The 72,089-nt window shown below is 41.7% G+C and overlaps 4 protein-coding genes and 1 pseudogene across 8 annotated transcripts; 3 read left to right on the top strand and 2 right to left on the bottom strand.

Annotated features, from left to right (window-relative positions):
- Positions 1-7,244: 7,244 nt before the first annotated feature.
- On the bottom strand, positions 7,245-8,857 carry LOC136460929 (uncharacterized). The gene is made up of 6 exons (XM_066460450.1): positions 8,846-8,857; positions 8,405-8,784; positions 8,159-8,336; positions 7,972-8,070; positions 7,771-7,898; positions 7,245-7,299 (listed from the first exon to the last, which is right to left on the bottom strand). The coding sequence occupies exons 1-6, from the start codon at positions 8,855-8,857 to the stop codon at positions 7,245-7,247; spliced, it is 852 nt and encodes a 283-aa protein (XP_066316547.1).
- A 16,957-nt stretch (positions 8,858-25,814) lies between these two features.
- On the top strand, positions 25,815-29,692 carry LOC136458842 (uncharacterized). The gene is made up of 4 exons (XM_066458758.1): positions 25,815-26,116; positions 26,379-26,947; positions 27,033-27,134; positions 29,237-29,692. Exons 1-3 carry the CDS (start codon positions 25,927-25,929, stop codon positions 27,126-27,128), a joined length of 855 nt encoding a protein of 284 aa, XP_066314855.1. The 5' UTR covers positions 25,815-25,926; the 3' UTR covers positions 27,129-27,134; positions 29,237-29,692.
- Positions 29,693-39,761: 10,069 nt separating this feature from the next.
- Positions 39,762-41,713, top strand: LOC136460928 (bidirectional sugar transporter SWEET2b-like). The gene is made up of 6 exons (XM_066460449.1): positions 39,762-39,807; positions 39,908-39,944; positions 40,061-40,286; positions 40,388-40,546; positions 40,657-40,776; positions 41,600-41,713. Exons 1-6 carry the CDS (start codon positions 39,762-39,764, stop codon positions 41,711-41,713), a joined length of 702 nt encoding a protein of 233 aa, XP_066316546.1.
- LOC136456439 (PH, RCC1 and FYVE domains-containing protein 1-like) lies at positions 40,658-51,059 on the top strand. Of its 5 annotated transcripts, none has more exons than XM_066456306.1 (11): positions 41,712-42,660; positions 45,172-45,251; positions 45,659-45,725; positions 45,836-45,922; positions 46,374-46,463; positions 46,645-46,731; positions 46,845-46,961; positions 47,394-49,457; positions 49,632-49,778; positions 49,999-50,432; positions 50,534-51,059. In XM_066456306.1, the coding sequence occupies exons 3-11, from the start codon at positions 45,708-45,710 to the stop codon at positions 50,667-50,669; spliced, it is 3,180 nt and encodes a 1,059-aa protein (XP_066312403.1). In that variant the 5' UTR covers positions 41,712-42,660; positions 45,172-45,251; positions 45,659-45,707; the 3' UTR covers positions 50,670-51,059. The 5 variants fall into 5 exon arrangements, with proteins under 5 accessions (XP_066312402.1, XP_066312403.1, XP_066312406.1 ...); XM_066456309.1 differs by having other exon boundaries at positions 45,172-45,268; XM_066456305.1 differs by lacking the exons at positions 41,712-42,660; positions 45,172-45,251 and adding an exon at positions 40,658-40,776.
- A 2,419-nt stretch (positions 51,060-53,478) lies between these two features.
- LOC136460926 (cytochrome P450 711A1-like) lies at positions 53,479-56,016 on the bottom strand (annotated as a pseudogene).
- Positions 56,017-72,089: the final 16,073 nt, after the last annotated feature.

Here is a 72,089-nt window from a genome sequence, read left to right as displayed (position 1 = left end):
TTTGAACAACACTCAGATATCTCAGATCTCAAATTTGAACTACTCATATATCAACAAAAAATGAAAAGAATCAAGTCAATATCAATAAGTACAACATCTAAAAAAAATCAGAAACCAAGCAACTTACTGTTTCATCATCAGTATGACCAAGGCCTTCCATCATCAGCATCTGCAAAAAGAATTCCAATTAAAAATCAGAGTGACATAACTTAGACTACATAGAACCAAAAAATTATATGAAAAAAATTTACCTATTAATTAGCCACTTGAAAGAAGACACTAGGTCAGCAAACTTGAACCTCATAGCCACCAAATATACAAAAAAATATTTCACTGCCTCCAAATCATTAACAACAAGGACAAACATATATAAAGAAAAGAAGAAGAAAAGGCAAAAAATATTTATTACACACACTGACAAAATAAAACAGTAACAGTTAACATATTACAAAAATATAAAAGTAGAGGCTCAAACAAACATTATCCATACAACCAACAAAACAAAAGGTATTCCAAACAGACAGGATGAAAGTCAAATGGACCTGACACTAGGCATAGGCACAAAACACTGCACATCATCATCACCAAAATAGACCTTGAAGCTCCTCAATGATCAGGCAAAAGGATGATACAGCCAAAGCATATGAACTTGGATAGACCGGTAACAATCATCATCTTTAGATCGAACTTCAAAGCTCAGAACACGATGGAAAGACATAGTTTGACCAAATTCAACTTCAAATGATCAACTAGCCATTAGAGCAGCAACTTCATCATCAGGCACAAGGACATAAACACAAGAATTCATAGAATCTAAAGCATGCTTCATCTTTGGCACAAAAGATTCCCCAAGAAAGTGCCTAATAACACAAGCAACTAGTCTAACATTGTCCTAAGAATGAACACCCTTAGCAGCGATAAACTTGGATTGCTCTCCAGCTTGTAAGCCCAAATGATCAGCAACAGACAATGAAATAAGTTCATTGTGTAGAATAGAGGGAACATCATCAACAACCTACCATATAAAGAAAACATATAAGAATAAAAAAATAATAATAATGATTCCAAAACAACTTAAACAAATGATACACATTAACAAACTAAAGAAAATATCAAAAGACACAATACAAACCTTTTTAGAAACTAGAATCTCAATGAACTCGCTGAATGAATTGTTCCTTTCCTCAATCCTCTTGACTTGATAGATATGAAGAACTCTAGTGCCAACTGAAACTTTATAACCACGAAAGAAACTAGGTTGCAATGCCTCAAAAGCAAGGGCATAGACATTGTCATCATACTCATCATAGCAGAACTTTAGTTTCTTCACAACAAACAGTCCGCGGATCTCCTTCCAAGCTCGAGCAACAAGCATAACATCATCATAAACACCCATATCTATAATAGAACTCCTAACTGCCATCAGACAATCCTGCTGACCAGGTTCCAGATCAAGGACCTCCATCACATGATGAGAAAGCTTAATCTTAGAAATGGAAAATGATCCAGAACTAAGAGCAGCATCCATCTACAACAATTAAAAAAAAGAGAAGACCACTATAACTGTACTTATAGTAAACATACATCATAGTTATAGTGAATAAATAACAATAAATTATACACAACTAAACTATAAAAAAAGAACCAATGACACATCTAAAATAAAAAACTAGATGATAGAAGCAATTACCAATTGCAATTAAACAATCAAAGCAAATACTAACCTGATACATACCACTACATGTAAAATTAGCTAGTATATAAATATTAAATCATATTAAATAGTCAGATTAGGGGGAAAACACATTAGAAATTAAGAAGCAAATATCCAGTAACTACTAACCCATTAAGATAAGAAACTAAAATAATGACTAAATGCATAAAAGAGGTACTTTGGAAAAATACATTGCATAATGGGCATAATATACTTCAGGCTAGAAGCTAAGAATAGAAAATTGTATATAGATAAATTAATAAAAACTAGAGGGAAAAAGATGACTATTAAAGAACCAGCACAAATAAATAACAAGATTAAAAACAAAAAGAATAAAAAATTAGGTAAAAAGAAAACAAAGATAAAAAACCTACCTTCCGAAACTAAGAAAAGAGCACCCTTGATGGACTTCTCGAAAGCACCCTTGATAGAGCACCCTTGATGTTCTTGTATTCTGTTTCAGATCAATTAGAACATGTAATATATATATAAAGACAATAAAACTATATACATGTTCATAGTCAAAAAGCAATCTGATTTGAAAAAAAGAAGAAAAGAAAAGAAATAAAAAAAGAAACAATAAAAAGAAAAGAATTGAATGAAACAGAATACAAAACTTAAACAAAACAAAGAACTAACCTTCTTGAAACACAAACAGATGAGAGAAAAAAGACAGGGAGAAGAAGTACACAAGACACAGGAGACAGGAGGGAGAAAGAGAATAAATAGAAGGAAGGAAGAAATGAGAAATGGAAGGAAGACAGGAGAAATGGAGTAAAGAAGGAAAGGTAGAACAAGGTCGAGAAATAATTGCAGCTGTAACCGACTATGGAGTGGAAAACTAAGATATCTAAATGCACATGATGGAAAGAAGAAGAAAACCACAGAGAAAAGCAGTAACCACCTATCTAAGATGGGCCACAAGATTAAAAAGGCCCACAAAAAAGGCCTACAATAAAAAGCCCAGATAACAGGACCAAAAGCCCAACCAAAGGTAAAAAGGCCAAAAATTAAAAGATCCAACAGCAAAGTAAATGATAGCAGGCATCAACCAAAAAATTTGGGCCACAAGAAAACAAAAAAGATAAGACAAACAAAAAAGAAAAAGCCCAAATAAAAAAAGGATCAACTTGAAGCACACGAAAAGGGAATATAGAAGGGGGTATCTGCAAAAAAAGAAAAGAAGAAAAGATCTACATCGAATGAGATCTAATCCTACATGAACACCACGATAATAAACATCCACCAGAGAGGAAAACTCAAACCTATGAAGATAAGAAGCTGAATTGAAGCCAACAAAAGATGTCAGGAGAAGAATTAGAAGAACCAGAATAGAGTGTAGAACCACTACAAGTTAGTAAAAACAAAAATCTCATTAAAACTAGAAATAGAAAGAACACAAGGGGAAAGAATCAATTACCTGAGCAGATCCACTAGGATCATAAAAAGAAAAATCAATGTATTGATTTGGAGGAATCATAAATGAAATCAACTGATTCAAGATGATTATGATGTAGGGACATATAGATGGAGAGGGCATGTTTGCAACAAACAAGGTAAAACTAAGCATTAGAATCAACTTTACCACCACACTTCAACTTATCAAAATTTGATTAACAATGTTGTCTTATGGATCAAATCTTTACAATGGCACAAACAGGTACTAGGATCAAGGATAATACCAAGAACTCAACACACTGAATGGCAAAACCAGAGAATGGAGAACAATGAAGACTTTGATTTAGACCAAGCACAATTGATGGCATACCAGGTAAACATAATGAAATTACAGAACATAAGAAAATAAGACAATATGGCAATATAAAAAAAATGTCAAAAAATGATAAGTTTACTATTGCAAGGACCATTGACAGCACTACTTATGCAGCAAACATGGTCTAGTTCTCAAGAAGAAGAGATAATTAGACACACAAGACAGGTAAATGCAAATTTAAATGTACCATAGACAAAAAAGACATTTCACTTATTATAGTACAATAATACCTCTTCAATTGCTGTGTAGGAAACTAGGACCAACAGTGGCTATAAATATACAACAGGACATCAACTAATCAAATAGTCAACACAACATCAGAGTATGAGGTAAGTCAAACTAAAAATTCAATATCAATAAAAAATGAATGCAAACATAACTAAAAAAGTCACAAATTTCTTAACATGTAGGCAAACTGCACATCACTGTAAGAAGGAAATGAGAACAACTACCACTCAAATTTTAGTTTCACAACACAATATGATGTAAGTCCACAATAAGACATGATTTGTCCAAAAGTAGCAGTGTTGTATTAAATAATCAAATAATAACTGCCTTGATTCATAACAGGATAACCAAGAAGACTACTTTGCAACAGAAGTATTCGGCAACCAGGAATTAAACAACACAAGCATATTCGACTCAATGCAAGTACAGGAGGTATGCAGAAATACAAAAAGAAATAAAAAACTAGAGACCAAAAATAGTAAAAGTCAGGAAGATTAACCATACAAAAACTTATTGCTGCAGGTTGATTCCAGCTCTATGAGTACAGAGAACAACACATCTGCAATATCTGGAACATCTACCTGTCGAAATGATAGCACAGATGCATGGAATCCATCAGATTATTCAGTTGCTGAACAATCACTTCAACAGGCAACAGAGTATGATGAAAGAAATGGAAGTCAGAAACTTACAGAAGAAGAAGTTGAAGAGTTCATCATGAGAGAACAGGAAGCAGCTGCAGATGGGAACAATGTAGATACTGACAGCAAGTATACACCCCAAATTGGCATGGAATTCGAAACCAGAGATGATACACACCATTTCTTTAGCTTCTATGGTTTCATAGCAGGATTCAAAGTGGTTGTTACACATACAACAAGAACAACAAGTAAGAAAAGGAACAATGAAGTATACAAACAGGAGATGAGATGTCACCGATATGGAAAAGCATCAAACAAGAAGACAGACGAACAAGAAGAAGAAGAACTGATGAATGATGAAGCAAAGAGGAAAGGAACAAAGAGGAAAACAAGCATACAAGTCAAATCAAACTATCCTGTGTTGATGGAAGTTAAACTAGAAAATGGAAAATGGAAGGCGGTAAGGCTAGACCTAGACCACAATCATGAGTTGAGTCCACAGGACAGGAATCAACTATTCAACAACAGGAAATATATGACTGACATCAAGAAAGCAATGATAAGGACACTAAACAACAATAACATACCAACAAGAAAGATGATTGCAATACTATCATACCTAAGAGGTAGTGTGATAGCCCTACCATATAAAACAAAGCACGTCTAGAATGAGAGAACAAAGATAAATAGGGAGCTAAAAGGAAATGACATGAACAAGGTGATGCACTACTTTATGAAGAGGGCAACAGAAGATCCAACATTCTTCTACAAATTTTATGTAGATGAAGAGAACAAAGTGAAGAACATATACTGGAGAGAAGGCATATCACTAAAATGGTATGCAGAGTACAGAGATTGCCTAAGTTTTGATATGACCTACATGACAAATAGATACATCCTTCCATTTGCGCCAATAGTTGGGATATCAAGACATGCACATACAATTATCTTTGGATGTGCATTCATCTCTGATGAAACTACAAAAACATTCAAATGGCTGTTTGAGGCATTCCTAGAATCTATGGGAGGAAAACATCCAAAGACAATAATTATAGACCAAGACCAAGATATGAGAGCAGCCATAGCAACAATAATGCCGCAAACAATTCATAGGAATTTCTTCTTTCATATAAAGTCAAAATGTTACAACAAGAATGGATGGTGCTTTGCAGTAAATGAAGGCTTACCAGAGAGATTTGAAGACATAGTCAACAACTCAATAACAGAAGAAAAATTCGAACACCTATGGTAGAAAATGATTGCAGATTACAAGCTAGAACAGAATAAGTACTTCAACAAGATGTGAGAACATAGGAACAGATTCATACCAGTGTATTTCAAAGAGTGCTTCTATCCATTTCTTCAAAGCACTGAAAGAAGTGAGCAGACGAATGCTCGGTTGAAGGACAATGTTGGACCTACATACAACATACTCAGTGTCATGAAAGAATACCAAAGAATAGTAGATAGAATTAGCATAATAAAAAATACTGAAGAAAATGTGAGAAAACAAAAGAGACCTAAAGAACTACAGACTGGATACAAGATAGAGCTACAAGCAGCTGAACTATATAACATGAATATATTCCTAAAGTTTTAGTTCCTACTCAAGATGACAGAAAGGTTAAAATACAAAGAGATAGAAGATGGAAAATGCTTTGAGGTATGGCACAAGTCAAACAGAGTTCATCAGCTACAAACAAACAGAAAGTATGTAGTCATAACTGATCTTACCAAAGGCAAAGAAGAATTTAGTTGTATCTATGCAAAATTCAGCAAGGATGGAATACTATGCTGTCACATACTAAAAGTGATAGTAGAAGAAGAAATAGATGAGATACTTGATAAGTACTTCATTGATAGATGAAGGAAGAAGGAATCAAAATTGATAAGTAAACAGCTAGAAGAAACACCTACAACCAATGAGCTACTTAGATTCAATGTGTTATCTAGGAAAGCAGCATTGCTAACATCTAAAGGATCAAAGAGCGAAGAACTGATGAATTACCTTGATGAAGAATTTGACTAGATTGATCAAGAAATAGACCTAATCAAACAGGCTATTGAAGAAGAACAAGATGATTCCACACACGATCAAGAAGAACACAATGAAGAGAGTCTACATCTAGAGGATCCAAAAAGGATAAAGAACAAAGGATGACTAGAGAAACCAGTAAGGTTGAAGACAATAGTAGAAGAAATCAGAGAAGATGGTAGCAAAACAAGCCAAAAAGAACAAGAAACCAGCAAACAGAAGTAAGGGATCAGAACTAAGCATTATTTATATATAATTTACAATGGACAAGCAACACATGATACTATGCATAAATAATTACTAACAAAATTTGAAATGCAGGCCCAAGTGGAAAAAGCAAAAAGAAGTAGAAGAAGGCAACTGAAGGCAATGCACAAGAAGAGAGAAGACCATCAGCAAAAAAAGCATTAGCACCACAAATGAGGACATAGAAATAGCATATATTTATATTTGAAATATACTACTATGATGTAAGAGCTATTATCATGTATCTGGATAAAAAACTTTAGTGAAGGACAAAACAATATGTGATGCTGAGTTTCAATTAAATTTCCTTAGGCAGATGCAACTGCCTAAATGATAGAGAAATGTAAAAAAAAGAACTACATAGATTGCAAATAGCTTGAATCATGAAGCACAGAGCTCTAGCAGGATCTAGTCCTGTTACAAGAAAAAACAAAGGTCATGATATAAACATAAAAAAAAGAAAATTAAATTTCAAAACAAACCTGAAGTTTGTAGTCATAGACACGATGCTTCATACTAGTGTTTTTGTGATGAAAAAAGCTCATTAACAATCTTAACTCTGATTGATCGAATATCTTCATGACTGAACATATTGCCTAAAAGAACCTAGGGAGAAGTCCAATACTCAAGGAACATCATAACATAGATGCCAGAATCAGAACTACAAAAAAAAATTAAAAAAAAACTCAACTTCATAAAAAAATACTATCTTGACTTCACTTATTGTAATATTGCATAAGAGTTACACCAAACAGAGACACATAAATACTATACAACTTGAATGTAAATGCAAGAAACTAGAAATATAACTAAATCAATACTAATAAAATAACCTATAAAAGAAAAAAACCATGAAGCATATACAAGAAAAAACAAAGAATAATAACAACAATAACATGAGAACCATGGAAAATAATAGAAACATATCATATACTCACGAATTTTCTAGAGGCTGCTCAGGAATTTTAGGATACACAACACCATAAAAGCTAAAATCCATGTCAACTTGGACAAATTTGTCTCAATCATACTGAAATGAGTTTATTTGTAATAACAACAAAAGAAATTAGAACAAAAAAATTTAAAAACACAAAGAATCAGCTCAATCCAAAAACAAAGGAAAGATACATACAAGCCTGTCCTTAATATCTTCATGATACATGGAATTCTGATTGTTGAATCAAGGAGAACAAAATGACGATCCTTGATATCAACTACAAACACAAACCAATGCTTCTGGTGCAAAATAGGGAAGAACAACTAGAAAAAAATAAGCAATAGGAAGAAACACATAAAAATAGAACAAGAGATAGTAAAAAGAAAAAGATTGTACCATATTAGATTGATGCAAAGGTCTAGCCTTAGCAGACCTTCGAAAAGTTTGCATCAACAGATCCTGGTCAGCTTGATCAAAATCAAGTAATGGATTATCCTAAATAAAACCATAATCAGAACAAAAAAATACAATAATAATAATATAACTATCAAAAGACAGAGAACAATAACCAACAAAAACTTACATCCATATTGGGGAAAAAGTAGTGCCTTTTTGAGAAATCTGAATGACCATTAGGCTTTGAAAACAAGTTGTAACAGAAGCACGAAACCACAAATGTATTAACAAATCCACCAGGCTTTAATGATTCTCCAAGGGACCAAAAGGTGCAATAAACACCGGACAAAGACATTGCATCTTCACTGAAACATGCAAAATAAAGTCAGAACAAAAATATAAAATAAGAAGAATAAATAGGGGGAAAACTTACTTCTGAAACTCTGAAGAAGACAACTGACACAGAATCGTGTAGTTATCAACTTTAGATTTACTAACTTTATAGAACTTGCACTTCTCTGTTTCATAATCACCACGGAACAATGGACCAGGGTTAACAAAATGCCTAGGACCATGCAAAGGAGCCTTCCCACCTGAAGATAAACCTTGAGACTTCGGGACATAAGAATGACTCAAGCGAGCATAACTAGGCAAAATACCATCAGTCGAAACAGAAGGCTGAACAATAGGAGAACTCCTACTAGACCCAATCAAATCCAATTTAGAATTGTATAGAGCATTGGTCTTCTTGGTCATTTCACCTACACTTTGAACAAAACTTTTGGAACCAACAACCTTAACATCTAGAGACACCTAGAAACACAAAAACATAAATAAAATACTAATTAGTCATGATCAGCATTAGATCATTTACCTTCTCAAGCATAGACCACTGATATTAGCCAAAGCTTATAATGCTAAAAACTCTAAAGCAGAAGTGTACTCATCCATTCTACATAATGATATAGCTAATTGCCTGAATAAAGTGAACAAACAAACACTAAAGACCATAGAACACACGACAAGAACTTATGATATGACCATGCCAAGGACATCAACACTCATTCTTAATCCTAAGCATCCATTCAAGGTGAAAGCTAAACTTGATTCTAAATCCTTTTGGTTTCCACCTACAAGACTACTACTTGGTTTATATGATTATAGATTCAAACACCTTGCTGTGATGGAAGAAGTAGATGGTAACAGAGACAAAGCATTTAGCCCTATTGGCCTAGCACAGTTATTGGGCTTAGACGGATTAGTGTCGAGGATGACTCCTTTTTAAGGGGAGGAGGATGATATGACCACGCCATCACCAATTCAAGTTGCACCAAGTCCAACCCGAACACCACCTACAGCTACACCATATCACGTCTTTAAGGGACCGATTACACGTAGTCGAGCAAAGAAGCTACAACAAGAGGTGAACGCGCTACTTTATGAAGTTCAATTTAATATTAATGAGAATTATATACTGCCTAAGTCATGCACGTTATTGTTGCTCAGGTTCACTAAAGAGTATGGCAAGAACACACAAGGTGATGACCACAGAGAAGAACCACACTCGAACTAGACCAGTCCTGTAGAACAGTCAGAAAGAAATATTCATAACTTTTGATTTCCAGAAGCTATGAAGGTGAATGAGCACATTTTGGAAAGCTTGTCGAGTCTACTTTCCAATTATGCTAATGCCGACTAGTTTGGATTTCTAACTAATAAAATCCGACCAGCTTAGTACATACTAGTTAGACCTCTTGAAACTGATAGAACTGTCAAGAAGAAAATATCATAACTTTTTATTCCCGAAGGCTATGGAGGTCCATGAGGACTTTTTGGAAAGCTTGTGAAGTCTAGTTTCTAATGCTTCAAGGCTAACCAGATCCGACCAGTTTTAGTGCAGATCCGACCAGTTTTAGTGCAGACTTCTCAGAGGGTTAACAGTCTTCTCAGGACATGATATTGGTACAACTTCTCATATTAAACTGTACCATTCTATAATGTTTCATGGTGCATGCTATACATGGTGTGAAACCTTATCACGTTAGCTTTCCAACGCAACCAACAACACGTCATTTGGATTTTTCAAGATGGAGTTATTGCCAAAACACTAAAGACTGCACAGAAGACCAACAGCCACGCGAAAACTACTCAGAAACTCATTTCGTGGAAGCTTGTTCACATAGACTACCCTTTCTTTTCCTTTTCGTGTTTATACCTATCTAGGAGGGCTGTTCCTAGTATAAAAATCCATGTACTCCTAAGTAAAGAAAAGACTTTTGATAATCAAAATACAGAACCCCCTTTGTTCAGCTGTGTGCTAACAAATATTAAGAGTGACCTCTACCCCTTTGCTCTTGTGATTTCCTTCGTGGGATTTACAGAAGCGGCAGCTTCATCTGCTCCCAATTGGTGCTCCTACTCCCTTCAAGGTTTGCCTTGATTGATTGTAGATTGTGTTGGTTGGTTCTTTGAGAGTGTGGTTGGGCGAATCCTCGATTCAGGTTGCCGATTAAAGACTGTGGTTGGCTTCGAGTTTTATTTGCTAGGTTGCACTAGTTATCGCTACCTGCAGCAAGTTATCCGGCTGTTCTTCAGCTAGTTATCTGGTGATTGATCCTACGTCATGAAGATCGGGACCTAGCATCGTATCATCTGGTATCAGAGCTTTCGTTACCACGGTAGGATTCTTTACCCTTAGCTATATATATTTTGTGTTTGTCCTATCCACTAAAAAGCCACAAAAATATTTGCCATAGCCCTTTGTTTCAATCTGTTATTTTAGTGAGTTTTGTTAAGTTTCAGTCCATTAGAGTCTTGTTTTAGTTGCTGATCATATTTTCCTTCGCGTGTCCTTTGTGCCTCTTTCATATATCTGAAAATTCCCACAAAAAAATCTAAAACCCATATCATCTCCTTCGCGTAAACTTTGATCCCGTCAAAATTATAGCTACTGGTTACTTTTGTTTCTATCATAAAGTGTGCAAGTGTTATATCTGATCCCTGTATTTAGTTCTATATAAAAAAAGAAGTGCAACAAAAAAATAGAGAGTTGAGAAAAGTTGTGAAAGAAAAGTTGAAGATCAGTTGGTTTATGTGCACAAGTGCTGAAAGTTTTTCATATCAAGTGAGTAACCAGTTTGCTATCTTTGTTTGGTGCAAATTTTGGTTGGGTCTGATTGCAACACTTGCATCCCAATCATACTCCTTGTTTGCATCAAATTCAAAATCTCTTTGCGCGTGTGTTTGATCTATTTACATCATTCATATCATGTGGTCAGCACTAGGCAGAGAACTTCTAGTTTGGATTGTTATTTAACTTTACAACAACTAGATTTCAGATTGCATTCCTTGTGTATCACTCCCTACCAAGCTCCACATACAAGCCATCATAATCGGTACTCTCTGGTCTTGTATTTGCCTAGCCATCACTTTCGTTACCACCACACGCTATTTTTTTTCTGTAATCCGCAGGGACTTCATAAGAGCTTTGGTTGGTACGAGAGGTGAGGTTGTGAGAGCTCCACATATTATCCTATACCACATATAAGCTTGCTATTTTGTATATATATTAACCATGACAGGTCAAAGATATACCAAACTTCCTTTCTATGGAAGTACTGATCCAGAGGAATTTCTTGATTGGCAAGAGCAAATGGAGATTGAACTTGAAGTCTAAGAATTTTCTAAAACCAAGAAGATATCATGAGCCATACTTGAATTTGAAGATTATGCTCTTGATTGGTGGAAACAATATCCACATAAGCGTCTCATCAAGAATTGGGAAGATTTGAAGAAGGCCATGAGAAAGAAATTTGTTTCAAGAAAATATGGGCTAATTTTGCTTCGTCGTTTGGAGAATGTGAAGCAAGGAACTAAATCTGTCCAAGTATATTATGACAAGCTATATTCTTCCATGCATCGAGCCAATATTGTTGATGGCATCGATACAATGAGCTACTTCAAGAGAGGCCTTAATCCTAATATTGCTGCTGTTGTTAAGGGGAAATATTTTAGAGGCATGCAAGATCTTTTAAGTTGTGCAATTAGAGAAGAGAAGAAAATTATGAAGGTGCAGCAAGACAAGATCACAAGGTGCATTAATTTGTGCGAAGACATGTGTTCTAAGCTACAGCCCAATGTATCCTCTGTTGCTAGAGAGAAGCAAGCATCAACTACATGCAAGAAGAGAGGACATGTTGTCCCAAAAGTTTCTTCAGTTGATTCTAGTGCTAAAAGAAGTGAACATCAGCAATGCAACTCCAAGAAGAACTCTATTGAGCAGCAAGAAGACAACATTGTGCCTCAAGTTGATAAGAGAAATGATGAGGTGTGTAACATTACTGTGGATCATAATGTTACACCAACTCCTAAGAGAGTTGCTATCCCAAAGTGTCAGTTACAATCTAAAATTATGAAGGAAGAAGTTACAAATATTCTCATCACTGGTTCTCTCAGTTCTGAGCAAGATCAAGAAGAAAATTCTCCTGCACATACCAAAGAAGGTGAGCTAGAAGAAACCATTATGCAAGTTGTGGAAGATGATCAATTGAGTTGTGATACTAGAGAACGTACTTCTCTTTCCAAGGTTGATCCTTTGAGAGTTCAATTGAAGGAAATTGTTGTAGTTTCATAGCATGCAAATCTGAAAATTATTCAGCAAGAAGTACCATCACAATGCATGAACACAAGTGTTGGAGATCTCAGATATGTTGAGTCTTGTTCTAGTGCTAAATGTGGTGAAGTTACATGTTCTGACACCATCCAGAATTTTTCTGTGCAACACGATAAAAATTCAGAGCAAAAATGTGATCAAGAGATTGAGAACACTTCAAATTTTGAAGGACCATCTAATTTGAACATGATGGCTACCCATATCTTCAGTTTGCAAGATGAATGTGAGAAGAAAGATGCTACTATTGTGTCACCTAGTGCGAGTGATAAATCTGTCCAAGATGAAGTTCATCATGCTCCAACAAAACTACGGTTGCAAACTAATGTTGTTCCAAGCATGAACATAATGCAAAGATTTGTGGTACCATCAGCTGCAATATGTGATGAATTATTGGACAGTAGTGCTAAAACTTTGTGCTCCAACATGCCACTTAAAACTTAGATTGAAGACAAGATTGATAAAGATGAATCCACTTCAACCAATGCAAATTCAATGTCTTTTGAGAAGTCAAAAGATGGTTGTTGTTCTTTGACTATTGCTGTCACAATGCCACTAGAAGAGACCATGAATGATGGCGCCTATTCGTATGGTGCTCCACAAGCCAACGAAGTGATTGTGCATCAATACCCATGTGAGAATGAGAGCCACATAGCCGAATTGAGTGAGAGTGAAAATAAAAGTGAGTTGTGTGATACCACTAAATGTGAGGCTGAGAGCATCAACAAAAGGAGTGTGAGGGATACACCACACAAAAAGAGAGAGCTTCATTACAAAACATGTGAGGATGATTTAAACATTAACCCACTAATGTCTACTCTTAGTGTTGTTTCTCAAAATATGCAGGTGTACAAGGAAAATGAGGAAGAGATTGATGCTCATAACTCCACCATACTTGATGAGAGAAGTAAAAAGGTACTCAATGTTGATAACCAATTCATTGCTGCCCCAAGTTTGAATCATGGCAACGATGGAGGTAAAAATTTAGAAATACATTTTATTGTACATACACCCTCATCAAACCTAAAAGATAATAATCTACATATGAATCTTTATAATGCCATGAATGTTTCACTCTCATCATTTGATATGATTGATCTCCCTATGATGAAACATGATAACATGAATAAAATAAGTGGTTTGGAAGAAATTTTTATGCTACCATTTTCAAAGCTAATATCAGGTTCATAAATATTGAGAAACTATTTCTCTCACCAGGAAAGAAATAATGTGCATATGAATTATGAAGAATGCAATAAACAATCTTCAATAAGTGATCTTAGCAATTGGCACATACATCCACCCTCTAGTTTGTTTAAGCTGATTTCAGGTGAACAAAAGTCGAGGACGACTTTTCTTGAAGTGAGGGAGGATGATATGACCATGCCAAGGACATCAACACTCATTCTTAATCCTAAGCATCCATTCAAGGTGAAAGCTAAACTTGATTCTAAATCCTTTTGGTTTCCACCTACAAGACTACTACTTGTTTTATATCCTACGTGTCTATGAGATGAGGGCGTGGTTCATGGACTCAAAAAACATTCAATTCGACAGACTCCAGCACCCTCCTCACTTCGCGTTCACCCCCTCATGTCTGCAGTTCATGTCCGCCCCCTCCTCGTGTCTCCTCCAAGCCTCCTCTCGCTCTCTATCTTCCGTGGGATTAGGGTTCCTCATCAGCGCAGCCACCGGCCTCTCCTCCATCAGCGCAGCCACCGTCCCATCCTCTCCTGCTCTACCTCCACCCCTCCTCTCCTTTCCTCTCTCTTAGATCTAGATGATGCCGCCCTACATCATGAGGGACCCTAAGGAGGAGGACTTCAGCGTCAGCGGAGGAGGTACGGTGGATCTGGTGCCTCCCCGACGTTCGTGCTGGCGTCCCCATGGACCTCCTCGACACCCGCGGCACCACCCCCATGGTCCTCCTTGACATCGCCGCCCCTACCCCCAAGGGCTTCTGGACGCCTATGCCACTGCCGCAGGGTCTCTTAAGCACTCGTGCAGTCGTGTTGCTGCCATCGGGAGGTGCGCTCTCTCTTTTACCCACTCAGATCTACTCTCTTTAGTGGATTAAGGGATTGGTGGGACTGGGTTAGGGACTAGGGACTGGAGTAAGGGATTTGGTGCATTTGACTCTTTGGGGACTGGAGTATTATGCTGGTGAGTGCTTGACATGGATTAATTACTCTTTTTTGTCAGAGTCGTTGCATCCTATCTTCATAGTTATATGTACCATTTTTTGATTTGGTCTTTTCCATGAATTCAATCTGTAGTTATATGTGCCAGAGAAAACTCAAAATTGTGGTTCAGAAACAAGCTAGTCAATAGTTAGTTGGTATGTTGACACCTTATAAAAAAATATTGATATTGTAGTTATGTTCAATTCTATGAATTTAAGTATTCTTGTGAATTCAAGTAGAATTTACAGATTTCATGGGTTCAGTGTAATGTAAACCTATAGGCTGTAGTTGCTTGTGTCACATTCTCAGTCAGATACATGCTCACAGATGTTGAACTTGATGGAGTCCTTGCCATATTTATTTAAGATTGATGAACCAATATCCATTGACCATGACATCAATGTTCCCTAGAGTAAATTCATCAAAAGTAGGAAGGAGTGGAGAACTTTCAATAGTTCTATTTGTTGCTTATAATATATTGAAAGTGATCTCGTCTCTCTGGTGCTTTTTCTTTCAATTGTCCACAACCTATGTTCACTTAATAAGGCACTTTTTCTTGAGAATAATAATAGAGTTCAAGTTTCTCTTTGTCTGTGTAGGACAATGATTTGCTGCATGATATCTTTGACATAAAAATTGATCATCATACTGAACATGTCAACCACTGAAAATGCATGCTTTTCATAGCTTGGATGGCCTTGCCTTCTACTTATAGTTTGTCGAATATAACATGTTAACCACTTGTGTATCCTGATATAATACTCCTAGGCATGTTGTATATCTGGGTTCTTCTTAGTTTGTCGAATATAACCTGTCATCTCTGCATAGTACAGGCTATAGAGATTCTTTTTTCCCTACCTAGGAAGGTTAAATAAAATGGCCGCTATCATCTACATTGCTTACTAGTTTGGAGCTCTGCTCTTCTGGAGCATTTTAGGAAGGGCAATAGGACTAGTTTGGAGCTCTGCTTATAGTGTGGGGTGCTCCAACTTGCTGACTTGGCTGCTTACTAATTAGTGTGTCTTCTGGTTGTGAAAGAAACTGGTGGAACAGTGGACTGCAACTAAGGCTTAACTGCGGCCTCTCCATACAAGATCTGTAAAATACCTACAAGTTCAGTTATGCATCTTTGTTCCTGGTTCATATTTTTAGTTATCCCTTATGTGGACTATAGCCTCTACATAGCTGCCTACTTTTACTATGCTTGTAGGTGTCATCTGAAGAACTTGGAAGCCAAATCAAGATTTGATGATGCTTTAGAAGAAAGGAAGACCTTGTATTAGTGGATTCTTACACTAAGGTAACTAAGAGAATAATTTTTCCACATGGAAAGAGCACAAAAAAATTGAACTGCAATGCCTTAGTATGTTACTGCTGCTACAGAATCTTCAAAGTTTAACTGTGATGCCTTAGTAGTAACTTACATCCAAAGTTTGATAGTATTTGTAGCAGCAGTAACTTACAGAATCTTCAAAAATTGAACTGCGATGCCTTAGGACAGTGCTGTTTGGGTTGATGATGGTGCCATAGGAATAATTAGTTGCAAATAATATCAGCTTTCTGTTACTTGGAGATTAATACTGAATTTTTTTGGGCAGCAACCTCCTTAGGACTTTCTAAAATATTTGTTGTTGCTAACATACTAAACACTCATTTTGGAATAACCTGAACTAATAAATAAATAAGTAATCCTATTGAAAGTAGGCTTTTTGGAATAAAGTAGATAAGACCTAGCTGCTATATATGTGGTGTGGTACTGTTTTTTGTTGGGTTCAGAGTTTGTGCAACATGGAAGCTTTACACCTGATTCCTGAGAAAATTGATTTTATAGCACATGTAACTTATGGTAGTGTCATCTAAGTGCATCAGCTGATTCTTTCATTTTTTCTGTATTCTTTCAGATTGGAGGACTACCTGGCTATATACCTCTAAGTGCATCTAAGTTCTTCACTCCTGTGAGTATCTTGGTCTAGTGATAGCTCCAGTGTGCTTCATCTGTCATTTCTCGTTTTGCACTAAATTAGCATGAGTTAAGATTGAAGTTTGTGGTAGCACTGATATCAACAACTTCCTAAAGGATTGTAGAAAATCTGAGATAAAATTCTATATTTCTGAGAGAATGATAGAATTGTCACAATATTTTTTTGATAAATTATTTACTCTTGTCATGTTTTTCAACATGGAAGCTAATACTTGCGCCTTCTAAAGTTTACCACTACAATGAACTATGCTTCTTGATCATAGCATCGCAGTACTAATAATCAGAAAGCTTTAGCCTTCTTATTGTGTCTTATAGATGCTAAGTATAGCAGTAACTAGATGCACCTAGGTACTAGACATTAGTGTAGAATGGTTATTTCTAAATCTGGTTGAGAATGCATGCATAGTAATCTTTGTGTTTGCATTATAGTTATAGATAGATGAATAGTACTCTAATTATGGTGCATTTACATGGTCCACTCAATTTTATTAATCTACATTGCAAGATAGTGGCAGCAAATAACAAACCATGTCAAGATCTTACAAAGCTAAAGCATCTATTGGTTAAGTACTGTTGACATTTCTTAGCATCACTCTTAACTAAGTTGTCATCCCTAGCATGATGCCAGAAATGCATTGTTGGTAATTGTAAGAACACTTGTAAACTATATATAAGGTATCCGCAAGCGCATAGATAATATATCATTGTAGCATTTCACCCGGGAGTATACTGAGTATTGTTATTTATATTTTATCCACAGGGAGGAGCTATGGGGTTGTATTATATTGACAAATACGTATACTTATGATAAAACCACTCTCATGCTATGGCAGGGGTAAGTCAAGTGATAAATAAATGATAACTATAAGGTAATAATGGTATTCTAGAGATAGAAATAGATACTCATAAAATATAGTAAGGCTAAGCAGGAGACTTGTTAAGAGCAAAAGATTCCTAAGTCATTACTTATCTACTAAGTCTTTTGTACACCCAAGTATATACACTCTCATCTATAGTATAACTAACTTTGGATCTATGCATAAGGAACATTACTAAGGAAGATTAAGAACAGAGCTTGTCTTCCTTCGCAATCACGTTCTACATACTCTACAAATGGGGAGTGGACTACAACATACTTAATGGGAGTGTCACATCCACGATCTACCACATGACCCAGAGTACAGAAGGCATCTGTAGGCAAACAATATCTAAGCACCATGCTTATATAATGTCGACCACTTAACTCACTCGAGTACTGAGCTAAGAGCTTTATGAACATATGCATATATTCATCATCAATCATAACTATATCAAGCATATTACTAGAGCAAACTAGGAACATAATAAATAGCAACATAAATATTGAAGTAGCACAAAGTCATAAATAAAGAGATACAATGGCTATACCAGTCTCTAGACGACAGATCCAGAATCCTGAGCAATAGCCCAAACTCTACTTGAACCTTGCTAGCTAGCCTATACTAAAAACTTGAAGAATTGGAACTCTATTCTCTTCTCTCTAGAAACCCTAATTTATGATCTACTCTTGACTTATGGCAGCATGCCCTAGAGGGGGGCAGGGGCTAGTTATATAGGCTAGAGCGTCCAACATGAGCTCTTGGATCAAACCAACTTAAAGGACGACGTAGATGCATCATAGGAGGTGGTGGGAAACTGACATATGAAGGAGGCTGACCGGTGGGTCCCCCAGGGGCCGAGCAGCCTCTAGGTGGGGCCGGCCGACCCCACGTGGCAGTGGCTTGGCCCCCGCTTCGGTGTGGAGTCCTCTCGAGTCTTCTGGAACCTTCTAGAGTTGATTTTGCTACGGATAAACGTGATTTTATTTGACGATTTGATCCTCCTTGACGATTTTCTGGATAAGCCCTACTAAAAACACATATTCACCAAAACTTGTGGAAATTATCAGTTTAAACCCCTAAGTCTATGTTGGTGATCTTGTTTATGCATTTATACAGGTAAAGTTGACTGTTTATGTTGGATGATAACTTCTGTCAACAAGTACAAAGTGATACACTAACTCAAGTGATCATGGATAGACTTCATGCATATCTATTATACTAAAATGTTCTAGGTTAAGTATGATAGTGTTTGCTACACTAGATAGTACAGTGGTACTAAGTTTATCAATGTCTACTATTTGGATGTCATGTTTGTATTCTAGTATGTAATAACAACCATTCTAGAGCCTGGCATTGAGGATTTATATTTTTTTGTTTTTTAATTTGGTATCACAGACGTGTGTTGGTTATGCACGTCTATGATAAGAGAAAGTTACAGACGCATTTTGACTATACACGTCTGTGATACGGTTAGTACAGACGCGTCTTTACTGTACCAGTCTATCCTATAACCTAATCACAGACACGTGCTTGTATAACACAGATGCGTGCTGGTAACACGCGTCTATAGTAAAAGCTTATTATAGATGCGCTTTTGACACATCTGTAATAAGACCTTATTACAGACGTGTTATGGCACGCGTCTGTAATGACCCTGAACGTGCGTCTGTGATGTGCTTTTTTTACATAGTGTCATATACAAGTCCTCATTAACAAAATGATGACCATCAGACATAGAATCCTACAAAAAAAGGAATTAGAAGAACTACAAGGAACAAAAGACATCTAATTCTACATACAAAATAAACTTGCACTTACATCTGAATCAAAGAGTCTATCATTATTATAGCCATTAAAATCTTCAGCAGCAGAAGAGTTCCCAGACAAAAACAACTCATCGTCATCAAGACCATCAAAAGCATCACTAGTTGCGCCATCCAAGAACGAACACGTCCTTTTCTTAGCCATCTAACATGTAAATAAATAACAAAAAAAATACACTTCACAGTTATATAATAACTTCAAAACTGCAGTCCGGATGTGACCTCTAATGAAATCTATGAGGCAACAGAAAGGACTCAATGCTAAATTTAGAGAATACAAGCAACAGAAGTGCCAAAATATGTAGGATACCACCTAAGTCTGAAATGACATCATATATATATCTCATACAAAGTTTCTGATATTGCGCACACGGGATGGATAACACACAAACCCAAATAAATCGGTTGCTTTGAATCACTTCCCTACCCACTCTGATTAACTTTGCACAAACCAAATCAAGTAAACACAGCACTTCTAAAAAGCAAGCAAGAACCAAAAAAAGAAAAAAATCATGTGATTTTAGTTACATAGTCCACCTGGTCTCTACCAACCACACATCAGCAAGCTATGAAAAAGCCAAGCTCTTGACGAAAGAAAATTGTCTTAATGGATTAACAAGGGCACCTATAATATAATTACTTAAGGAATCCTGTACTCTATAAACTAGAAAAAAAACCAAAACTAACAAAATAAAGGTAAATGGGTAATTATCACCAAATCATAAAAAATTCTCACACCTGCTGCCAAACAAATACAGTTCAAATCAAACAGGACAAAGATTGAAAGCCTGAAGGTCATAGAAATTAAGCATCTGATGTCAAAATATGGCCAATACAGAACTATTGCATGTACCGAAAAAAGCACCAGATTCACAAGAAACATGACAAGCTAGAAAGATATTGGCTAGCTAACCAACCAGAAAGCAAAGAGAAGGAGCTCAAGTGATTGATAACTCAAGAAACAGATAGCACATCTTTATGATCATGCATTAACTAGACAAGTAATCAAAAAAGGAGCACAAACCAAGAATGACAGCAGATCTAGCTGCTTCCTCCAACAACCAACATGACCCATCCTTCCCAGCAACACCAACTGAATTCTAACTAACATCACTAAAGTTTCATGAAAGACAAACTTTATGGTACACGGTCAACAACTTAACAGACAAATGCATGAACGGCATATATTAGGCTGAATGCACAGAAGGCAAACAACAAAAATTGTATAAGATGAAACAAATTGAAAGATTGAATAAGCTAAATTATTGAATTGCCAAATAAAATGCCAGATATCAACACTAACAAGATGAACTAAGCAATTTGTCCAAACAATCTCACGGCTGACAAAGAATAGATAGCAACCCCAAAAATTAGATATATAAACAATACATCAATACATGGTGAATTCAAACAACAAAGGAACTGAAGCTACAGAAGCACAACTATAGAACCGATTTCAACATAATAACAACTACACAGACTCACCGCAGGTACTTATCCACAACAGAGGAGGACTACGACTTCAAATCAGAAACGGAATCAACCTCCACCTCCAACTCCAACACCTGCTACAACTCAGCCTCCAGCTCCAGAACCTCGTCCAACTCCGCAACAGCCTCAACCTCGACCGACGACTACGCTCGACGAATACCTAGGGTTCAGACTCAACGAAAAAATCCGCCTCAGCCAAAGCTTCACCTACGACTAATTGAACGAATAGGAGAAGAACAGAGAGAAAATAGAACCAAAATCAATACGAGAACAACAAGATATACAACGTAGGATGAAAAAATGGGACCAAAAACTAACCTGCGACGACAAATCGACGATGAAGAGCTCCGTCCGCCGCGGGATCCGCCTTCGACACCACCAGACAAGCAGCGAAGACTAAAGGGAAAGGGGAAGATCCGGCTACAACTCAGCCACCAGATACGGAACCGCGTCAACCTCCACAACTGGCTCGACCTCGACCAACAACTCCAACACGGCGAGGACCTAGGGTTCGAACACAACGAGAAGAAACCGCCTCAACCAAAGCTCCACATCCAACTAATCCATTGAATAGGAGAAGAAACAGAAAGAAATAGAACATAAATCAACTCGACAACAACAAGATCTACCAAATCTGATGGCAAACAGGGACCAAAACTAACCTGCGACGGCAAATCGCCAAGGAAGAGCTCCGTCCGCCGCGGGCTCTGTCGCCGCCACCGCCGAACGAGCGGGGGAAACGAAAGGAAATGGGGAAAGGAAATAAACAGTTCAAAAGAAATAAAGGCGCGAGTTTCCCAAAAAAAATGCTGACATGTGGGCCCAGACGTCAACCAAATGAACAAGACAACGCACGCAATCGGCGGGCGACGGGCAGAGGAACGATCCAGATCGGCCAAAGGCCAGATCCAACGACCACAAAAACAGTGTGACGGGAGCCAAAGTTTCACACGGGCAACACATAGCTTTTGTGTTTCCCTCTGACCCTGATTCTCTTCGGCCTTTAGTGCAACCAAAGTTGACGTGCAATTAATTTTCCTTGGACCTCTCCAAAAGGAAAATCCCTTAGAAAAAATCATCTGATCTCCCTCGACTATTGTGTGACTCCGAATTGCCTCCCTCAGTCAGAAAATCAATTTTTACCTTCCTATAAGAGATTTTGAAAGTGGTTTTCGTTAATGTGTCGAGGCATCACAAATGAGGTAAATTGGACTTTTTTGCGACGAAAAAAAGAATTATTAAATTCAATAGTTATGTTATGATAATACATAATCTTGCCATTCTCCTTTTGACGTATATAATATAATCAGCCTGTTCGCTTGTTGGTTTTAGCCAGGGCTTATCAGCCAGCCAACAGTGTTTTCCTCTCACAACAAATCATCACCAGCCAGGCTTATCAGCTCAGAAACCAACCAGCAAACAGGCCGAATACATAATCTTGCCTCATCAGCTCATCTTGATAGGGCTGATTCTTATGCTAGGCAAGCCTCTAACCAATTAATTATTGTATATGTTCTATCTGTAACAATGGTTCTAAAAGTTGTACATGGTTTTTTTTTGGTAACCTCAAATGTTATGCCCAAGACGTATCTCCACGATGATACAATTTTTATGTCTCTTCTTTTATTAATTTCATGCTACCACAGAGAAAATTTCTACAGAACATCTAATTAATGTTTTGCCTATACCCATATAAATACTTACTTAACTAATGAGTATTTTACTACCCACTGGGTTAGCGGTTAGCCTAACTGCATCCCAACAAGCCGTAGTGGAACCTCTTCAACGTACGTCATCAAAGAACACACAGCAAAGAGCCTGTGAACTTGTTGCCCAGCAAAGAAAATAACAAATTGCCATTCTTCTTTTCGTATATATAATACATAAAAATCTTGCCTCATCAGCTCATCTTGATAAGCCCGATTCTTGTGCTAGGCAAGGCTGCTTTCTTTCTCGCTTTGGCACAAAGTGTGTCGTCTCCAGAAAAGACCTCATATACACAAACACAATTATTAAATCCAATAGTTATGTTATATACGATAATGGAGTGTTATGATTCGCCACAGAATGAAGACCTTTTAGGTTCATGAATGAATTCTTTTATTTACGTCGTGTTCATGCGTATATATTTCTATAGGTCCGGTCTGATCCGTTCCATGATGGCGCAAGTGCAACATGGCACGGTGGTAGGCTGCTGAGCACGCCACCACTTCTAGGCGCGTCCCGAATATTTGTAAGTATTTAAAAAAAAAGTATTTCTCAACACATATTAATTGCGTGCATGCAGTGCGTTCAATTCCATGGGATGGGAGTATATTGTTGATCTGAAATTGACCTGTTGAGCACTGGGAGCAAGCGAGCGTTTTGTAGAGTGCTGCCACATGTGCCGTCCGTCCAGATGCAGCATGGCAATATTTTGTTACAGCACTCTGTACTCCGGAGCAAATTAAATTCAAACGGCACGTCGGCACCTGGATACTGGGCATCTGAGCGTACTGTATGTATTATTATATATATACTGTGGATCGCTAGATCTTGAAACGGCCCACGTCTGTTCGCGTGATCTTATCAGCCATACTTATCAGCTATGATATAATATTTTTCTTACACAACAAAACAACATCAGCCAGCTTATAAACCACAGAAACGATCAAGCAAATAGGGCGACAAATCTGAATCCAAAATTTGAAACCAAAGGAATCTTTATACTCAGATCATGAGCGGAGTCTTTATATACTTACTCAGATCATGAGCGTATAATGACGTAAAATAATGTCCGCCATGAACACTGGGACCTTCCTTTGAATAAACAACTTGTTTCAGACGGGCAAATCTAACCGCTTGATATATGCAGTAAAAATAGTCACACAAAAAAAGATATATGCAGTAAAAAAACGTCAGGCATGTGGGAAATTTATACAGCTAATAAAGCAGCATATTATGGAGCTGTCTCAAGAATGGTTTGATATAATATTATTATATCAAGCAATTTATATATTAATTAATGGACGGCTGGAAAAGGGTCTTGGAAAAAGCAGGAACAGCTTACTCCACTCCACTCCAAGACGACGCCCTCATGCCACTATGCGCTGACAGCAGCAGTCTCTGGATCTAGTTCGCCCGTGGATGGCACATCGTCGTTGCGTAGTCCGAATTTTTTACTATTTGGTTTTTTTTTTAAGTTTCTCTCAAATAGACTTGCGGAAAGAATTCCAGAAATGGACTCTTGGCTCGGTGTCAGAGTGACTGGCGCCGAGCTCGACACCACGGTCATTGGCGCCGAGGTCCTGGGCACGGGGAAATAGCCTGCCAGGGGCTCGGCGCCAGAGTAACTGGCGCCGAGACACCTGCATTTAACCCAGCCTGCACTTCTTCCCCGAGCGTTCTTCCTCTTATTTCTTCATTTTCCTCGGGTTTTTTTTCGCCAGTTCACCCTACCTCACAATCAACTTAGCCAAAATTTTATATATCCATCTCACGGTAAAACTAGGGTGTTAGGTTCAATTTAGGGTGTTTGATGTGCTTGCTAACCATCGGTCTCACCAAACGTAGGCCTCCAAAGGGCAAGGTCAACCCTTCTGTTCTGCTCGCGCATCAATCGACCCAATCGACCCTTCTGTTCTGCTTGCTAACCATACGTTTGGTAAATTTAAAGACTTAGCCAAAATTTTATATATCCATCTCACGGTAAATTTAGAGACTTAGCCAAAATTCTAAGTTGCCGGTGATTGTGAGGTAGGGTGAACTGGCGAGAAAAAAACCCGAGACGGAGGAGAAATAAGAGGAAGAACGCTCGGAGAAGAAGTGCAGGCTGGGTTAAATGCAGGTGTCTCGGCGCCATTCACTATGGCGCCGAGCCCCTGGCAAGCTATTTCCCCGTGCCCAGGACCTCGGCGCCAATGACCGTGGCGCCGAGCTCGGCGTCAGTCACTCTGGCGCCGAGCCAAGGGTCCATTTCTGAAATTCTTTCCATCATAGATCTATTTGAGAGAAACTTTCGAAAAAAGGACCAAACATGTGTTGAGGCCAACCGCAGCGCAAGCACAGCGGGCGAGACGGAGTGGAAGATGGGAAAAATTCAAGGTCCGACACGGCTGACGGGGGCGCGCAGAGGTCTCTTGTCCGGTTTCTGCTCCGCATCCCACAAACACAAACGCTGCATGCACGGAATTGCTAGCGAGACCCGCGTTACCAGATTGTCTTTTGCGTGCAGGCGCGTAGACGTGGCTGGTTCTCTTCTTTCTTTCCTCATCAAGAAGTGGCTTTGAGAGTAGCCAGCTAAGCTACGGTAGTGAAATCCAGGTTATACTTCGTTGCAGTTATATTAGCTTGTTCACTTCCGAGTGAATTCCGCATGCATGTACTTTCTTGTTTCATCCCAAGCTGGACAACACCTATGCGTTTCTCATTTCTCATAACGTTCGCACAACGGCACAACTCATCACCACCCAAAAAATAACAACCATGAATGAATAATAAGGTCAAGATTTGCTTAATTATACATTGCCATATTATTGTCAACATTTGCTTATATTTTGAACGTCGTCACAAAATAAATTATAGCTCTCAAATTTTATAAAAAGGGGAAACATAAATAGCTATATAACATTTTTTCTCTCCACACGGACGCATTTGCTAGTATAATATAATATAAATTAAAAGAAAACAAAAATACACATGAAAAGCCATTGTCGTGGCATAGTTTGTTTTTTTAAATATCTTATTAAAAATTTATATAAACGAGATTGGTAAAATTCCAGGTAAAAATGCTAATCCTTGCCTTGGGAAGATAGGAGTCTTGGTAAACCTACTGAAATTGAATCCCTCCCTCCGGCTAAAAACAAATCGGATTCACAATTCCTCGCCGTCCCTTCCCCCTCCCATCGCTTGCCCCTCGCTCCTCTTCCTCTCCGCGCCGCCTCCCTTCGAATCGAAATCCCTCTCCGCCATGCCGAAGGGCGCCAAGAAGCGCGCCAAGCTCAAGAAGCAGCAGCAGCAGCAGCAGGGCCACCCCGACGATGGCGGCAACACCAACGCCAGCAACGGCAACGGTAACGGCAGCGATGACAACAACAACGCCTCGAGCGGCCGCGACGGCGACCACCACCACCTGCGGATCCCACCCAAAGTTTCTCGCGGTACGAATGGCACCTAACCCTCCTCCACCCTCTTTAAGCCGGAGCAGATCCGCGCGCCGCTTTCGGCACCAGCGGGGTGGGAATCACCTTTTCGCATGCGGCGAGGGTGGCATTCGCTGTGGCCGCGGGTTTCCCCGCCACCATGTTCCCACCGGCCGCCGCTTTACGGGCTGTTCGCGCTTTCCTTGCTCCCTTCCTTGCGCTATATGTATGATGGATGCCTGTGGTTTCTGATGCTGTGCTTGTGTGTGGGTTGGCCCAGTGGATGCGAGCGAGGACTCCATGGAGAGCTCCGAGGAGATGGTGACCCCCCGGGCCGCTGCGTCGGAGCCGGACGAGGAGGAGAGGAAGGCCACCGCGGCCGAGGTGCCCGTGGAGCGCGCCGTCGAGGCGGACGTCGCCGGGTCTGGGGAGGTCATGGTGGACGCGTTTCCGCCGGAAACCGCTGCGCAGGAACGTGAGGGCAAGGTGGATGAGGCAGAGGTGGAGGTGCACGCCGTGGTGGCGCAGGAACCTGAGGTAAAGGATGTGTTGGTGGCCGAGGAATCCGTGGTGCAGGAGCCAGTGGTTGATGCACCGGCGGTGGAGGCTTCAGAGGTGAAGAAGGAGGTGGCCAAGGTGCATTTGGTGCTTGAATCTGAGCCGAAGGTTGATGAAGTGGTGGTGGTCGAGGAAACGCCTGTAGCGCCTGAGGTACAGGAACCAGAGGTGAAGGGCGCTGGTTCTACTGTTGTGTTGAAGGAACCAGAGATGAATAGCGGCAATGTGGTGGTCAAGGACTCTGCTGAGGCGTCGCGATCTCAGGAGGCTGTTGATGTGCATACTACAGAGGTAAATGGTGTATGTGGTTTAGTTCTATTCATCTCCCACGTTTTAAAGCTGTGAGTTCTGATTGGGTGGGTTCTATTTGCTGCAGGTGGCGCGCGGACCTGCAGTGGCAGCTTCAGGGCAGCGGGCAACATGGTGGAATTGCTGCGGCCTTTTTGATGCCTTTACTGGTTCAGGGAGATAGGTGAAGGTGAGATGGTTCTATACTTCGATATCTCATGATTGTGTTTTTTTTTATAGTACTCTGTTGATTTTGAGTGGCATAATTTCTTATTTCTAAGCACACTGTAATTAGCGTCAAAAAAATTGGTGTTGCGGAAATATGGTCGCGAGTTTTACTGGTTAAGCCTTTGGAATATGAGGTGCATATCTGAGTTCATTGTGCATAGCTTATTTGGTGAGATCATTGCGAGTGCTGTTCAATGTCAGTGTATACGTTATAAATATAATTTAACCTGCAGTTTGTAACATCTAAGGAACCTATAAAATTGCAAAGCGATGGTGTTTTTGTGGGTACTGAGCAAATGCTTTTTTCAGGGTGAACCTTTGGGCCATGAAATGCGTTTTTGTATCTCTCACACATGGTTTAATAAATGGCTTGTGATATTGTTATCATTACTGTTAGATGTCATTGGTGATGGTAGCAGCTAAAATTATTCGCTTAGCTTTGAAATTCACTTCTTGACTTCACTTGCTGAGTTTTGAATGTAGAATATAGTAATATACTCTACCCAGTTATAAGCAGTGATTGAATTCCAGAAAATTTACCAAACAAATTTTCCAAATCAATTATTGTGCCACTCCATGTAGCTAAAGGGTGCAAGGTGAAAATAAAGGCTGATTGCACAGATTAGGAGGATGCAGTTAGATAATCAGCATTTTATATACTCAAGTTCCATGCTTTTTTAATATATTTAATAATTCCTTTGAGACTATGGATTTATTTGTGGATTTTTTTCTGACATTTTAAGGGAGTAACATTGTATGCTATTGATTCTGAGTGTCCTTCCATCGGTTCCATTTTCTTAAAAAAAATGTAGAAACAATATTTTTATTGGCTTAGCATGATTGTCTATATGATGAATGGACACATCATATCTTGAGAGATGGATGTTTTAGTGTCAAGTTTTTGGTAAAAAACATCTCTGAGTAATATGAAAAGCTTCATATCATGACTTATTTCTATTGGCTTAGCATGATTTCCTTCTTATGAACGTTGTTTTCCCAATGCTGATAAACTGCCCATGGAAGATAGGTTGTACATTGTGGTGTAATACCTGAAACTTGCTGAAGTCGCACCATTTATTTGAAACTCAGTATACATGTCATGCACATGAAAACGTTGCACAGAATTTACACCCTACTAGAAGGCAGTCATATTATGGACATGGAAAAATGACTTCCCAAGTTCTGTATGTTTCTTAATTGAGTTAAAACAAACTTGTGAATCCCCAAATAACTGGAGATGATCTATTGATTCTCTTCCACTTGGCAGCATAATGTGTATCTTTGTAAATAGAAGAAAAGGGCCAAGCACAAATACCCAAACCAACACTCACACATACAGAACAGAACTAAACAATCTTGAACAATTACCTGCCAGACTAGCCTTCTTTAATATGATGGCACCTGCTTGGTACATGTGGACTGAACTGCAATTGCGGTACTCATCAGTCATAACAAGAATACTTGGTCGTTTCCCCTGATGCCTGTATGAGTATATGTATTTGTCTATGTCGCGTTCTACTCCCTATATACCAAAATAAGTTGGGATTCTAGGATTCGGCGCGCAGACCAAGATTGGTGGTAAAATTATATGCTTCTACCCCTATAGAAAAAGACTAGGACATTTTTGCAGCATCAAGCCTCCGTCAGTTTCTTTTATTTTTTGTTTTGGAAATCATTTTTTTTGTTTCTTTGGTTTCTTGCTGGTCCACAAAGCTTTTGGCTACTGATTTTCTGTGCTCATAGGCATGCGTTGGGACTCGCACCATCTATGCATTTATTTTGGGACAAAATTTGAATCGAAGAAGTGCGATTATTTTGGGGAGGGAGTATATATCAATGTGGATATGAACAACTTACTGAACATGATTACAGCCAGTCCTGATAAATATGATTCGCTACACTTGCTAAGTTGCTATGTTTGTAGCAGCTCTGCTGGATATCACTGTTCAGAAATAGACAATCGTTTTCCTGGCTTCTGGGGATGAGATGAACAAATGTTTGGCAGTTAATCGATACTAATAGTAGTATTTAAGCATCTCATCTAATATTCTCTTTTTTTTATAGGGTTGGAACATGAAGTCAAGAAGACAGAAAATGATGAGCAGTTGTAACTAGACTTTGTTTGAATAGTCACATGAATGATGAAGCAGAAGGATTTGGGATAACATCGAGCTGATGTTTCTACTTTCTTCCTCCCTGTGTCTCTGCATCTGTGCAAAGTTACACCTAGTCCCTGGTCGTGGTTAATATTCTTAATTTCCTTAGCATCATCCCCCAACGCCTAGTCCCCCTTGTCTAGTGTCGTCTAGGTACTGGTCTTTGTAGCATAAGAGTTGGAGTGGGTCGACCGTAAAGAAATTTTGTTGTTTCTGCCTTTATACTTATTTTTCTGGGGTATCGTCTGCTATGCCCCTTTCTCTCATGGTTGTCACTTGTAAGGAGTATATTTGTTGGAACAATTTGAGATGGTTCTTTGGATAGCCTCAATCCGAGATTGCTCAGTGTCAGCCAGGTTGGTCATAGTTTGACTGAATTCGTTCCGTGTTTGGTTCATAGCCATAGTTTATCAACCCTAGCTTTTGGCAGAGTACGGTTGTCGCAAAAAATGCGACGAGAAGAATGCCTGTTACAGTTGGTAAAAAAATGAGCTCATGATGTGTAGGTAGCGGGTTAAGAAAGTTTGGCTTTCTAACTAAGTACGGTGATGCAAAGTGTTGATGTAAACCAAGTCCTACCTTTTTATCAGTTCGGGAGCTAAATTGAACTGCTGAACCGCGGAACAGTTCTAGGACTGAGCGATCACGGAGGAAATGGAACAGGAAGATTGAACCGCTGAACAGTTCTAGGACTGAGCGGTCACGCAGGAAATGGAACAGGAAGATTGCTGATTGTATTGAGAAAACATTAAATCGTTAATGGCTGACGAGGAAAATGCTTGTCCAGTCGGCGGAAAGGGAAAAGACGAAACCCGTGTCGTTTTAAGCCCTTGTTTAGTTGGAGAAATTTGGATTTTGGGGCTACTGTAGCACGTTCGTTTTTATTTGACAAATAATGTTCAAACATGGACTAATTAGGCTCAAAACGTTCGTCTCGTAATTTCCCACCAAACTGTGTAATTAGTTTTTCTTTTCGTCTACATTTAATGCTCCATACATGGGCCGCAAACATTCAATGTGACAGGTACTGTAGCAACTTTTTGAAAGTTGAGGTGGAACTAAACAAGGGCTAAGGAGCCGTCGCGGCTCAACGCCATAATAACGCGCCTGACCCGCTTAGCCCTTCGTTTTCGCGAAAGCGCTTGTGGCCGGGCAAGGCATCTGACTGCAGGAGTGCAGGGGCAAGTGGTGGCTACGCAGCCATTACGGGGCTTATGGCCACGAGCTTATAAAGCGACCTGGCTGATTTCCGTTCACCACATCCACATGTTCATCTGATTTGAACGTTCGCGAATAAGAATCTACTGTACTACCGATCAACTGTACTGTTAGGAATTTAGGCATTTTTATTAACAGTTTAATCCAGAAATATACCATCAGCAGGTTTGTGACAGCATACATGTATATGTGTATATTTCTTATGAACGCTACAGCATGCATAGATGACATACTGATTGATACAGTAAGAATACAAAATACAGTAATCATAGAGATTAGACTGTACCCAACGGAGGGTCCCATGCCGAGAGCATCGAAAGCTCCATTCACACTTGACATAGTGCGTTGCTCGAAGTCGTGGACCACAGTCGATGCAGGAAGATGTTCGCAGTACAGTCCTACGAACGGATCACCAGGAAGAAGACGCCTTGACGTTTCAGGGAGAGGACGGATCCAAGAGCGATCTCCAGGAAGAAAATGGACGAGCAGTCGTGGATCGCTCCCAAAAAACCTAATCGCCGCTCACCCCGTGCAGGATTCTCAGGCGGACAAGGGTTCCGGAGGCACCTGCTCTCCCGCTCCTCCGTGCGCGCAGAGGTACGGGACGGGGAAATCAGAAGGCTACTGATATGTGGTTCTCTCGGGAGTGGTTACGGAAGATTGGGTCTGGATTGACGGAAGACAGGATATATGGCTGCTGACGGAGAAGAGAAGACAAAGGCAGCGGAGAATCCTAGGAGACGGGAAGCGGAAGAGACGGTAACTGACGCAGTCAGTTCGCATTCACCATCAAGGAGCAAAACTCCCGTGATAATATGGATTTAAGTGGTAAAAGACTAGCCACGCCCGCCCGCTCGCCGCCCGCCTGCCACGCCACGCCCACGCCCACGCCCTCGGCCCGCCCCGGCTGGCGGCGGCGCGTGCGCGCGCGTGTGGCACGCATTTATCCTTTTCTCAGCTTCTCAATTTAGATGAATAATCTCCAACCATATAAGCTGAGTCAGCATTCAGTCAAAATCACGTATGGTATTAAACCATACAACACTTAATATTACGCACCATGGAGTTTTATTTAATTATTAAATATTATATGGGCTAAGCCCATATTATATCCAACAATCCCCACCAAACTCTAGGGTTTATAACAAAGTAGTATAAGAACCACATTTTTTTTATATACCAGTGTTTCGATATAGACTGTTAAGTTGAACATCCATCTAGAACAATAGTTTTACTCAGTCATAACTGAACAATGGACTAAGCCTTGAATTGACAGTTTTGTGTGAGGTGAATGTCACTAAAGTCATTTGCTGATACTGGGCAGCAAAAGACATCCCCTCTATTTAAAGCATATAAGTCATATTTCAGTGCCTTTCATGAGTATTTAGAGATCATCTAAATCTCATAGACTGTGATCAACAGTCTGACTCATATAGGTGTGTTCCTCAAAAGATGTTCTGTAGGACAACATCTTTTCTTTGACAAGCCACTTGGAACACATTAAGGCAAAACCCAGCCTGCCTTACAGAAAGAAAAGATATACATCAAAAATGAGTCTTACTAAGGATCTTTCCTCACAATTTACTACTAGCTTGTTTCACCGTCCTACTTCACGGGATCTCCGATCACATAGAACAGGTTACCACTATAGTAAATTTCAAGTGGGTCTCAAACCCATCTCTTTCTATGCACTTTCTATCACATTGCGTGACAGACCCTTAGTGAACTGATCTGCCAGATTGTTAGACGTGTGAACATAGTCCAACGCTATTACTCCGGAGTTTCTCAATTTTCTGATAGATTTTAGTCGTCTCTTAACATGCCTTGTGGATTTTATGTTATCCTTAGAACTGTTAACCTTCGTAATCACAGTCTGGTTATCACAGTTCATAGAAATAGCCGGTATGGGTTTTTCAACAACCGGTAAATCCATAAGAAGATCACGAAGCCACTCAGCCTCAGATCTAGTAGTGTCTAATGCTGTGAGTTCTGCTTCTATTGTAGACTTCGTTAAGATAGTCTGCTTGCAAGACTTCCAGAAAATAGCGCCACTGAAAGGTCCTAATATGGCTAGAGGGGGGGGGTGAATAGCCTATTTAAAAATCTACAAATCAACTAGAGCAATTTGATTAGTATGACAAATAGTGTAATGCAAACTTGCTCTAGCTCTACAAGAGTTGCAAGCCACCTATCCAACAATTCTAGTTGCAATGATTACTTAGGCACATAAACTTGCTATGTAATTACTCACTAAGAGCTCTTAACCTTGCTACTCTAAAGAGCTCAACTAGATGAATATAAATAATAAAGTAAACTCTCAATTCTAATTACACTAAAGAGCTTGTGTCAACTAGTTTGCAAGAATGTAAATAAGTGAGTAAGGTGATTATACCGACGTGTAGGGGATGAACCAATCACAAGATGAATATATAGCCAATCACCGGGAGAATGCCAAAGACAAGAGACAATCGATTTTCTCCCGAGGTTCACGTGTTTGCCAACACGCTACGTCCCCGTTGTGTCGACCAACACTTGGTGGTTCGGCGGCTAAGAGGTGTTTCACAAACCTCGTCCACACGATAGGACACCGCAAGAACTGACCCACAAGTGAGGTAACTCAATGACACAAGCAATTTACTAGAGTTACCTTTCGGCACTCCATCGGGGAAGGTACAACTCCCCTTACAATCACCGAAGGCGGCCACGAACAATCACCAACTCGTGCTGATCCTCCACCGCTGCTCCAACCGTCTAGGTGGTGACAACTACCAAGAGTAACAAGCGAAATCCGTAGCGCAACACGAATACCAAGTGCCTCTAGATGCAATCACTCAAGCAATGCACTTGGATTCTCTCCTAATCTCACAAAGATGATGAATCAATGATGGAGATGAGTGGGAGGACTTTGACTAAGCTCACAAGGTTGCTATGTCAATGAAAATGTGCAAGAGCGCTCCCTTGAGTCGGCTATAGGGCTATAAATAGAGCCCCAATCAAATAGAGCCGTTATACTCCTTTACTGGGCAAAACACGCTCTGACTGGACGCTCCGGTCATACTGACCGGACCCTGGACACAACGTCCGATCCACAGATGTAAGCCACGTGTCATTCTGAGTTAAACTTGAGCTGCCAGATCACAATGGCTATTAACTGATCGGACGCTCTGGAAAAACTGACCGAACGCTGAACCACCAACGTCCGGTCGTTTACAGTAAGGGTCCAAAATCGGTTTTCTTCGATCGGACGCGTCCGGTCCACCTTGACCGGACACAGACCAGCGTCCGGTGCTAAACCCTAGTCACTGTGTTATCATGTCAGTTTGACTGGATGCAGAAACCAGCGTCCGGTGCATCTCAGGTCCAGCGTCCGGTGCAACACCGAAACTGGCGACCTTTCTGCCACACCTGACCGGACGCGCGCTGCCAGGGTCCGGTGCTTTCAGACCCAGCGACCGGACAGTTGACCGACGCCAGCGTCTTCACGATCAACTCGTTTTTACTTCTAACTTCTTCACCCTTGCTCCAATGTGCCAACCACAAGAAATTTGCATTCGGCGCAATAGAAAATAGGCATTCCATTCGGCGTAATAGAGAGAGGGACCCAAACCCATCTCAACCCTGCAAACACCACCTCCTTTGTAGATGTGCCAACACAACTAAGTGTATCACCTTGTACACAAGTGTTAGCATATTTTCACAAACATTTTCAAGGGTGTTAGCACTCCACTAGATCCTAAATGCATATGCAATGAGTTAGAGCATCTAGTGGCACTTTGATAACCGCATTCCGATACGAGTTTCACTCCTTTTAATAGTACGGCTATCTATCCTAAATATGATCACACTCACTAAGTGTCTTGATCACTAAAACAAAATGGCTCCTATATTTTATACCTTTGCCTTGAGCATTTTGTTTTTCTCTTTCTTCTTTTCCAAGTTTAAGCATTTGACCATCACCATGCCATCACCATTGTCATGATCTTCGCCATTGCTTCATCACTTGGAGTAGTGCTACCTATCTCATAATTATCTTGATAAACTAGGTTAGCACTTAGGGTTTCATCAATTAACCAAAACTAAACTAGAGCTTTCAGCCACCTCCAAGCGAAAACACATATCCACTTATGGCATAAAGCTCATCAGCATCAGAAATCCAGTTGGCATCACAGTAGCCTTCTAGCACTTTTGGATGTCCGGTATAACAAATACCATAGCTTATGGTTCCTTTTAGGTAACGCATTACTCTCTCAAGAGCATGCCAGTGATCATCTCCTGGGTTTGACATAAACCGGCTCAACTTGTATACTGTAAATGAGATGTCAGGCCTTGTTGCACTAGCAAGATACATGAGCGAACCAATGATCTGGGAATATCTCAACTGATCCCTTGCTATTCTTTGATTTTTTCTCAATAACACACTAGGGTCATAAGGTGTAGGAGTAGGTGCACAGTCACTGAACCTAAAGCGACTCAGCACCTTTTCCACATAGTGGGTTTGTAACAGAGTTACCTCACCATCATCTTCTCTTAGAAGCTTGATATTAAGAATAACATCAGCATCTCTCAAATCTTTCATCTCAAAATTATTAGTTAAAAATCCCTTCACCTCTTCGATCACTTTGAGGCTGGATCCAAAGATCAGTATGTCATCAACATATAAACACAAAATGACTCCTTCACCCCCACCATACCGATAGTACACATATTTGTCAGCTTTATTCACAACAAAGTCAGCAGATGTTAAAGTTCTGTCGAACTTTTCATGCTATTGCTTAGGAGCTTGTTTTAGGCCGTATAATGACTTTAATAATTTACACACTTTGCCTTCTTGACCATTTACCACAAACCCATCCGGGTGATCCATATAGATCTCCTCCAACTCTTCGTTTAGGAAAGCTGTCTTAACATCTATTTGATGAACGATAAGACCATAAGAGGCTGCTAGGGAAAGCAAAACTCGAATTATGGTCAATCGGGCAACCGATGAATAAGTATCAAAGAAATCATCACCTTTCTTTTGAGTATAACCCTTGGCCACAAGCCTTGCCTTGTACCTCTCAAGAGTACCATCAGGCCTAAGCTTTTTTTTGAACACCCATTTGCACCCTATAGGCTTGCACCCATAGGGACGATCAACAATTTTCCAAGTTTCATTGGACATAACAGAATCCATCTCACTCCGTACTGCTTCCTTCCATAAATCAGCATCAGGAGAGGAATATGCCTCTTCAATGGTCGTTGGTGTGTCATCCACAAGGTACATAATATAGTCATCACCAAAAGACTTTACAGTCCTCTGTCTCTTGCTTTTCCTGGTGACTATAGTGTCATCCTCATCAGGATTTTGCACATAGGGTTCCTCAATTTATTCTATTGGAGTAAAATTTTTATGCTCATGGAGAATTATAAATTCATGACTAGTTGTGCTAGGTGCATTTTTTATGGGAAACTCATTCTTAAAAAATGTAGCGTCTCTAGATTCCATGATTGTATCAACAGCCATCTTAGGAGCACTAGAGTTTATAATTAAAAATCTATAACTCATGCTGTGAATAGCATAACCAAGAAAAACACCATCAACAGTCTTTGGTCTAAGCTTTCGCTTTTTGTTTATTGGCACATTCACCTTTGCCAAACAACCCCAAGTTCGTAGGTAAGAGAGATTTAATCTCTTCTTCTCCCATTCCTCGAATGGTGTAATTTCTTTGTTCTTTGTGGGCACTCTATTCAGGACATGACACGCTGTCAAAATAGCCTCACCCCACCATTACTTAGATAGTCCTACAGTCTTCAACATGGCATTAACCAAATCAGTTAGAGTGTGATTCTTTCTCTTTGCAATCCCATTAGACTGTGGTAAGTATGGTGTCATCCTTTCATGAATAATTCCATGCATCGCGCAAAATTCAGAGAATTCATTTGAAAAATATTCTCCCCCGCGATCGGACCGCATACGCTTGATTTTCTTCTCAAGTTGATTTTCTACCTCAACTTTATAGACTTTAAAATAATGCAACGCTTCATCTTTAGTTTTTAATAAATACACGTAGTAAAATCTAGTGCAATCATCTATAAATGTCATAAAGTATCGTCTACCGCCTTTAGTCAATTCGTCATTCATTTCGCATAAATCAGAATGAACGAGTTCTAATGGTGCCAAGTTCCTCGCCTCAGCAGCTTTGTGAGGCTTGCGATGTTGCTTTGATTGCACACACACCTGGCACTTAGAATCTTTGACTAAGTTAAATTTCGGGATTAAATTCAGATTTGCAAGCCGCGTGAGACAGCCAAAATTAATGTGACAAAGTCGTAAATGCCATATATTCGACTCATCCAAAATAATAACATTGTTCACTACTTTATTACACACATCATCAAGCAGAGATAAGCGGAATAAGCCTCCGCAATCATAACCTTTTCCGACAAATATTCCATGTCTCAACACAACATATTTATTGGACTCAAGCACAATTTTAAAGCCATCGCGACACATCTGAGAAGCGCTAACAAGATTCTTCTTGATGGAGGGGACATGTTGCACGTTCTTTAATAGCACCGTCTTTCCTGAAGTAAACTTCAGAACGACCGTACCAGCACCAAAAACACGCGCATGCGAACCGTTTCCCATCAGCAAGGCTCCACTCCTGTCGGTCTGATAGGAAATAAACAAAGAAACATCAGCATACACATGAATATTAGCACCACTGTCCATCCACCACTCAGGTGAAAGACAAACTGAGAGAACAAAGGGTAAAGAATTATCATACCCAGATGTTCCTCCTCCAGTCTCGCTAATAACCACATTTGCCGATTTCTTTTCTTGCTTGTATTTGCGGTTTGGGCACGCACTTGCCCAATGCTCATCACTCCCGCAAACAAAGCATCCTCCATCTTTCTTGTTGTTTTTCTTCTTAAACTGTGCGGTCTGCTTAGGCTTTGCATTGTTGTTCTCTTGTATGTTCTTCTTTTTATTACGAGATGCAAATGAGTTTTTCTTCTGCACCATATTGGCAGCGGAAGACTCAACTCCTTTTCCACGATTGTCTTTTGCTCTCGCCCTCTCCTCAACATCAAGAGATCCAATAAGCTTAGCCACGCTAAACTCTTGTCTCTTGTGTTTTAGAGAAGTAGCAAAATCTCTCTAAGAAGGTGGCAACTTAGCGATTATACCGCCGACCACAAATTTGTCAGGCAACAAACATGAGAAATGTTCTAGTTCCTTTGCCAGCACCTGTATCTCATGAGCCTATTCGACCATAGAACGGTTTTCAACCATTTTATAGTCATACAGCTGCTCCATAAGGTACAGCTCACTACCAGCATCAGAAACCCCAAACTTTGCCTCAAGAGCATCCCATAATTCTTTGCCTGATGTGCAAGATATGTAGTTTTTCTCATACTTGTGATGAAGTGCACTAATCACGGCGCCTCAAAACAGGTTATCGACAGCCAAAAACTTTCGCTCCTCCTCAGGAGTAAACTGTTCAGGCTTCCTCTGTGCGGCGTGATAACAGTTCATCGTAGTCAACCACAATACCATCTTTGCACGTCATATCATAAAATTCTTGCCATCAAAATTATTCGGCTTCAAAGCGACAGCAAATCCACTGACAAAAAAATGCCTATTATTAGGTTTTTGGATTGTTAAGAATTTAGGCATTTTCATTAACAGTTTAATCCAGAAATATAACATCAGCAGGTTTGTGACAACATATATGTGTATGTGTATATTTCTTATGAACGCTACAACATGCATAGATGACATACTGATTGATACAGTAAGAATATAAAATACAGTAATCACAGAGATTAGACTGTACTCAGCGGAGGGTCCCATGCCGAGGGCATCGGAGGCTCCATTCGCACTTGACATAGTGCGTTGCTCAAAGTCGCGGACCACAGTCGATGCAGAAAGATGTTCGCAGTGCAGTCCCACGAACGGATCACCAGGAAGAAGACGCCTTGGCGTTCCAGGGAGAGGACGAATCCAAGAGCGATCTCCAGGAAGAAAATGGACGAGCAGTCGCGGATCGCTTCCCAAAAACCTAATCGCCGCTCACCCCGTGCAGGATTCTCAGACGGACGGGTTTGGACTGACGGAAGACAGGATATATGGCTGCTGACGGGGAAGAAAAGACGAATGTAGCGAAGAATTCCAGGAGACGGGAAGCGGAAGGGACGGTAACTGACGCAGTCAGTTCGCCTCCACCATCAAGGAGCGAAACTCCCGTGATAATGTGGATTTAAGTGGCAAAAGACTAGCCTCGGCCGGCGGCGGCGCACGCGCGTGTGGCACGCCTTTATCCTTTTCTCAGCTTCTCAATTTAGATGAATAATTTCTAACCATATAAACTGAGTCAGCGTTCAGTCAAAATCCCATATGGTATTAAACCATACAACACTTAATGTTACACACCATAGAGTTTTATTTAATTATTAAATATTATATGGGCCAAGCCTATATTATATCCAACATGTACTGTATAAAAAAGACAGCTGGCAGCACATTTTCCCATTTTTTGCAAGATAAAAGTGGTTAATTCACGGTGAGTTTCGTCTTTGCCGGAGAAGGCTGTGTTTAGTTCCTAAAAACTTTTTCAAAAAGTGCTACAGTAACCATCATATCGAATCTTACGATACGTACATGGAGCATTAAATATAGACGAAAAAAACTAATTGTACAGTTTGGTTGGAAATCGCAAGACGAACGTTTTGAGCCTAATTAGTCCATAATTGAACACTAATTGTCAAATAAAAACAAAAGTGCTACGGTAGCCAGTTTCCCAAATTTAACGAACTAAACACAGCCGAAGTACTGTTTTGCACGCTGCACTTTTGCCAGCCGTCCGTTCAGCGAGTCAGTGACTCGTTTGACTGACAAGAAAAATACACGTGGCCATGCGGTAACATGAACCAACCCCTAATTTGTGGGTTAGCGGACAGAGGGAGAGAGACTTGAAGGCTAAAGCCTCACCACAAGGAGAAAGAAAGAGGGATATTCGCAGGACCAGCAGCCGGACCACGTTTTCAGGGGCTCAAATCCGACAATTCAATCGGTTGTTGTGGAGTTCGTGTCAGTTGCAGCTCGGTGACTGACGGACCCGTGCTGGCTTCAGACTTTATAAGAGCCCCAGATTTTTAGCACGAGGAAGGAGTGAAGGACTAGGTAGAGTCTGCTAAACGAAAAGCAGAGGACCAAGCGAGGTGGTGCAATCATGAGCTCGCTGTACGGTCTCTCCTGCTTCGCCGCTGGCCTTGCTGGTAATCTCCACCTCCTACGCCTCTCAGGATTCCAAAGCTCTGAATTGCTTTGTAGACTGGGTAGCTGAATGTTTTTCTTCCGATTTGTTCGCCATTGCAGGCAACGTCTTCGCCCTCGCCCTCGCCCTGTCGCCGGTGTAAGCTAGCCATGCCAGCACACTGATTATTTCTTTCTTTCTTGTCTTTCCGGCCTTTCTGTCGATGAACTGCTCACGAATGCGTTGCTGTTCTTGTCTTCCTGCGTGACACTCAGGCCGACGTTCAAGAGGGTCCTCAAGGCAAAGTCGACGGAGCAGTTCGATGGGCTCCCCTACCTGCTGTCCCTGCTCAACTGCTGCATCTGCCTCTGGTACGGCCTCCCATGGGTCTCCGACGGCGGCGGCAGGGCCCTCGTCGCCACCGTCAACGGCACCGGCGCGCTGTTCCAGCTCGCCTACATCTCGCTCTTCATCTTCTACGCCGACAGCAGGACCACTCGGGTAATTCAATTGCCTTCTTGCCGTCCTGGATTTTATCCAGCTGTCTGACTCACTGACTGACACCAGTAAAACGGGCCTGTTCTCCATTATTCTGTCCACAGCTCAAGATCACGGGTCTTCTGTTCCTAGTGGTCTTCGCGTTCGCGCTCATTGCGCACGCGAGCATCGCCTTGTTCGACCAGCCGGTGCGGCAGCTGTTCGTTGGCAGCGTGAGCATGGCGTCTCTGGTCTCCATGTTCGCTTCCCCACTGGCTGTCATGGTATGCTATCCCAATTCCCAAGCTATACTTCTTGATCGACTCGACTTCTCCCATGCTGTGTGTGTGAATTGTGATCATTGGTTTTTGAGTGCTTCGTCGTGGTTGTTCAGGGTTTGGTGATCCGCACCGAGTGCGTGGAGTTCATGCCCTTCTACCTGTCCCTCTCAACGTTCCTGATGAGCGCATCCTTCGCAATGTACGGCCTTCTGCTGCGTGATTTCTTCATATATGTGAGCGCTCCATCCCATCCAAATTTACTGTTTCATAAATGACAACGCTATTCAACGCGCGTATCTCCGGCAGAGTAGAGAAATTGTGCCCAAACTGTAGAACTCTCTCGTGATGGTACAAGCAACTAGTACGAGAATAACAAGAAGTAAAATATCACGGACGGAGAAGAAATTAGTCATTTTTTTAAATGAACCGGCAGGAAAGCTACCTGTTATATTAAAAAGGAGGAAGCCAAAAACAGCCACGGTAGCACTGTATAAGGCGCTTTAGCCTGCCACGTCCCCAAAGTAAAATATACATAGAAAAGGATCCAAAAAAAAAGATAGAAGAGTTGCCAGATATTTTGCTCCGACCGCTTTCCAAAGCCTTGCCGTTGGTCAACGCACCATGGATCAGAGCGGAGGTTGTTGCCATTACCCTGCCTTGCCATAGGGACTATTGTGGAGGTGTAAGAAGCTACTCCCTCTGTGCAAAAAATTGATAAATTATATTTGATTAGAGAAAAAGTCAAATTTTGATAGTAAGTTATGTGCAAATTTAGAGCATAAAACTTGCATCAATAGATTTGTGTTCAAAATATACCTCTAAGATGATATTGATGTTTTAGTAATTGATTACTCTCTCCATTTTAAATTATAAGATTTTGACTTTTCTAGTATATAACTTTTGCTATACACTTAGACATACACTAGCCGTGTCTAAATAATAATAAAATCAATATATCTATAAAATTCAAAACGTCTTATAATTTAGAATTGAATTATAAGAGAAACTAAGAGTCTGCATTGTGCCGAGGATTAACAATGTATATATTGTTTTCAGTTCCCGAATGGGCTTGGAGTTATCCTGGGAGCAATGCAGCTGGTTCTGTACGCGTACTATAGCCGGAGATGGAAAAGCAGCGACTCATCTGCACCGTTGCTTGCCTATTCATAACTGAGTTGATCAGTCAATTGTCTGTGGCGTGGTTTGCATTCTGCGATCCTGGATCTCTGGGAGAGGGGCGATGGAGATGGTGTTTTGGAACAGATTATAAGTATTATTAGATTAGCTATATTTTATAATAAATTTATTTGGAGATATAAATTCTAATACTATTTACTATAAACTTAACTAAAATTAAACTCATTTGACCGGCACTGATCCTACGTGGAATGTGGATGGAGGGAGTAATATCTACTGTAGCAAGTTAATTTGGTAAAATACTCCCCCTTACTAAATACCGTAGGGCCTATTTTGTAGTAATATAAAAAAAAATACTCCATGAGAAAGAGAGTCTCTTTCAACTAACTCCATTACAAATTATAGTTTGTTTGACTTTTTGACCTTAAGTTTGACCACTGATCTTATTTTAAAATTTGTGTTAAATATCACTTCTTTTGCTGTGGCTTGTTTTATTAACAAAAGTTCTTCAAGAATGATCTAAATTTGACTATGTTTGTACAATTTTTTTTTTTAAATAAGATGAGCAGTCAAATTTAGAATAAAAAAAGTCAAAAGAACGGAGGGAACAAGTTATATGTCTACTACTTGTGCCCTTCTATTTTTATCTATACTACTTTGTTGATTGTGAGATACAAGCGAAATGTCCTGAGCCGCTGGCGCATCATGCGTCGGTGAATGTCAGAGGTGAGGAAGAGCTCTTTGCGTGGAGAACTTAGACAGGACGAAGAAGAAACACCGCAACAGAAAATCAACAATAAATTTGTCCCCACAAAACGCTCAGCCTTGTATAGCCGGGCCTTCTTCTCTCTGCGTTCTCCCTTGGGCTCCCACGTCCGCCCAACAAGCCGCCATTCTCGCCTCCATCAGGGGAGAGAAAGAGAGACTCGCCTCTCTTCCCACGGCTGCCGGACGCAAGATCTTCTAACCTTCTAACGGAGGTATCGCCTAATCAGTTGGTTGATTTGATGCGGCATTGCCCTGGTTGAATCTTCAACACGTTCGTTTATCGACCATAGGATTGGATGCGAATCTGCTTGTTTTTATTAATCACCAATGCATGCCGAATATGTATAGGGTTCTTTTATTTTTTGAGGGGATGTATAGGGTTCATTGTTGGCTCGGATGTAGGGGTCATGTGACCCAATCAAATATTGGGATTAATCTTGTATTAGTATTAAACTAGCATTAGTATCTGCCTCTAGTTAATTTCGTTATTGTGCTTGGGTGCATGCACATTTGCATGTAAGGGCTAGTGATGGTAGGGTTGAGTTGTGTTGTTTTACTGATGTCTAATTGTGTATTTAAGCATCCATGGACTCGCGTGCTTTGTTGAAACCTGTGAAATAGAAAAAAATGAAATCAATAGCCAAGAAGTTGCGGAATGGCAAAAAAAAAAAAAAATTCGCATGCCCACTTTTTTGTACGGTTAGCATGCTGAAAAACTTAATATTTAGTGTCAGGGGTATGACAGCTCCGGGTATTGCATTAAGAAGAAGGCTTTCTCATACAGGTCGGGAAACCCCCGAACCACTGCCCCAATCAAACATAGCGGTGCCGTGTAACCTTTATTAGAACAATTAGACCTGTGCTTTGGTGTGGGACATACAAGGTGACTTTTTAATCCTAGCCTATAAATTTATTCACACGGGGAGTCGAACACAGAATCTACGGAGTGCTACCCAATAGCAGCTGCAGCGTGAGGTGCCAGAAGGTGCTAGCAAAACATTCCCTACGCTAGATCATACTCCATCTATCCCCCTATACGTGTCGTTCTAGGAGTAGTAGTTGTTGTCTAGATTCACACAACCTTCAATGCATCTGTACACACCTATGTCTAGATTCTGTTAATTTTTGTTGCACTTTGTATAGAGCTAAAATGACGGTCCACGGACATATTAGGACAGAGGGAGTAGGTGCTAGGAAGCACCACATTGGCTTGGGTGCTTGTTTGAGCACCTGGTGCTACAAATAGAATATTATTTGTTATATTCATCTTATTTATTTCTTTAGGGAAAGTTGGAGAGCTTTTATAGATTGGGTCTCTTTTTTTGCTTAGACTATGAGTTCAGACGTTGGAGCAAATTTATCGATAGCACTACCTGCTGACGTGTCTTGCTTAGCAATTTCTAGAGAACTTATACGTTGCAGCTGCTCTAACCAACTCAGGTAGAGGCACTTTCGCCAACTAGCAGGGTGACCCGTGTTGTTTCACGGATAATCAAATTAATTTTCTTGCAATTTAGTAAAAATATCGTATGTTATGATTTTTTTCATGCAATGATGCTATTACATAGTCCAGCATCCTTGATGTCCATTGTGAATTCGATTCAACATAAGTATATAATTGGATTCAAACTTTAATATATAATAACTGACTGTCATTTTGCATTCCCAGTGCCATTGAACATAAATAATCGAACTCAAACTTTCATATATTTAATAATAACTGACGAGCTTTGTTACCGTGTTTTCTTTTTATGCGACGAGCTCTGTTACCGTGCTTGGGAGGAAACAGATGATTCCTCTCTACGTAATTATTCTCCGCTGTTGATGATGCAAATAAATAAATAAATAATTATACTTGAGGGCATTTTAGTTCTTTGACTTCGGCCATTTACCTCTAATAACGAAATAGTTGTTTTCTTCTAAACACGCCATCTGCCCGCGCTTTTGCCCCATCGTCGCCGCCGCCGCTTCCCTGCTCGCTATGTCACACATCTGGTAAAGGTCGCCATTGTTTGCCTTCCCGGAGCCCGCCAGTGGGCGCATGCTGCCCCCGTCGCTGCCGCCTGCCTGCCCGCAGTCCATTGCGCCCACACCACATGCCCAGAGTTGCCGGCGCCCACCTGACCGAGGTCGCGGGCAGGCATGGGAGGCAACCGCGAGAGGCCGGTGCGCTACCCAGGGTCGGTGTGGTTGCGGAGGGGGATTGACAGCCGCCGCCGCAGCCGAGAAGACAACGAGCCATCGCCAGTGAATCCCGTAGGTCGAGCTTTGCATTGTTTGGGTTCGGTGGAATTAGATAAACCTTGTAAGTACATTTATGCCCTTTAAAATAAATTTGTAACTTCAGCGCATCACGCAAATGAAGGAACTGGATGAGGAACTTCAAGCCTATGACGATAGTGTCCACTGACATATATGAGATTTAGTGGATGTTTTAGGCTTTTTCAGTCATTTTATGCTTCTGTGAAACTGGTGTTCCCAGTCTGTAATTCTGTATCAAACTACTGCTTTCTTAAAAGCTGAGGCTTCTCCTCTTTTAAAAAATAAAAAAATAAATTTGTAATTAGTTCCTGGTCCACTAATTTTTGTTTCCGGTCCAACACTTAAGTTCCTTTCAGTCTGTTTTCCTATTTTTTACCATTAGATTTTGCTGGATGAATGGCTGTTATTTTTTCGAAGCACTGTAAAATTTCTCTTAACTGACAGTTAATTTACATTCCCAGGCATACCAATTGTAATCGTCTAGAAGCATGACAAACCAACTCTAAAGAAAGTATTTATTGTTAGCGTGCTGTACGTACAGGTGTTGGCTTCTGTCCGGTATTCCTGTTGTTTCTCTTCACAAAGTTTTGATTCCCATGTCCCCCTAGATATTTCTTTGCAAACATGCTCCTATTTCATCAGTAGTGCCATAAGAGGCTAATTGTTGTAAAATAACATATGGGGTTCATGGTATGTGCAAACCGCTAGATTGTCAGGACAAAAGTTTGGTGGGAATCATGTGAACTAATCCTATGTTTGGGGAATTGCAACATTGTTTCATCATGGCACTTTTTCTTCCACCTTTTGCTACAATTTGCCTTTTCTGTTATTGCCAAATGATTTGTCAACTTCTATTTTTTAAAAATGAAAAAAAAACATTCCTGTGATACATTAATAATGACATATCAAAAGCTTCATTTTTTCTTTTTTTATTTCTTGTGTTTGCAGTTGTGGATGAAAAGAGCTGACAGTAGGATGTTGACTTGTAGCTGTTTAGATGACACCGGATGAAAATGTAAGGCTATAAACATGACTATTAATATATGATATTTTATTTCACTTTCTTATCAATTGCACATGTGGCAAAACTTCTGTGATACCACATTTGTGTTTCATTTTCTGAAGGCCCTTATTACTCTAAAGAAAGGTAGCAAGCTTATCAAGTATAGCCGGAAAGGAAAACCCAAGATCCGTTCTTTCAGACTTTCTAGTGTAAGTTCATAGACACTCGTTCCTTTGATCTTGAAATGATTTTGTTCAACTTGTGGAATATAGCTTATTCTTAAACTGAATTACGTGAGAAGCTCTGAAGTGAAACATGGTAAAGGGAAAATAACAAAAGAAGGAAACTTATTGCTAAAAGCAAAGATGTGCCTATATTGGTAATTTAGTATAGATGCTAAAAGTCTATATAGGCTGTTAATGGAGGAGTAAAGTGCTTAATATGTGCCTTTTTTTTTTCAATGTATATGCTTCTTGCAATATGGATAGGAATAATCTTCACATGCAAACATTGGCGTCGACTTTATGAAATTTGTATGTTTAAAATCTGATTACCAATATATTTGAGGGAATATATATGCTGAGTAATATGCATATATGCCAATTGCCTGACATGGGGATGATGTGTTTGACACTGTTTGCTTCATCCTCCTTGTTACAGGACGAAACAGCATTAATTTGGTATTCTCACAAAAAGGAAAAGTTCCTCAGACTGTCCTCTGTATCTAAAGTCATTCCTGGACAGAGAACTGTAAGTTTACTATTATCAATATTTTTCTTGCTGGCTTAACCATACCGGCAGTAAATATTAAAAGAAGAGTATGTATATTGCAATAGACACTATATTGCAGTTTAGCTAACATTTTCCTTCGGGAAAATGAATATTTAAATCTAAGTTCTACCATGTCCTTACATGTTTATCTCTTGATCAGGCTGTTTTTAGGAGGTTTTTACGCCCTGAAAAGGACTATCTATCATTTTCACTCATATACAAGAACGGTCAACGTTCCCTTGATCTGGTAAAGATAAATTTGTGAGCTTCTAACCATTAACCGATACTAAATATATTAAAGCTACGATAGAATAATATAATGATGACAGTTGTACCGTGGATTTCTTTCTTTCTATATAGGTTTGCAAAGATCAAGTTGAAGTTGAAGTTTGGTTTTCAGCACTCGAGGGGTTAATAAGTTCATGCCATAGAAATTCTTCAGTTGATGAGCACAAAGATAGAGTATCATTCTCTGATGTGAGTTTGTGTTCCTAAACAGTTCTCCTTTTCTTCCGGGCGTGTGGTTTATTGTTTCTATGTCAATTTGATGTTCTGATGCCAAATGAGAGTATGTTAATAAGGTAGGATTGCTTTTTATACATCATTATACATGCACTTAATATTATTATATGTTTGATTTCCCCTAGTTACACTTGGAGATTATTTTTACTAAAACAAAATAGGTACTTGCATGTTTGGAAGCTTAAAGTTTGAGATCGATAGTCAGCTATATGTTTGTGCCTTGAATTTTCCTGTGAAGAATGAGCATCCATACTTCGACATTTCCACCCTGTAGCTACCCATCCTAGACTTGTTCTTAGTTCTTATGTAGCTTGAGATTTGTATGTATCTTTATTTGATTTACGAAATGCAGTATATTGTGATCTAATTTGTGGTTTTGCTTTCCAGGATGTATCATATTATCAAGATAGTCATCCATATGATTCAACACTAGATATTGCTTCAAGTATTTCACGTAGTTTTAACACAGCAGGTTATTGCGGAGGCAGTTCTTTTAGTTTCCGAAGATCAGATGCTGGATCTGATCGTGCAAATATGATAAGAACTAGTGGTGCAGATAGTACTCGACTTAGTATTTCCAGTGCCGCCCCTAGCTCTTCCAGTCAGGGTTCTGGAACAGATGACATAGAATCCCTTGGTGATGTTTATGTATGGGGTGAAGTTTGGACTGATGCGGCCCCATCAGATGGACACACAACCTCGTCATGCTCAAAAGTAGACGTTTTGATCCCCAAACCTTTAGAATCAGATGTTGTCTTAGATGTTAATCAGATAGTATGTGGTTCAAGGCATGTTGCTCTTACTACCAGGCAAGGGGAGGTGTTTACATGGGGCGAGGAACTTGGCGGGCGCCTTGGTCATGGAACTGATACAGATATTAGTCGTCCCAAGCTTGTAGAGTCAATATCCGTGACCATAGTTGATTTTATTTCATGCGGAGAGTTCCATACCTGTGCTATATCTGCTTCTGGTGATCTGTTCAATTGGGGGGATGGTTCTTACCATGCTGGATTGCTTGGATACGACACTGGGGCTAGCCATTGGCTTCCAAAACATGTCTCAGGGCCCTTGGAGGGACTTCAGGTACTATCTGTTGCATGTGGCTCATGGCATTCAGCTCTGATCACGTCAACTGGAAGACTCTACACATTTGGTGATGGAACATTTGGTGCTCTTGGGCATGGAAACCGTGAAAGCTCCGCGTACCCAAAAGAAGTGGAAGCCTTGAATGGATTTAGAACTATCAAAGTTGCATGCGGAGTCTGGCATTCTGCAGCAATTGTGGAGGCCACTGTTCAGACAGGCATGAATGTGGTGTCTAAGAAGCTGTATACCTGGGGTGATGGAGATAAGAATCGTTTAGGCCAAGGGGACAAAGAAGCTAGGCTGATTCCTACTTGTGTTCAAGCGCTTCTTGAGCACAATTTTCATCAGCTGGCCTGTGGACAAAACATGACTGTTGCCCTTGCTACATCTGGTCATGTGTATACCATGGGTAGTTCTGACAATGGTCAGCTCGGAAATCCAAAATCTGATGGTAAACAACCTTGCTTGGTCAAAGATAAACTAGCTCACGAGTTGGTTGAAGAGATCTCATGTGGAGCCGCCCATGTTGCAGTTCTAACGTCAAGAAGCGAAGTCTACACATGGGGAATGGGTGCCAATGGAAGACTTGGTCATGGTGACCTCAATGACAAAAAGGCACCAACTATTGTCGAAGCATTTAAAGATCGGCATGTCAAAAGTATATCATGCGGTTCAAACTTCACTACATGTATTTGCATACATAAGTGGGTGTCAGGAGCAGATCAGTCTGTTTGCACAGGTTGTAGGCAGGCATTTGGTTTCACGAGAAAGAGACATAATTGCTACAACTGTGGGCTAGTACACTGCCATGCTTGCAGTTCAAGAAAAGTGCTCAAGGCTGCTCTGGCACCAACTCCTGGCAAACCGCATCGTGTATGTGATTCATGTTTCCTGAAATTGAAGAATGCAGATACCAGCAGTAGCAATGCCAACAGAAGAAATGCTGCTACTCGTCGCTCTACTGATAGTAGAGAAAAACCAGAGAGGCCAGAAATAAGGCCTCCTAGGCTTGTGGCAACATCGTCAGCAGAGCCAGTCAAGTATATGGAGGTAAAAGCAGCTAAAAGTGATATGAAAACTGCAGATTCGATCATGAAGGCATCTCAAGCTTCGGCTCTACTACAGTTCAAAGATCTTGGTTTTGCTGCCCAATTTGGTGGTGGGCTTCAACCTATGGGAATGTCACCAGCACTAGCTATGTCGCCTGCAATACCGGCATTTTCTTTGGCACCTCCATCTCCATACACAAAGAAAGCAAAATCACCTCCTGCTTCTGCTATTCCACAGAGCTGTAAAGTTGATGTTGATCACTTGCAGAAGTCAAATGACTTGCTGAATCAAGAACTTCTGAAATTGCAGTCTCAGGCAAGTACGATGCTGTATTGTACTTTCTAATTTGTCACGTTTAGCTGCTTTGTCAAAGTATTATGTCTTCAACAGGTTGATATTTTGACAAAAAAGTACGCAAGCTGCTGTAGTATACTTCATATATAATTCGTTATGGTTAGCTGCTTTGTTGAAGTATTATCTTTTTAACAGGTTGAGGATTTGAAACAAAAGTGCGAAGCACAACATGAGCAGCTTCAGAAATCAGATAAAAAAGCTAAGTCAGTTGCCTCTATGGCCACTGAAGAATCCTCAAAACGTAATGCTGCCGTGGAGTTTGTCAAATTTGTTGATCATGAGGTACTGTAAAGATTTGCATGCACTTCTGAAAGCTTGTGTTTCATATCCTTTATATTATGAATTTACATGATATGGTCTAACTTTAAAGATAGTTTCCATTCATGAAATTCTTTTTTTAATAAGTTGATAGAATTGAAAATGTCATTCCAGTTTGATGATTTGATCTATCAATGGGTTTATGTGGCTGGTGTACACACATTAATCTACCACTCTTTTGCAGCTCAAGGGTATTGTGGATAAACTGCCTGTTGATGCTGCCGACAGCATGAAAGCTTTGCAAATGAAGACACAGTCTCTCTTGAGGGAACAATCAGGTCACCCATCAGAACTCATGAATCCAATGGAACGTGATCATCTTCACCTATCCAGTGGTGGAAGTGGAAGATATGATTTGGTCACTCATAAGTCAGGAGGTGTAGGTTACCTGACAATGTCTCAAGATGGCAGTTCTGCTAGTGGCTCAGCCATTTCCATCACAAGTGAATCCCCATCCCATCGTTTCATGGAAAACAGTGCAAAGGCCCATGGTTATTTTGCCCCGAAACATGGTACCCATGGAGAGGTGCAGTTAATTGAGCAGTTTGAACCTGGCGTATATGTGACACTTATCCAGCTGAAGGACGGTACCAAAGTATTCAAGCGGGTACGATTCAGGTACCATTTTCCCCCTTCAATGGAGTAAAAATTCTGAATTTGAAATTACTATGGTTTTACCTTAACTTTCACTATAGACTGAAACTTGTCTGTTTGGACAGCAAGAGGAGATTTGCAGAGAATCAGGCTGAAGAATGGTGGAGGGAAAACCAAGAGCGGGTCTTCAAGAAATACAACCATCCAACTCATGCACATGGAAACACAACATCTTCTCACGAGGAAGAACATCATTCATGACCTCCAAATCAGGTCCACACAGGTCGCCGAGGATGCGTTACATGATGAGACACTGCAAAATAGAATTTTTACAGGAAACTCTGCTCTCTGCTCAGGAGATTTGCTTGGAGGAGGGCATCATGTAGGAGCTTTATCACGTGAAATAGGGTAACACAGGACCTACTATTGTTTTGTTCATTATTTTCTTGTAAATTATAGATTACTATTGCTCTCTTTTGTCCTTTTTACCCTGTTCAAACCCCCTTCTGACAAAGGTATTCATGTCCGAAGCCAACTTATGTTGAGCATTCACTTGATTTGCTCTAGGCAATTAGTCTATTTAATTACGGCCGACTGGTTGTTGATGTTATGAAATCTTTGGTTCAGATAATCAGATTTAAAGTGCCTTAATTATCTGAAAAAAAATATTTTTGAATGAAGTTGACAGCGACTGTTACAAATAGTTGTTTCGATTTACATGAAGTCAAGGTTAAGAAAGGTGAAAGGCAAGCTATGTTCAGACCACAACATGATGGTGCAACACCAACAAAGGTTTTATAGCTACATGTAGTAAAACCTTGTTGGAGGATAGACCACCTCAGCTGGGCCCTTAGCACAGCCATGTTCCCGGTCCCGGTCCTGGAACTGGAACGGGAACGGGAGTTTGGGGTATCATTTTATAACGTGGAAATTTCCGTTTGCGTTCCCGAAACGTAGATGTTCCCGGAACGTGAAACATGAGAATAGGAACGTGGGCCATGTTCCCGTTCTCGGAAAAGGAATGGAAGCTTGGGGTACCATTTTATAACGTGGGAACAAGAACATAGACGTTCCCGGAACGTCGAACATGGGAACGGAAACGTAGGCCATATTCCTGTTCCTAGGCTGGTAAGGCTAGGCCTAGGACTCCTGTTGTGGGTGGGCAATGGGTGAGAATGAGAAACGGTAGTCCGAAGGAAGAAAGAACAAAGGTGGGGGGATAGGATGGAGCGAGGGACATCGTAATGAGAAATGAATGAAAGAAAAAAAAGTTGAAAGTAAGGGACATACGTATGGGGAGAGAGACAATGATCATGGATGAAAAAAAAATTCTCCCCTTAATATTGTACTAGCAAACATGCCCGTTGCAAGTACAACTTGCATTGCAATAGGACATACAACTTGGGAGAGAGTGTGATAACGGATGATAATGAGCTATCTATCTTTGTTGGATCTAATTGGACTTGGCCCAACCTTATTTTAACTAAATCAAATAAATTTCAAGGCTCATAATGAACTCTAGGTGCAATAAAAGATTAATCATAAGAGAAATAAACTAGAAATTGAGTCATCTTAAATGGATGATTATTGTATGCACATGCTGTGAGGTTAATAAAAGATGAAGTCGAACCCCACACCAGCGCACATCGTGGCATAGACTCAGGCTTAGGCGGAGAGGCCATGACATAAGCGGTGCTAGTAAGGTTCTACAACTCCAAACTATAACCGACCCGTGTTGGAGTGAGAAGAGTGGGAGTGAGGGATGATAACCAAGAGATGGAAGAAGAGGTGTGGAAAGTGAAGGAAAGAGAGTAGCAGACTAATGAAAATGGGTGAGAGCGAAGGATGAACAGAAAATTTGTGGCTTTGAATATTATACTAGTAAATATGCTCTGATATTGTAATTGGATGTATAATCTGTTTGAACGATGCTCGTGCCGATGATAATGAGCTACCTATTTTTATTGGATTTTATTGGGCTTAATTAGCCTAATCTGGGTGCTCATGTCCATAATAAATGCTAGCACAATAAAAGTATAATCATGTGTGGAAAATTGACAGAAGATTGACTCAACTTAAATGAGTGACTATTGTGTGCATCTATTATTCTATTGTGAGTTTTAATAAAGCGGAAGACAAACCACACTCCGGCACGTACGCCGCGACACGTATGGCATTAGGTGGATTGGGGTGTGACACCTATGAAAGTTTTGTAGCTTTAAACTCAAAGAGAGAATAGTGAGAATCATTTTGCAGCTCCGAACTCAAAACGGGAAGGGTGAGAGTGAGGGACGATAGACCAAGTAACGTAAGAGGAGTGAAGGACGAACATATGAGGATAGAGTGAGAGATAGAAAAGAAATTTACTGCTTTCAATGTTTGCAATCATATAGGCTAACCCTACCATTGATAATGAGTTAGCTATCTTCGTTGGATTGAATTGGACTTTGCCCAATCTTATTTCAACTAAATTAACTAAATTTCAAGAACCATAATAAATGTAGGTGCAATAGATGATTAATGATGTATGAAAAAATGACAAGAGATCGAAATGTATGTAACTATTGTGAGTTAAGAAAGGTGGAAGGCGAGACACATGCTTACTTAAGCGTAAATGTATGTAACTATTGTGAAGTTAACAAAAATGGAAAATGAAACACATGCTCGCGTGCGTCTCGCGTAGTGGGCTAGAGCTTAGGTGGTCGGCCATAACATGAGTGATGTAGTGTTTGGGGAAGATTTTGTAGCTCCAAACTGTAACGTATGCTTTGTTAGAGGATGATGATGCAACCTACGGAGCCTCGACTCGAACTCTTGCCATGGGCGGCCTAAAGTAAGCACACAGAGAAATATGTCATGTATATATATACAACCATGCATGTCATCGGCCACTATATGCTATTACAGTATTATTACACGTACGCCTGCTAGAGGTGGCGCTGATTTGTTCAAGATTTTGGTATTTACAACACTTCACGTAGTGGAGGACAGCATATAGATGCATATTCTGTATAGCATAGAGTCATAGAGATGCATATTCTGTTTGGAACTTCTGCTAATAATGCGTGCATCAGTTCTTCCTCTCGATGACCTGGACCTTGACACCATACTTGAAGTTGACCAAAATGGAGTACTGGAACTGCAGGGGAAACTCCATCCTGGGCGAGTGCCTGAAGACGTATTTGCGGTAGAGGTGGATGACGACTAGCTTCAGCGCTGCTGCATGGCAAACTTCTGGCCGATGCATGCCCGGCCGGGGGCCGATGCCGAAGGGGATGAACGCGTAGGGGTGCCTTCGCTTGCACTCCTCACTCTCCGGGTCGAAACGCTCCGGCCGGAACACGTTCGGGTCTGGAAAGTCCTTCGGATCTTTCGCCAGCACGCCGGGCGTCAGCCACACCCATGTGCCCTATGAGGGTGTCACAAATGTGTTAGACAGATGCTTGTTACTAGTGACAGTTTTTTTTATATGCACCACTGAACGTTGCTTGCTACTAGCACGCTGCCTGTGCAGAACTGCAGATGATGTCTCTTACCTTGGGCAGGAGGTACCCTCCAACCTCAACATCCTCGGATGCTTCCCTTGCAACCAGTGGAGATGCAGTGTAGAATCTCATAGTTTCCTTCACAACCTAAAAATTGATAAAATAAATGAGTACCCAGATATTGCTTTATTATAAAAAAAACTCTTTACAATTACACTACTAATATAGATATTTCAAACATTTTAGATAAAATGTAAAGTAATAATTTATACAAATTACGTTTCATGAATATGCATGCGTATTTTAAAAACACATATTTGAGTCAACTTATTAAAATAATAACTTACAAACTTTAAGTACTAATATAAGCTACAGTGAAATGTCAGTTCCATTGATATGTGGTTTATTGAGGGAATATTTTCCATGCTAGATAAATTGTTAAAATAAATATTTACTTGTCCAATATAGATTATATTAGTATTTATACGAGATTTAAGGAATATTTTAGTTCATTTTTAGTTTAAATATAAATTGAAGGTTTTATTTTATGTTATCTTCATAATGATATATGTGGGTAATTTAGATGCAAATTTAGGAGTTATTTTACATTATCTTTTATAATGGCAGAAGTGAGTAATTTATATTCAAATTTAGGGTCTTATTTAAATTATCTATGTCTATACCTCATATTAAAGAGCGAGTGGTTCTTTAGTCCGTATCTTTTACTTTCCACAATACCCTTGCATCTATGCTTGTCTAGGACTCGACTCACAGCCTGTGCTTATAACCATGTGCGTTTGTGTGTCAAGTGATGATACAAAGTATGATTTCAGTACATATTAGAAGACAAATAGATGATGCGGCCGTTACATAAATCTCCATGCCACAAGTTGTTTAGCTGACCGTGCAACGAGGTGTGTGTTATGTTATAATTCGTGAGCGCGTTTCATAATGTCAAAGGTGGGTAATTTAGATATAAATTTAGGAGTTATTTTAATTATCTTTCATCATAAAAGATATGTGTAATTTAGATACAAATTTAGAGGATTTACTTTACGTATTTTCATAACGAGAGATGTGGATATCTTTTTTATAAAGTAGAATAGATTCAATGACTATTATTTTTAGCGATAATGATTAGAGTCTACCAAATGAAAAACTAGATATTTATAATTATTATGGTACTTTTCTAGGATTTATCTATTTTTATAGTGTGTACGTGAGATTAACATAGTAATAATAAGATAACATTCTCTTAAGTTGGTAACGATTTTCCACCCAATAAATTATCTAATTTATTAGTGAGTTTTATACATTTTCATAAGGCTTTTAGGAAAGAGAAGCATCGAAGCAGGCTTACCTGTTCAACGTAGGGAAACTTTGTCTGAAGCTCGTCGGAGCTGGGCACCACGTCCTTGGGCCCAAAAGCGTCGATCTCCCGAAGCAGCTTCTACTCCACCTCCGGGTGCATCGCCACGAGGTAGACCAGGCTGGACAGCGTGAACGACATGGTGACAGACCCGGCGAGCAGGTGCTCGTACGTGAGTGCGCTCACGTAGTCCGGCGTTAGTAGCTTCCTCATGGCCTCCGTGCTCTCGCTGGCGTTGAGCAACACGGACAGGAAGTTCTTCTGGCCCCTGTCCGCCTGCGCCGCCCGCTCGGCCACGATCTCATCAAGAAGGCCGCTCATGGCCGAGTTGGTCTCCTCCAACCGCCGGTCGGCCGAGCCTGGCACGCGCAGCATGAGCTGCCGCACGGGCTCCTGGAGGAACGGCACGAACTGGCCGAGCACGATGGACAGCGAGCCCGACAGGTCCATCTTGAGGGACGTCGTGGCGTGGAAGTGCTTTCGGATGAAGTCGGTGGCCGGGTCGACGCTAATGTTGCTGCGGCGGCGAGGTGGCCGTGTCGTCCTTGGTGAGGCCGAAGTCGACACCGAAGGCGACCTGGCCGATGGTGTCACTGAAGAGCTTTAAGGAGAGGTCCGAGAAGGTGATCTCCTCGCCGGGATGGAGGAGACGCCCGGCCCGCTCGACGTATGGTTGGATGGCCGGGATGAGGCTTGCCACGTGCGACGGCTGGTAGATGGAGAGGATGACGACGTTCCGCATGGATTGCCATCTCGCGTCCCTGCGCGCGCGAAGCATGCATGCAAATGGTTAGACAAGTTCACCAGCTCAAACTTGTTTATCTGGAGACCAATTTGCTTAAGACCAATTTCATTCTATGGATACCGATGTAACATTTTCTTTTGCTTCAAAACTCTCTACTCCTGCAACTTAACTGAAAGAAAGACCTGCTGGTGCTATTTTCTTTTAAAAGCTAATGACTATCATGACATTAATCCCTGTAGCAATGGTTTGATCTTTGATAATAATCCCTGTAGCACCAATAGTTGGTTCTCTATTTTCAGAGCAGAGATTGGCTTGATTTGCATCAAAGCCAAGCTCAGCCTTGCAGGGTCCCTAAATTCATGGTTAGAGAACAGAAATGCTATAGGACACATGTGTGTTTCTTGGTTTGTTGGCACATGAATTTTCTGGCCGTAGGATAAAGAATGGAACGCCCGATCTGTGCTGGTTGCTTTGTGTCTCTATCATGTGGGGTCTGGATGTCGGCATCACTGTTTAATTGTTGGGAGTCGCGCCTGTCCGATTTCCCCCATTTCTCCGTTGTCTTGTGCCCTCCAACGCTCTCCCGACCTCGTCGCTCTGCCCCTCCCCTCCGACGCTCTCCTGAGGCGACCTCGCCGCTCCGCCCCTCCCCTCCGACGCTCTCCTGGCCCCGTCTCTGTGTGTCACCCCTCTCTCTATCGGTCTCTCTCTCCCTCTCCATCCCGATGTGGACAGGGCGGCGACGACCGGCGCGGCGGCTGCAACCACCCTCCTCCTCCTCCTCCTCCGTCCTCCCTCACCTGCCTCTCACCTCCGTTTCTCCTTCCCCTTCATCCCTCTCTCTCCCCTTCCCTCCCGAGGCGGTGGTGGGCGCGAGGCGGCGGCGGCTGCCAAGCGACGACGCCCTTGTGGTCGCCTTGCCGGCACGGGAGGGGCTCGGTGGCCTCCTCTCTCTCCCCCATCCTCCGTGCGGGCTCCTCAACGCCTCCTCCCGCTGGAGAGCTTGTGCTCCTCTACTTGAACGAAACCCTAGGTTTGTGTGCTCCGACGGAGATTGGCTTTTTCGCCGGCGGAGACGGCGGCGGCCGAGCTCAGTGGCTGGATGTGTAGGTAACTGATCCTGTTCTCCTCCTCTGTTGATCTGATTTTTTTGTCTACCCCACGTCCGAGGCACCCTGCAAGGATCCTGGTTCCTGGTATTTAGAGCAGTAAGCTACGTCCATGTCTCTTGTGCCTCGTGCATTTGGATTGAATTTTTGAGCTAGCAACCAATTCTGATCTAGCATAGGATTGGCTGCCCAAATGAACTTTTAACGGAGAATGGTTTCATGCTAATATTTTATTTACCCACTGAACCGTAGAGTTATCTAAAGCCAGCCACTTTTTCTGTGATTTGAAGTTATGATATTGCTTTACCGGTTTTCAGTTCTGAGTTTCTGACATTGCTGATTTGTAAACATGTCCTTTGACATCATCTTTAATGGTTGCAGGGTGGCTCTAAGATCCGTGAAGCTTATCTCATATTCCAAGACTTCACTGAAAAGTACCCAATGACAGGGATGGTTCTGAAATGCGAAGGCAGTCTGTTGTATGCACTTGGGAAGCTTTGAGGAGGCCGAGACTCTATTGCTTGAAGCACTGAACAAGGTTTGCACTGATTACATAGCTTTTGCAGCAATGGGACCTCTGAATCTTGTGAAATTTGTTTTTTATTTTCATTTTTTGGTGATGCATATGGTGTAACTGTGTAACTCTAATTTTCTATTCTATTGCTGTAGGATGCAAAAGATCCCGAAACTCTTGCCAATCTAATTGTATGCAACCTCCACCTTTGGGAAACCATCATCAAGATCCCTCAGGTATGAAGTGTAACTGAAAAACATATATGCAGTTTCTACTGCTATTCTGCTACTCCTTATGTGATTGTGTATGCCTTCTCTTATGAATTTGAACTTATCTAGTAAATGTACAGTAAATTGATTTAGTGGTCTTAGAAATACTCCCTCTGTCTCAAAATAAATCAACTTCTATAATCAACTTCTAGCATTAGTGAATCTCTATTTTCTTCTCCGGTTCTTGTCTGGAGACCAAATCCCATTGCTAGATATTGATTAATGCTTAGACCATGTGCAATCACCATGGGCAATTTGACTGCCAAACAAGGGCATACTTTTCTATGGCAAGCCAGATGGATTGCTTATCACAGAATCTAGCCAGTCGTAATCCAACATTTTTCAGATCAGCTTTGTGACTACTCTACCGAAACACTGAAAGTCTGAAACACAGTCTTGTTGGTCACCATTTGTTCTTATAAATCTGATGGCTGAGTATTTCCCATATCAGTAGGTACTTTGGTTATTTATTCTTCACATTATACAGCTATCACTTGACAGTGCTTCTAGATACCATGGAAGTTTAATAGCAGATGCCAATCAACACACACTACTACACATAAGACGTAGTCTTTGTGATGGCATTGCACCTAGTACAAGACGTGGTTTCTCTAGACTGAATGCAAGATAGATTAATACAGTCTTTCTGAACTGAACAGTAGAGTACAAGACAGAGTCTTACCCAGTGTATTTCAAGGTTTCAGACACAAAAGTGAGACTGACTAAAACCATAGTGCTCTACTGAAAGGGGCAAGCCCAGAGCTATTCTAGAAGTTTTCAAACATTAGTGAGTAGCTCCTTGCTCCCCAAGGAAGCTTGGTCCCCACTCTTCCCAATCCCAAGCCCCCACTCATCTGCACTACATGTGCTCTGCGGCTATAAAGTGGCAAAGTCACTCACTCGCTCACTCTGACATCAGACACAACACAAACCTCACAGCTTGGAAAATTTGCTCTAGGTACTTTGAAGTTGTGTTGTTGCACTACTATAGAAATAAGATGCAGACACAATATAGTACTGAATTTACAAGTTCTTCTTTTGATGTTGTGAATGTCATGCCTAGCCGAGGAACATGTTTGCTAGCATGTTCCTGAGACAAACACTCTGCTGCTCTAATGTTTTCACTTTCAATCTGAATTGCCCTGAGCTCTTCTGATTCACTAATTGAGTTTGAGTCTTTGTCTTCACTGCCTTCTGCATCTTCTTCATTGCCAAACTCTGTTACTGCTTCTGATTGCTCATTTTGCAGGTCATCAGCATGTTGTTGTGCTGGTTCAGAGATCCTACTGGTAGTCATAAACATCTGGCTCTGTTTTCACAGGTAAGGAAAAAGGTGTACTATTAGATCTTTCATCTTGTATTACTATAATTTTGCAGCAAATAAAATTACCTAACTATATATATATATATAGAGAACAAGTAAATACCTCTAATGGAAATGGCTCTTGCAGCAAGTCCATGTAACTTCCTCATGATGTCCGCATCATCTAGCTTTGTTAATCCTATAATATGGAGCTCATTGATAATTAGATTCAAATGAGAATACATATCATGAACAAGCTCATCATCTTTTATTTTGAAGGAATCATAATTTTATTTAGCTAGAAAATGTTTTTGCTCACGGACATTACTTGTGCCGTCATGGAGCTCTTGAAGTTTTAACCAAATTTCATGTGCCGTATTTAAAGTGAACACTTGGTTAAACACATACATGCTAAAAGATTCAAACAAGCAATTTTTTGCTCTAGCATTGAAATGAATTTCCTTTTCATCACACTTCGTGGGTTTATCGGGATTCTTAATGGGTTTCATCCCGTCACGAGTGACTCTCCAAACTCCCAAATCAACCGCCTCAAGGTAGCAAGCCATTCTAGATCTATAGTATGGGAAATTAGTGTCATCAAAGTGCGGAGGCCTAGAGGTATACATCAGAACCACTCTAAGTAGCGTCGGCTCAACGGCGGTTAAGCCAAAGATCCAAATTGAGCCAACCGGCTCTAATACCAATTGAAGGGGACCGTGACGCCTAAGAGGGGGGGGGGTGAATTAGGCAACTTAAAATTCTAACTCCTAAACTATGGCCTTTTTTTCTAACCTTAGCAAAACCTATGTAAAAGATAAACTATCTAAATGTGCAACTACGGTTTTGCTAGTGTGTTGCTATCTCTACCGCAAAAGGAGTAAAGCAATCAATGTAAATGCGGAAGCTAAAGAGCAAGGTAGAGATATGCAAACTCCCATCGATGACTCTAGTATTTTTACCGAGGTATCAAGAAGCGCACAAGCTTCCCCCTAGTCCTCATTGGAGCCCCTCGCAAGGGCCAAGCTCCCAGTCGGGTAACTCCGTGGATAGCCTCAGGCCTTCCCCACGCGCAAGTGGATCTCCGACATGCCTTCCGGCAAGCCTCTCCCAGATGCTCCCTGCCATCTTCACTATCAAGCTTTTGGTCGAAACACCGCGGGTCTTGTTCCCTTTGGTACACGGTGGCGGCCACAGCACAAACGTGGTTGGTGTGATCTCGCAAGACTACAAGCCCCTCTGATATACAACAATGGTGCGCGCAAGCACCGAGTGGTAAGAGGTATGCAAACCTCACTAAACACTAGGCCTAAACCTAGAGCAAGCGCATAAGCAGTGGTCTAATCAACCTAAGCACTTTACAAAGCACCTACGCTAATCACCTAATAAAACACTAAGCACTATATAAGTGAAGATCACTAAAATGGTGTATCAACACCATTGGTATGTTTCCTCAGCTCCACACATCTCAAATGGCCGGTTAGGGGTTGTATTTATAAGCCCCACTGAGAAAGTAGCCATTGGGGACGAAGTCCCGCTTTTCTGCTACTGACCGGACGCTAATCACGTCCTGACCAGATGCGTTTGGTCGTCCCGACCGTTGGAGCCGTGGACAACTGATCGAACGCTGCCAGCGTCCGGTCACTTGCCACCGGACACGTCCGGTCGCAAGTTCGCCGCTCTAGAACCTCTCTATACTCGATCGGATGATGCTATCCTGCGTCCGGTCAGTTTGCCGCCAGCATCTAGTCCAGCGTCCGGTCACTGCTGCTGTTGCCAAGCCTCCTGATCGGAGCGTCTGATCGCTTTCCGTCAGCGTCCGGTCGCTGCTGCGAGCTCATTTCTTCGCGATCTTGCATGCGGCTTGGTTCCTATCTTTGTGCTTGGACTTTGCTTGATATCTTGGGTCTTTTCTTGTGCTCCTAAGGTCTTGCTTAAGGTGTTGATCATCTTGGGTCTTTTCTTGTCCAAGTCACGTCTTGCATCCTATTGAACTACAAAACAATCACTTGCAAATTCATTAGTCTAATTTGGTTGTGTTGGTCATCAAACACCAAAATCTAAAGTAAATGGGCCAAGGGTCTATTTTCCTTACATCCTCTCCACCTCTCTCTCTACTCTTAGCTCCCTCTCCTACAACTCGAGCACACCTACGTGGCCATCCTCTTGAGAAGTTGCATCACCATCGAGCTTTGTGTCCCCTATCTGCATCATCCACCCATTTTCATCCTCAATGCGCTACGTAACACCATCGCCAACATGAGGCCTAAACTACACCACCATGCATCTTCAAATTTGATCACAACACTATTGTTTGCCATTTGTCATTTGACGTCAGTACAATACTAAAAAATAGAATCAAAAGTTGAATATGGTAATGGTAAAAAATGGTCATAAATGATACCATTATTATGGTCAAGTGGCATGAGCTTCAGCAATTGATGGCCATAGCTACCTTTTTCTAGTAGCCTGCGGTTTATTTCAGTTAGAGTTTGTTGACATCTGGAAGTGACTTTTTGAGAAGCTTCCGACTGCCATAGGATCTCCCCTTGCCCTGTGATATCCACATATGTAGGCAAGAGCATTATATTGATACTATGTCAATGCCATACCCTCGGGTATCCCGACTTCCATATTGCCGACTACCGACTCCGAACAAGAGACGACCCAAAGGATTACGATGACCCTATTCAAGGAAGGATATCTTCGGATCGCGGGAGACTCCAACTAGGGCATGACTTCTTAGCTTGTAGGGCAAGTTGATCCGGATATAAATAGCTAGCAATTCTCCCTGTTGTAATCATCCAATCTCTCATAGGCATTGCTACATTGTAAACATAATCTCGCCGAATACAAGCAATACAAGAGTAGCAACTGGACGTATGGCTTTTACTCGCTTCCTAGGGGCCCGAACTAGTATAAATTTCATCTCCATCTGTGATTGTTCTTCGCATCAACCAGGGTTCCCCAAGAACCAAATATCTGTCGATAAAAAACATCGACAGAGGCACGCCAGGTAGGGGGATCATGCGTGAAGACCGATCATGCTAATCATCAACAGGGTTTGGTACCCAGACCTAGCACATTTTGATGCTACTGTGGCACCATCCTCCATCAAATCTGCGATTATGGTTAACTTTTACTCATACTCCCAGATCTATTCTCCATCTTGCGATGTGTCACTGACTATCCACTTTGAAAGTCTAGTATTCGAGCACTAGGGAGACTTTGATCTAAAGTTGATAGGGATCGACGATCCCGATCTAACCCGCGCTGGCCGTGTAGTTTTCACCTCATTTGGTTAGATTCCTGAGGATCTAGCCGACTCTGGTGCCCATCTCGATCTTGACTATGATGGCTCAGATGAAGAAATTGATCTTTATGAAAGCCGTAAGATCTACATGGCCGCATGGGACAACTGTCACACCCGATTTTATGGATAAAATGGGATGCATAATCTTATGTGCTCCCAGAGATCAGTCACACACATAAGCCGACAAATTATAGATAGTATCATCACAAGTGTTTATTATATCATGAATAATAATACATAGTCTTCACATAAATATAGCGGAAGTATAAAGATAACTCTCTCGTGGAAGCTCCATAGCATAGGGACGTCAACTGGTTGACCACAAGTCTAGTAATCCTCAGGAAAGTCGTCATTACCATTGCAATCTGTTACCCATCCGGGATTTTTATTCAAATAACAAAAATAAACAAGCATAAGTACATATCGTACTCAACAAGTGTAACATGGGGTTTATGAGGCTCAAAAGGCTTGACACAGGTTTAACAGCATTTAGCTTTTAGTTGTCATAATTTTAGCATAAGAGTAGCAACAAGTTGTTTTAATCCTAAAGTAAAACACATGATCAATGTAAACATGAGTAATATATAGCAAACACAATTACTTAATAGTGATCATCTATTCCATAAGGGTTCCAAGGCCACTCGTGACCTTGAGCATGGCTGTTATAATAGTTTTACACTCTGCAGAGGTTGTACACTTTCACTGTGAGTCGTGATACCCATATGCCCGGGTTTATAACTCCTAAAACACTTTCAAGGTGAGCAGACAGGGTACACTATGAAGCCTTTCAAATGTTCGTCTAACAAGTTAGGGCCACTAGGTTTCCAATTGGCAAGCAGATATAGGAACCCCCTATCAAATGGCACAATTCCATCATGGCTATACACATAAGAGTAGAGGCTATCCTATCCCCATCTCGGAAAGCCCCTCTTGCACCATAAACGTAACCACTAACAAGCTAGAAAAGGTCCTCATACTTGACTAAAGCCAGAGTCATGTGGCCCTCACAGCTGTACTGTAAGTCTCAGATGATCACTTACAGATAGGTCCTTAGGGAGAGGAATCTGAAGCATTTCGAAAGTAGCTAATCACTCCAACCCCCTTTTTCCAAGATGCTAAAAAGTCATGTTTTAATGTTTATTGCATATACCATTAGTCAAGTTACAAGATCATGGTTTAATTGAGCACTAGCAAAGCTACCCAATGCATATCCCATAGGAGTCAAGGCATAAGTACAATTCTAGGAAATCCTTATCAAGGTGACACATGCAAATATGGATTGATTATTAAAGTGAATAGGTAACAAGGATGATCCCATGCTATACTTGCCTTGATCAAAGTGTTCCTGCTGATCCTGGTTGTCAAAGTAGTATTCTTGATCACCCACGAATCGCTCACCGTGGGGGTATGGCCCCGGTATCCACAAGACAAGACATAGGCTGCACCCTCAGAGGTGGCCCAGCCCATAAGATCAAGGCCTGCATGGCACTGGTCGACGTGCACCGCAAGATATTGTATAGTACCAAATAGGATACTATCCTTATAACCCTACCCCTCTAGAGTATATAAGGAGAGACAGGGGTCCCCTAGCGGGTACGATCCATCTAGATCTATCTACTACATCTTAATATAATACACCAAAGACACAGGACGTAGGGTATTACGTCGATCAGACGGCCCGCACCTGTCTAAATCGCTGTCTCTGTGCCTTGTGTCACCATCCGGTTCCTGATTATGCGCACCCCCACCGACAAATCTACCATCTTTACGTCTATGTGTTCATAGAGAGGGATATCCCGTGATGGTAGATTTGTCGGTGGGGGTGCGCATAATTAGGAACCAGATGGTGACACAAGGCGTAGAGACAACGATTTAGATAGGTTCGGGCCGTCTGATCGATGCAATACCCTATGTCCTGTGTCTTTGGTGTATTGTATTGAGATGTAGTAGATAGATCTAGATGGACCGTGTCCGCTATGGGACCCCTGCCTCTCCTTATATAGTCTGGAGGGATAGGGTTACAAGAAAAGTATCCTATTTGGTACTATACAATGTCTTGCGGTGCATGCCGAGCAGCGCCGTGCATGCCTTGATCTTGTGGGTCGGTCCACCTCTGATGGTGTGGCCCATGTCTTGTCTTGAGGATATCAGGGGCCGTACCTCCATAGCTAGTCCTTGAGCTTGACAGTAGGTGACGTAGTCACGTGGTGCCAGGGTCATAAAGTAGAAGACCAGCCGAGCAGGTAGCCAGTCCCTGGGCGTAGCCATGAGATGAGAACAAGCACATTCACCACAAGGTGAAGTGTGCCCACTTAGTCCCCGAGCCTGCTGGAAGATGAAGAATGAATCTTGTAGCAGGGTCAAAGAAAAAGAAGTCTAAAAGCTTGCTGATGTCGTCTGACATGCGCGTATCAAGACCCCAGACGTGCTGCCCAAGATCAGCACCCTGATCCGAATAGCATGGAGTAGCTTGATAGCACACCGACGAGACGTAGCAAGATCCGAGCAGCAAGGGAGTCCCCAGCATCGCTGGCGATGTCTGAGCAGCAAGGAGCGAGGAGTCCCCAGCGTCGCTGGGGATGTCCAAGCACCGAGGAGCGAGGAGTCCCCGGCGTCGCTGGCGATGACCAAGCGCCGAGGAGCGAGGAGTCCCCAGCATCGCCGACGATGACCGAGCATTGAGGAGTCATCGACATAGGCGGCGATGTCCGAGCACCGAGGAGTCCCTGGCATTGCTGGCGATGATCGAGCACCGAGGAGCGAGGAGTCCTCGGCGTCGCTGGCGATGACCGAGCACCGAGGAGCGAGGAGTCCCCGACGTCGCTAGCGATGACTGAGCACCGAGGAGTCCCCGACATAGGCGGCGATGTCCGAGCACCGAGGAGCGAGGAGTCCCCAGCATCGTTGGCGATGACCGAGCACCGAGGAGTGAGGAGTCCTCAGCGTCGCTGGCGATGATCGAGCACCGAGGAGCGAGGAGTCCCTAGCATAGGCGGCAATGTCCGAGCACCGAGGATTGAGGAGTCTCCGACGTCGCTGGTGAGGTCTGAGCACTAAGGAGTCTTCGGCGCAGCTGGCGACGTCTGAGTAGCGAGGTGTTCTCAGTGTAGCTAGCGACGTCCGACCACCAAGGAGTCCTCGACGTAGCTGGCGACGTCCGAGTAGCGAGGAGTTCCTGGCATAGCTGGCGACGTCCGACCACCGAGGAGTCCTCAGCATAGCTGGCGACGTCTGAGCAGTGAGGAGTTCCTAGCGTCACTAGCGATGACCGAGCACCGAGGAGCGAGGAGTCCCCGGCGTCGCTGGCGATGTCCGAGCACCGAGGAGCGATGAGTCCTCGGCGTCGCTGGCGATGTCCGAGCACCGAGGAGCGAGGAGTCCCTGGCGTCGCTGGCAATGACCAAGCACCGAGGAGCGAGGAGTCCCCAGCATCACTGGTGACGTCCTAGCACCGAGGAGCGAGGAGTCCCCGGCATAGCTAGCGACGTCCGTGCCGTGAAGTGTGCCCACTTAGTCCTCGAGCATGAAGAATCCGAGCACCGAGGAGTAACTGGCATAGCTGGTGATGAAGCACGAGCGACGAACAGTCTGGTCAACTGGTCGGCGACAAAGTGAGCATTGAGTAGAAACGACCGGTGAACAGTCCGATTAACTGGTTGGCGATGAAGTCGATGAACCAAGCGGTCCGACCAGTTGATCGGTGGAGAAGTCCGAGCACTAGGTGGTCCGATCACCTGGACAATGACCCTACAATACAAACATATAGAACGGGTAGTACATGATGTAAAAATATATGAACTTCGGAGAAAAAAATAGTGTATGTAGCTCGATGATCAGTTGGAGTGAAGATGTATTTATATTTAATATAAACCGCCCGACCAGTTAGTGTGTAGCTGATTCTCCAGCCCTAGCTAGCCCATAGTCCATAACATCGAGCGCGGAGCCCGTGCACGTGTAGGAGGAAAAGGCGTGACCAAGGAGCCACTGCCGACCACCCATAATGTAGAGCGTGGAGCCCGTAGCATGTGTAGGGAGGAGCCGGAGACAGGGCCGTCTCTGGAGGCATCCGAGCATCAACGCGACTGTTCGGGGGTTCAGAAAATCATTTGGAGGGCAAACATGGATAAAACAGTTCAGAGAAACATTATGGTGATATACGGAGATCGGAGAATATTTAGAAGAATATTAAAGCGTGACTTAGCTTTAGACGGAGCATCTGGTCGACGGCGTACGACGTTATCTGGTCGTCGTTGACAGTGAGCTCCTGGCGGGCGGTGAGTTGTTGGTGAAGACGACCTCGGAGGTGGTTCCGAGATCGGATCTGCTGTCGTGAGGGCTGGTGTAGCCAGCGATGAATCATCGTCGTGGACCGGCATGGATCTCCACGAGATTGATGACGAGAACGCACTATTGATTTGAGGTCCATCTAGCTTGCCATGGATCAAGCGCACACCCCTACCTAGCGCGTGAACTGTCAATAGAATATCGTCGGCAGTCCACCGAGGGGTATCCCGTGATGGTAGATTTGTCGGTGGGGGTGCGCGTAATCAGGAATCGGATGGTGACACAAAGCGCAGAGACAGCGATTTAGATAGGTTCAGGCCGTCTGATCGACGTAATACCCTACGTCCTGTGTCTTTGGTGTATTGTATTGAGATGTAGTAGATAGATCTAGATGGACCGTATCCGCTAGGGGACCCCTGCCTCTCTTTGTATAGTCTGGAGGGACAGGGTTACAAGGAAAGTATCCTATTTGGTACTATACAATGTCTTGCGGTGCACACCGAGCAGCGTCGTGCACGCCTTGATCTTGTGGGCTGGGCCACCTCTAATGGTGCGGCCCATGTCTTGTCTTGAGGATACTGGGGGCCGTACCCCCACACGTAGAGATCACAAAAATCGGAGCTATAACGAAGAAGTTATGCATTAAACAAGATTTCCTTTAATAAAATAATAGATTAAATCTAACCTCGAATTTCAAAAGTTGAAAACATGTTTAACAGTAGGATGAACATGTAGATTACGCAATTACGAATCTAACGCAACTTGAACGGATCAAATCGGAGTTAAAACAAAGTTTTTATGAGCAAAACAAAATCAGTGGCAAATATGTAAATAGAGAAAATGTATTTTGAATCTACTAGAAAGAAACTATGCTTTCTGAATAAGAAAACGTATTCTGGAATTTCGCTATGGACTGTGGGTTTATACATAAAAAAATTGTAGGGGCTCTTTTGCAAATAAACTAGGCGAAGGGGTACGGTAAGATCTGGACCGTTGGATCTGAGTTGGTCGGCTTGGATTACATGGAAGGATAAGAGAGAGGCACCGGCAACCGGATTTGAATGCCGGCACAGTGATCCTCCATCATCAGCGGCGAGAAGCTCACTAGAGCGCTCGATTAGGGCCCTATAGGCCACAGTTTGACGAGCCAAGAGCATAGGAGCTAGAGGAGAAGACGGTGAAGTCACCCTGGGCCTTCTTGCGGTCGACGCCAGGTCTACGGCGTCGGGCAGCTCAGCGGGGCGAACAACGAGCTTCGGTGAAGGTTTGGCAATGCGACGCGGGTGAGCTAGAGCGAGAAAAGGAGAAAGAAGGGGCTCTGTGAATTCAAAAGCTTGACACAAAGCTCGGTAGCAGCGTATGGTGGCGACGGAGCGACTAGACAAGCGCAGCGGCTTGCTCTTGGGCTTGGTAGGGAGGCGGTGATGCAGTTTGCTCTAGGGCTTGGTAGGGAGGAGGCATGGTGTGGGGGCTTGATATTTATGGGACAGCGGCGTGGGGCGCACAGCAATCCAAAAGAAATCAGTGCAGAGGCGGACTCCCAAGCATGTTACGGCGAGGAGATGTGAGGAGGGATACGATGGCATGGCTGACATGTGGGCCTAGGTCATCAGCAATAGGGGAGAGAGGAGAGGGTGGCATGCTTCTGGCTGGCTTGCTGGGCCGGCCCACGAGCGGAGGCACGAGAGAACTGAAGGGAAACTACAGCTTGCTAGGCTACGGAGGAGAAGGGAAGAAGTGGGCCGCTGTGGGAGAAGAAGAAAGAGTGGGCTGAATGACAGGGAAGGGAGAGGAGAGGAAACTAAATTCCTTTTTATTTTCTTAAACATAATTTTCAAATCCAAATTCAATTCAAATTTAAATCCTTTTGAAGTTTTGATCAAACCCAATCATCACAAAATAAATATGCGGTAGCATGTATGCACAAGCATGTAACTAGACCTTATAGTTGATTTTAATTTAACAAAAGTTATTATTTTTCAAAGTTTACATGCTCACAAAATGCATAATTAAATCAAATTCACCTATTTTAAAATGATGCAAATTTAGGGTGTTACAACAACGCGCAGGCAGCAACTGAGGCTGGGTCATCAGCAACCCACCAGTCGTCTCACCTCAGCAATACTCTGATACTCAACACAATTCTGGCACGAATTGTAACAGAATCTGCCCTGCGCCCGAGGAATCTAAATTCTGACTTCCATGTAGCTCAGGAAGACAACATTTAGATTAGGACGCTCCTGGAAACTATGGGAGCCCTGGCTCAAGAGGGTACGCCATTGGCAATCGTCATCAAATAGGCACAAGAATTAGCTAATCAGGCTAAACAACACCTAGATGCAAAGCCAGCCGCACCTTCCAAGTCGGCCAGGTCGTAATCGTGCAATCAGAACGCTCACCCCGAGAGATATAATTGGTCAGTGGGCAACAGGTACAATGCCCTACCTGGTGGTCGAGACCTCAGGCCGAGTTAGATGCGAATCAGAGAAATTGGGATGTCTGAACAATGCTCAACACAACTGAGCTCAGCATTACGACACTGATCCCCAAGTTTTGGTAACCGACTATCGCACGTTCCCTCAAAACCTATGAAGGGTCGTCTAGCCCCCGAAGTTCAAGCCTTGCCCGATCGAGAAGTACGACGGCACCACCAACCCTAAAGAGTGGATCCAGATCTTCTCCATGGTTATCGAGGCAGCAATAGGTGATGACTATGTAAAGGCCAATCACCTCCCGACTGTCCTACAAGGCTAAGCCCGAACATGGTTGATGAATCAACCCAAAGGAACCGTCCAGTCCTAGAGTCATTTATGCCAGATGTTTGAGGGCAACTTCCATGCAACATACACCTGTCCTGGTCAGGAGGATGATCTGTTTGCATGTGTTCAGAAACCCGATGAGCCTCTTCGGGACTTCATTCAATGGTTCAGCAACATTCGTAACATGATCCCCGACATGATTGAAGATCTGGTGATTGTAGCTTTCCAACAAGGCTGCAAGGATGAGAAGACTACCGAGAAGTTGGCCACTAAATATCCAAAAACAGTGGCTAAACTCTACAAGATCATCGAGGCAATAGCTAAGGTAGCCGATGCCCGAGCACAAGTGCACGGACAACTCGACTCCTCCCAAGCAATAGATGATAAGAAGAAGACCAAGAACAAGAAGCGTAAGAATGGGGACACCGATGTCCTTGCTGCCAAAAAGGGAAAACCTTCGCCCCGACACTAAGGTAAACCTGATGACCTCCCTATTTACTGCTCCATTCATCATTCTACCAAGCACTCCTTCATGGAGTGCTCAGTGTATAAGAAGCAGAAATAGGAAGAGGAGCAGCAGCGCAGGGCCGAAGCACCCGCTCGATGGCAAAGGCAGAATCAAAACATTCACGTGGCAGAGGAGGAAGAAGAAGTCATCCTTCCTAAGAATGAGATACTCACTATCTACAGTGGCACGGCCACCCTAGCCTCAAAGACCAAGCTGAAACAAGTCCAGCGGTGGGTAAACAACACGTAGCCATCGGACAGAAGGCTCAAGTGGTCAGAGGTCCCTATCTTATTTGACATCAGGGATCATTCCTTGAATCTATATGATGGCCCACTGCTCCCATTGATAATCAAGCCTTACATCGGGAATTACAAGGTCGACGAATCTTAATCGACAATGGCAGTGCACTCAACCTGCTCTTTGCGAGCACCTATGACAGTCTCGCGTTGCCTAGGAAGGCCCTAATCCCAGTCAGGGAACCCTTCTACGGGATAATGTTAGGCATGTTAGCCTACCCTCTCCAAAGGATAGACCTCCAGGTTACCCTACAAGAAGGCAAGAACTTAAGGTCCGAAATCCTCACCTTTGAGGTGGTCGATTTTGAGTCAGCATACAACTGCATTCTGGGACGACCGTTCCTAAAGAAATTCATTATTGTCGCTCATTTTGCATATTCGGTACTTAAAGTACCTAGGCCTCATGGCCCCTCACTGTGTATGGTGATCGAAAGGGTGCTGTCGCTTGTGATTTGAAAACTCTTGATTTAATCAAGCAGTTTAAGCAAGTTCTAGCAGACTCAGTCGAGTCACCATCAAAGCAACGGAAGACAACAAACCTGATTGTTATGACAACGCCAGCATCCACTCTACCTACACCTACACGGTAGTACCGGTTCTTGAGGCCATGACCAAGCCATCAATTCCTGAGAGTTCTCAAGTGGGTGAAGCTAGGCTTAAGCCTCCCATCTAGCCACAGACTCAGGCTTTGACACTTCCACAGCTTCAAGCTACAATGCCCCCTCAAACTCAGATTCTAGCACTTCCACAGTCTCAGACTCTAGAGGTCAACATGATCAACCCTGACCAATCAGTGGTCGTGGACAAACCCGATGATGTTCCTCAATTCAAGGAAGTCACAACTAGGGACCAGACTACCAAGCCCATCACTGTTGATCTAGCTAATCCTGATAAGGTTACCCATATCGGGACTAACCTTCCTCCTCAATTGGAACTCGAGCTCATTGCTTTCCTCCTGGCAAATAAAGATGTGTTTGCTTGGGAACCATCAGACATGCCCGGGATCCCCAAGGAGGTAATCGAGCACAAATTGGGTCTACCAGTTGGTGTCTGACCAATCAGACAAAAACAAAGATGCTACACGCTCGAGAAGCGAGCAGCCATATGCGATGAAATCAACCAACTACTGAAGGCTAGTTTCATATGAGAGGTCCCTTTCCCAGAGTGGCTAGCAAACCCCATCACAGTCAAGAAGCCTAATGTCACATGGTGGATGTGCATGGACTACACCGACTTGAATAAAGCATGCCCTAAGGATGAATATCCTCTTCTAAGGATAGATCAAATTGTAGATTCAACCTCCAGATGTGAATTGCTATGTTTTCTAGATGCCTATTTGGGGTATCACCAAATTAGCATGTGCATAGATGATGAGAAAAAAACTGCATTTGTAACTCCTTTTGGCATGTACTGTTATATTAAGATGCCTTTCAGCCTTAAGAATGCTGGTTCTAGGTATAAAAAATGTGTTCATATTGTTCTTGAAGGCCAGATTGGCCACAATGTGGAAGCATATATTGTTGTTAAAAGCAAGTTCAAAGGTGATTTAATCACCGATCTAGAAGAACCTTTTAATAACTTACGTAAGAACAAGATGATGCTAAACCCCGACAAATGTTGTTTCGGCGTTTCTTCTGGTAAGCTACTTGGGTATTTGGTGTCCCATTAGGGGATCGAAGCTAACCCGAGGGCTATTGATGGCATGAAGTCCCCGCACAACAAGAAAGATG

This window comes from Miscanthus floridulus, chromosome 6, assembly GCF_019320115.1.
Source record: "Miscanthus floridulus cultivar M001 chromosome 6, ASM1932011v1, whole genome shotgun sequence".
Classification (NCBI taxonomy): Eukaryota; Viridiplantae; Streptophyta; class Magnoliopsida; order Poales; family Poaceae; genus Miscanthus; species Miscanthus floridulus.
The sequence above is the reverse complement of the archived record's forward strand: the minus strand, read 5'-3'. Positions and strand labels throughout refer to the sequence as shown.

Bases quoted from the DNA above. Each gene is read 5' to 3' on its own strand.
- LOC136460929 (XM_066460450.1), bottom strand. The intron at 8,337-8,404 runs GTAAGTTTTCCC...TGCATGTTTCAG, and splicing joins TCTTCTTCAGAGTTTCAGAA to TGAAGATGCAATGTCTTTGT. The intron at 7,300-7,770 runs GTATGTATCTTT...TTTTTTTTGTAG, and splicing joins AAGATATTAAGGACAGGCTT to TTCTGATTCTGGCATCTATG.
- LOC136458842 (XM_066458758.1), top strand. From the start codon at position 25,927: ATGCCGAAGGGCGCCAAGAAGCGCGCCAAGCTCAAGAAGCAGCAGCAG. The intron at 26,117-26,378 runs GTACGAATGGCA...GGGTTGGCCCAG, and splicing joins CCCACCCAAAGTTTCTCGCG to TGGATGCGAGCGAGGACTCC. The intron at 26,948-27,032 runs GTAAATGGTGTA...TATTTGCTGCAG, and splicing joins TTGATGTGCATACTACAGAG to GTGGCGCGCGGACCTGCAGT.
- LOC136460928 (XM_066460449.1), top strand. From the start codon at position 39,762: ATGAGCTCGCTGTACGGTCTCTCCTGCTTCGCCGCTGGCCTTGCTG. The intron at 39,808-39,907 runs GTAATCTCCACC...TCGCCATTGCAG, and splicing joins CTTCGCCGCTGGCCTTGCTG to GCAACGTCTTCGCCCTCGCC. The intron at 40,777-41,599 runs GTGAGCGCTCCA...TATTGTTTTCAG, and splicing joins TGCGTGATTTCTTCATATAT to TTCCCGAATGGGCTTGGAGT.
- LOC136456439 (XM_066456305.1), top strand. The intron at 46,732-46,844 runs GTAAAGATAAAT...CTTTCTATATAG, and splicing joins GTCAACGTTCCCTTGATCTG to GTTTGCAAAGATCAAGTTGA. The intron at 49,779-49,998 runs GTACTGTAAAGA...ACTCTTTTGCAG, and splicing joins TCAAATTTGTTGATCATGAG to CTCAAGGGTATTGTGGATAA.